Source organism: Vombatus ursinus, unplaced genomic scaffold, assembly GCF_900497805.2.
Source record: "Vombatus ursinus unplaced genomic scaffold, bare-nosed wombat genome assembly UNPS02014258.1, whole genome shotgun sequence".
Taxonomy (NCBI): domain Eukaryota; kingdom Metazoa; phylum Chordata; class Mammalia; order Diprotodontia; family Vombatidae; genus Vombatus; species Vombatus ursinus.
The window spans coordinates 155,387-227,475 of record NW_020954036.1 but is presented as its reverse complement, the minus strand read 5'-3'; the positions used below and the strand labels follow the sequence as shown (position 1 = coordinate 227,475).

Here is a 72,089-nt window from a genome sequence, read left to right as displayed (position 1 = left end):
TTATATTGATTCATCATTTTTCTCTTAGGGAAATTTTAATGATTACCTATTAATTTAAGAGCACAGTAGTTGGGAAAATTGGTCATTTGATCCAATTAACTTAATTCTTTTCAATCACAATCTGGCAAAGTTAAAGTTCAAAATTAAATATTTTTGATGAAGAGCCATTGTTAAGAATTACAAAGGAACAACCATGATTTAAAAAAAAACTAGAACAAAGTCCAAATGAATTTATGGGCATTAAAAAACAGTATTTTGTAGTTGATTTGACAAGAAGTCTCAACAGAACACCTTTTTAAGAATGATAGTAATTCCAGAAACAACCAGTAGAAAAAAAAAATCGAAAATTCTGAAATATAAGAAATAAAAACTTATTTTCAATATCTTGAAGTCAACCAAAGAGGGAAGAGAAATTTTTTTTTGTTTCTTAACAAAGAAAACAACCTTCAGATTTTTCTTTAGACAATAATGCCTTTTTCAGAAGTGTTCTATATGTCCTTAGGTAGGTTTTCTACATTTGTCCTCACTCTTTCAAAACTGATGCATTATATCCTCCTCTATACTTTTTTCCAAAACAAAGTTCTATTTTTTTCATCATCTACCAGGTCACAATACTTGCTTGCCTTTCATTCTTCTATATCTTTTTCCTATAATCATTTACTTTTTTCTGTCAAACACATTTTTATTTTCCCCTTTCTTACTTTCTCCCCCTCCCTGGGAGCAACCTGCCAGAAATCAACCTATGATGCCAGGTATTTCCATCTATACAGTAATTTCTTTTGCATCTTCCTCCTAAATCCCTGTCCAAAAAAGGGCAACAATATCAGTTTCTGATCTTTGTTCTCTTTTGGAACTCACTATATCCATATCATTCCTTTATCTGATATTAAGGAGATTATCACCCCCACCTGCCCACCCAACTTGTTCTCACAGGTTGGTTTCATCAACAGGATGACTAGCCCAGGTTCAAGGCACCCTTTTGGCTGACACTTGTAAATCCATTGTTCATGATTTCTCACTGGCTCAATTTCCTTTAATTATATATGGTTTGTGCCCAAAACATTAGCAAAGATATTACCTGAAATTGTCTAGTTTGAACAAAAACAAAATGCATTCCTTCTATAACCCAGCACATACTCTTGCACAAATCCACAGCCCATCAGCAGGGAGAGTGACAACACATGTAGATACTATGACAGTGGTATTTACTTAGGGAAAATGTAGCCAAGTCAACTTTTGTTTCTGATGCTGCAGGGTCATGATGTCCTTTCTCTTCTTCAATTATCTTCACTGCTTGTTCCTAGACCTTGCATCTCTACTGGACAACACACTCTGCAGGGTCTAATCCTTATTGAACATTATTCCATTCCTAAGTGAGTCATTCTTTACGGTGCCATGACCAATGTATGGTAAGGAGAGAGAAATCCCATTCCTCACTAAAAGGTGAAGAGCACATTCTTCTCAAGAGCACATTGTTCTCAACTCCCAGGGTTCACATTGTTCAGCTTTGTCTCTAGTTTTGATTATCTTCCCAGAGAGTGTCTTACCTTTTAAAGGATGTCATGAGGGGTGTGGCCAATGGCTAGCTGCCCACAAATTCCAACTTAACTAAAGAACTTTATACTTCATAAGTGGGAAAAAAGGAATAGATACTTATTTGTATTTGTTTTAAGACCTTACCCCCCTCTTGCTGCTTTTTAGAGGTAACTAGGAGGAGGAGTTTGTAGAGTACTCGTCTTAAAATCAGGAAGATATGAGTATGAATCTAGGCTTAGACATTTACTAGATATGGGAAACTGGGAAAGTCACTTAATCTCTGTCTGCATGAGTTTCCTCGTCTGTACAATGGGGATAATAACAGCACCAACCTCTAAGATTTGTTTTGAGAACCAAATGAGATAATATTTTAAAGCACTTGTACAGTGCCTAGTGTACAGCAGGAATGCTTGTTTTCTTCCTTATTGTCTTTACTCTCTGTCCATTCTACTCTGTAATTTTAGAAAATAAGGAGAGTGGCAGGGGGTGGGCTTTGAAGGGGAAATTTGTTAAGTAGTGGTCTCCTGATTTATTGCCTTTTTACAATGACAAAAATCCCCATGGAGATTAGATCCTTTCCTGTGTTGCAAATGATTTCTATCATATATTTGTAAATATATATTCATGAACATTTATGTTACAATGTGCCCCATTTAGAAAACCTGAAATTCATTTGATTGTTAACTCTTTAGATACACTTATCTAGCTCAATGCTACACACAAAGTATTCACTGAAAAAAAAGAGGAAATTTGGAAAAGCATTTGAAATACTTTTTCATTTAAAGAGATCAATTAGAGAATTTATTATTCAAGAGTCCTTTGTTTTTGTAAGTGATTCATAATAGATAATAAACATAATTAAACATAAACCTAGGGCTTTACATTTTCCCTCAAAACAATCTATTGAGCTCAGTACTACAAATATTTTATAGATAAAGGAAATAAGACTCAGAGTGGTTAAGTGACTTGCCCTAACTTTCACAGTTAGAAGGTGCCTGAGTAAAGACTCCAATCCACTTTTCCTGAGATCGGTCTAACATTCATTTTACTGTGCACTATTTCCAATTTAAACATTCTTTTTGACTTTTATGGTTCATTTTCTAATTAATCAATGAAAAAATATGAGAGAGCTAGTAGAAATTAAAGTTATTTGTAAGGAGCTGCAGTTATAACCAAACCACTAAGGAATCAAGAAGCACATAGAATTGGTAATTTTGTTTGGAGGGAAATACATTGCCATTCATTAAAATGTAATTTTCCTGTAAATATTCAGAGAGTAATCTATTTTGTAAAATAAGACCAACATGCATTTACCATTAATGTTAGAGTGTTAATTGTCCTTAAAGATTAATTTTTCTGGGGCTTCTGTGAGACATCTTTAGTGCTTACTCATGTTATTCTTGACAAGAGTTTGTTTTAAGGTTTTATATGTCTTTGACATTCTGGGGGAGCCTATTCTCAGTATAATGTTTTATAATGCATAAAATAAAATGAAATTTGTAGAATAACAGAAAAAATCATCTATATTTAAATACATTTATCAAAATATATTTTTAAAAATCAAGTTCATATACTCCAATTTAAGACCATGGGTACAAGCCAGATTAGAGCGACACTGGCATTGTGGTTCTTCACAGGGATGAAGGTTTTTAGAAAACCACTTGGAAGTGAGTTTCACATTCTGTTGCTTATTGGTCTTTATAGCGAAAATCCTATTGCCTCCCTTGACAAAAGTCTTAAGTAGCAGCAGAACAGAATCTATGTAAGTCTATTACCCCTAGAGAAGCAAACCAAAAAAAATAAAAAGTGAATAGGATTTGAGAAGTCCTGAACTCACCTCCTGGAATTCATTTGTTGAAAGAGGAATGATTGAAAGAATATTAAGCTTCACTTACTATTCTATCAGCAGAGAAGAAGGAGTTACAGAGAAGAGGGGATGGTATTTGAGTCAACAATCCAGAAACAGAAAAAAATAGGATATATGACACAAAAAATAAGAAACATGTGAAAGGGAGAAGAGAATATTAGTTACCAAGTGACATTCATTGAATGAAGCAAAAGGTAGAGCCTATCTCTATTTTCATTTTGTTAAATCATTTAAAATTGTATCAAATACATTTGAGGCATGGGAAGCTCTGCTTAGAGGTGAGTATATCATTCTCTTAAAAAATTGTTTTTATTTCCAACATCATGAAAAGCTGATGGTATTTGCGTACTTACTTGAATCCTGTGAAGAGTAGAAAAGACAATGGTTTGCTTTGAGAAGATAAAAACTAAAGAATAGATTTTCTCCATATTTTAGAACTTAAAATATTTGCATCACTTTAGTGAATCATTTTAGCTTATAAACCATTTTCAAATAGTTTGATACTCAGAATGACCTGAGTTAGGCAGGCAGAAATTAACCTCTTATAATGAGAACACTGAGACTAAAGGAAGGTTTTTTTCCCATCAGTTAAATTACTTGTAAATGTTGCTTTCAAGATAAGAGTTCATTTATTCTCTCACCTATTGGAGGGCTCTATCCAGTAAACTGTCCAAATTCACACAGTTATATAAAGGAACTATCTTCTTGCCCTGAGCTGCCCACTTTATGAGAAGAAGCATTTCTATTTGTCATTTGGAGATATTTGTACTCTAAGGAGACAACTGAGGACAGTGGATCCCTTAGGACTACTTCAATCCTTGAAGATAGGTTCTCTAGAGAAGAAGAAATTATATAATCTTGTCTATGTTTAATAATAATGTTCCCAGTAACATCCCTGGTAATTAGAATGAGAGCTAAATACTTTCTAATGCCATAAAAACAGGAAAGGTAGGGGAAATTGCTTCCCCAGTTTTGTGCATTGAGAATGACTGTGAAGGGATAGATTAAGGTCATCAAATTCAGCTTTTCATTCATTCCATGAGTAGATACCTTCTTTGTTTGCTATAGCCTATTCTCCTCTTAATCTTTTCTCAGAAAGTAGAAGACCCTACATACACACTGAAAATAAGCATCATTTCTTTAACTTCATTATTTTCCATTTGTTCTTTTGAAATTTAATTCAATCAAATGGCTCTATCTCATCTGCTATTGAGAGAAAATGTTCCCAACAGCCACTTAAAAGATAGTTACTTTGTATTTTTGAGAACTATCAGACTCTTACTTATCAAAAATGTTATTATCAGGGCCAATTCTCCTTTCGGTATGTCTGTCCCCTTCTCCTATCCTCTTTTTCCAGCCCCCTATCCAGATGGTATCTTATTTCTTATTACAATCCCGTCTATGAATTGAGAGAAATTGATTCTGATTACATTTTATAATTGATTCTCTTCTGTATCACCCACAATGTGTGTTAAAATCACCTAAGCCATGTTTCTTTGTTTCTAAGTTAGGTTCAGAAGTTCAGCTTTCCTCTGAGAGTTCTTTGTAAAACTTTTTGTACATTTTTGTGTTTTTGTGTTTTTGACTATAGGGTGGAATTCCCACCTGCTATTCTAAGCAGGTCAGGTTTGGGTGAAGCAGACAATTTTGAGGGCCCCTTCTCCAGCCCCTTTCTTGACCCAGAGGTGAGCAGTACCCACTTTTAAAAAAGCTGCTCAGACAACCAGGAGGCTGCTGAATTCCACTGTTGCTTCAGTGAGATGACCTTATGGCCAGGGCTGCCAATGTTCAAAATTGTGACTACAGTTCCCAGTGTGTACACACCTGCTGCTTTGTCCCTTGCCTATCACTGCAGGACTTTAAGGTAGATAAAAATTGTAAAATGGTATGGGTGATATCTTTTGATTTGCACATATATCGGATTTAAGTGAGGCAGGTATATAAAATTGTTGGCCTCACTCTCTTTTCCAGAGTTATTGGAATCCAGTGTCAAGAAAAAGTCAAGATGACTAATGATAGCTTGGAGTGCAGTGGATGACCTTAGCATCTTTAATGTCTAACCAAGCTCTAAGCACTCCATAACATCTGCTTCTGGTGCCTTCATGCGTCACTGGAAAAAATTGTTCACATTTGCCTTTTCTGCCAGGGAAGTCTTCACATTTTGGGGGTAAGACCCCCAACCCTCGCCAATGGGTTTGAGTTCCTGAACCTGGTTTAGCACATCTGGTAAAAATGGTTTACTTCAGTTTGGCCACTGCCCATGCTACAGCTTGTTGGAGCCACAGGTGAGAACTGGTAAAGCTGCCCAGAAAAAGGTAGAAGGCAGCCCTGAACAAGGCTCTGCAGCGCTTACACTAGTGGTGCAGTCTTCCCTGAACACCCATAAAACAACCATCTTTCCTGTCATCCAGTACCTTATGTCTCAATCACTATCAAGAAGGAAAAAAAGAAAAGGGGTATATAAAGGAATGGATCACTCCTTTTGCATGAAAAGTTAGTTCTGAGTTAGCAACTCATGATTCTTCTGTCCTTGATTCTTAGACAACCAATAGACTCTTTGTCACCTTGCAGTATTATCCCTTAAGTTGCTTATGACTAGAAGTAGGTCCTCCAAGTCTTCATATGTAGTAGGATTGGAAGTAGGCTAAGTATATTTGCTTATGCTTTAAGGACTGAAAATAGGCTGGGAATATTTGTGCCTGCTTCAAGAACTGACCTACTTGCCTTTGGCCAGTCCTTTGTTACACATATAGAAAATATGTATCTTGTATAAAGAAGTCATCATTTGGTTTTTGATAGGACTATAAAGTGTCTAAAATCCCTTTCAAGCCTGAAACTGGTTCTGTGACTTGATTTCATACTATACTCATGATGCTTTGATGATGAGTCAGGAAGAAATGGTAAAATTCACCACTTTTTAAATAAGAAACATTTGCAAATATCTACCCTTATCAATGAGACTTTTCTCCTATCTGCATAGATTTACACTTCATCTTTTAGAGGATAATGGACACAGGAAATCAGTCCAAAGTGAGAGACTTTACCCTTGTGAAATTAACTGAACAAGGAGAATTTGAGCTTTACTTCTCTCTATTCTTCAAAGAATCTACATAGTCTTGATGGTGGGAAAATTAAGCTTAATTCTGTTAATCAGGTTCTGTTCCCAACTTTCCACTACCATGCACTATTTCTTTAGAAATCAGTAACTTTACAGATTTCTGTTTCCCTGCTGTCATTACCACTGAAATGTTAGTGAAATAGAAATCAGAGAAGAATATCATCTAATCAGAGTATTTGACTCAATTTTTTTTACTCTTTCTATTTGACATGGTATGTGATCATTAATGCTTTCATCTCTAGCCCTTTGTCCTATAATGCCATTATGTCAGAGGATGTCTACTTCTTTTTGGTGGCAGGAGTATATAACATAAGATCACTGGGGTCATTCCTCATATGAGATGCTACATTGTCCTTCTGTGAGAATATTGTTATTATTTCTCTGACATTTTTTTCTTCTAAAGCTCTCCTACTCCAATATTTAAAACAAGATGATGATTTGCTTTTTGTATTCATTTTATTGATGACCACTGTACCCATTCTGATTTCTTATGTTTCAATTCTTTCTAACAGCATCTGCATCCACCATGAAAAGGCAAAGTACAAAGCCTTCAGCACATATAAATACAACTCAATAACTATCTTTTATGGATTCATCATCTTAACTTAATGTATGATAAACCAGCATTGGGCAGCGGTATCACTTGACAAAATTGACTTAGTGGGTTGTACCACAATGATCCTCATACTGAATCCTTTGATGTACAGCTCAAATTTAATTCAAAATTTTATCTTCTCTTTTTATAAAGATAGTTCTTCGTTTACTTAGAATACCAAGATATATAAGAAGATATATGCACATTACTTCTCATTCACTCATTGATACATTCTGTTGTATTTGAAATTAAGGTCAACTGAGGCACAAGTTTCCAAGTACATTCAATTTATTGGTAACCCTAACAATTACCAAGAAAAGAGGTTTCTTGACTCCTCTGTCAGTCAAAATACTATCAAGTAAGTCTTTCTTTCTACCCTTCATATGGTTTTGGTAAGTACAAGAGAACAAAGAACATGAAGCATAAAACAATATGATTGGTTATAAAGTCTGAAGTATCATAGATGATGGAAAATAGTATGAATGTAGGGAAGTTAGGAATACAATTCTAGCAACAACCCCCCTTCCAACTTGTTGTTATTGAAAGCTCATTGGTAGTCTCCACCTGCATGGTTAGAGTCACAGTCATAAGAGTCCAGACTTTCTTGAAGGACAGACAGCATTGGAGAAATTACATATTTCCTGGCACCCACCTACATCTTGCAAAGCTTGCTAGTAAGACAACAAATCTCCCTTAATTATATATGGGCAATGAAATGTAAAGAGACAATATATTTCTTTGAATTAAGGTTATTTATGGCACAACAGAACTCACAAAAGAAGCTAAACTTTTGAACTTAACTCAGAAACAAAGAAACATGGCTTAGGTGATTTTAACATGCATTGTGGGTGATACAGAATAGAATCAATTACAAAATTGAATCAGAATTAATTTTTCTCAATTCATAGATGGGATATATAGTGACAAAGAATATACCATCTGTATAAGAGGCTAGAAAAAGAGAGGAGGAGAAGGGCACATGGAATACTAAAAGGAGATTTATCCATGATAATCACTTTTTTGATTAGTAAGAACCCAATGGTTCTAAAAATATAAAGTAGCTATATTTTAAGTGGCTGTTGGGAGAGTTTTATTTTCACAACAGCAGATGAGAGAGTTAGAGCCATTTGATTGAATTCAACTTCAAAGGAAAAAATATAAATAATAAAGAAATGATGCTTTTTTCTGGTGTGTATATAGGGTCTTTCAGGTTCTGAGAGAAGATTAAGAGGAGAATGGGATATAGCTAACAAAGAAGAAGGTATTTACTCATGGAATGAATGAAAGGCTGAATTCTGTGACCCCTTTCTAACCCTTCATAACATTCTCAATGGTGGGGGAGCAATTTTCACTGACTTAATCATGGATGAAAAATTCAGGTCTCTTTCTAATTACTAGGGATGTTACTGGGAACATTATTATTAAACATAGACAAGATGGCATAATTTCTTCCTTGGAGAGCCTATCTTCAAGGGTTTAAATAGTACTAGGGGACCCATCATATTCAATTGTCTCCTTAGAGTACAAATATCTCCAAATGACAAATAGAAGTGCTTCTTCTCCTAAAGTGGGCAGCTCAGGGTAAGAAGATAGTTCCTTTATCTGTGTGAACTTGCATAGTTTACTGGATAGAGCCCTCCAATAGGCAAGAAAATAAATGAATTCTTCTCTGGAAAGTGATATTTACAAGTAATTTAACTGAGGGGAAAAAACCTTCCTTTAGTCTCAGTGTTCTCATGATAAGAGGTTAATTTCTGCCCTGCCTAACTCAGGTCATTCTGAGTATCAAACTACTTGAGAATGGTTTATAAGCTAAAATGATTTACTAAAGTGATATAAATATTTCAAGTTCTGAAAAACAGAGGAAATTCATTTTTTTGTTGTTGTTGTTTTCATCTTCTCAAAGCAAATCAGTCTTTTCTACCCTTCACAGGACTCAGGTAAATACCCAAATACCACCAGCTTTTCATGATGTTGCAAATAAAAATAATTTTGGTAAGAGAATGATATACTCATCTCTAAACAGAGCTGCCCATGCCTTAAATGTATTTGCTACTATTTTAACTGATTTAACAAAATGAGAATAGAGATAGGCTCTACCTTTTAGCACATTCAATAAAGGTTTGATAACTAATATTCTCTTCTCCCTTTCACATGTTTCTTATTTTTTTGTGTCATATATCTTATTTTTTTGTGTCTTTAGACTGGTAGCTCAAATATCATCCCCTCTTCATAATGTTCCCTGTAGCTCCTTCTTCTGTACTGATAGAAAAGTAAGTGAAACTCAATATCCTTTCAATCATTCCTCATTCTAGAGATTGAGTTCTAGGAGCTATGTTCAGGACCTCTTAAATCCTGTTCATTTTTTTGTTTGTTTGCTTGCTTGCTTCTCAAGGGCTAATAAATTTATACAGATACTTTTCAGCTGCTACTTAGGCATTTTATCAAGGGAGACAGTAGAATTTGTCACTATAAAGGCCATAAAGCAGCAGAATGTGTAACTCAATTGAAAGTGTTTTTTACATCTTCAACCCTGTGAAGAACCACACTGTCAGTGTCCTTCTAACCTGTCTAGCATTTATGTTTTAAATTTTGATACACAAATTGATTTTGAAAAATATATTTTGATGAATGTATTTCAACATAGCTGGTCTCCCTTGTTATTCTACATGTTTTATTTTATGTATTTAAAAGCATTATTCTGAGAATAGGGCTCCACCAAAATGTCAAAGATATGTGTAACATTAAAAAGAACCCTGGTCTAGAGTAACATGAGTTAGCACTAAAGAGATATCACAGAAGCCCCAGAAAAAAAAATGAATCTTAAAAGACAATGAGCATTCTAACATTTGTGGTAATTGCATGTGGGTCTTATTTTGCAAAATAGATGACTCTGAATATTTACAGCAAATTATATTTTGTAAATAACATCATATTTCTCTCCAAACAAAATTACTACTTTTTAATTGTTTTCAATAGTATTTTATTTTTCCCAATCCCATGTCAAGACAATTTTTAGCATTCATTTTTACAAGATTTTGAGTTCCAAACTTTTCTCCCTTCCTCCTTCCTCTTCCCCCTTCTAAAATGGCAGGCAATTTGATATAGGTCATACATATGTTATCATGTAAAATATATTTCCATATTAGTCACAGTTATGAAAGAAGAAAAAGATCAAGAGAAAAAACTACAAAAAAGAATAAATTAAGTGAAAATAACATGTTTCAATCTGCATTTAGAGTCCATTAGTTCTTTATCTAGGTGTAGATAGCATTTTCATTCATGAGTTCTTTGTACTTGTCTGGGATAATTGTGTTCTGAGACAAGCTGAGTCATTCATAGTAGTCATAGCAACAATGTTGCTGACAATATATACATCGTTTTTCTGGTTCTACTCTTTTCACTTTTTATCAGTTCATACAAGACTTTCCAGGTTTTCCTGAAGTCTACCTGCTTATCATTTCTTATGGAACAATAGTATTCCATTAATTCATGTACCACACTTTGTTCAATCTTTCTCAAAATGATGGGCATCCCTTCAGTTTCCAATATTTTGCCACCACAAAAAGGCTGCTCTAAATATTTTTGCACATATAGGTCCTTTCTATTTTTCATGACCTCTTTGGAATACAGATCTAGTAATGGTATTCACTGTAATTCACTTAACTTCTCCTTTAAGAATGCTATACCCTTTGGTGCATGTATGTTTAGTACTGGTATTACTTCATTGACTATAGTGCCTTTTAGTAAAATGTAGTTTCATTGCATCTTTTAATTAGGTTTATTTTTGCTTTTGTTTTGTCTGAGATTGGGATTGCTACTCCTGCTTTTTTTTTTTACTTCAGCTGAAGCATAATAGATTCTGTTCCAGCCCATTACCTTTACTCTGTGTGTGTCTTTCTGCTTCAAGTGTGCTTCTTCTAAACAACATATTATAGGATTCTGGTTTTGATCCACTCTGCTATTCATTTCCATTCATCCTACTTTCCCTCCTGTTTGTTCTCTCTCTTTTCCTCCCTTCCTTCCTCAACAGTGTTTTGCTTCTGTTTACCCCCTCCCCTAGTGTGCCCTCTTTTCTGTCAGTTTCCCCCATCCCTTTACTGAATCTCCTCCCTTCCTATTTTCCTGTTGGTTAAGATAGATTTCTATATTCAACTGATTGAATACATTATTCTCTCTTTGAGCCAATAGTGATGTAAGTTTCAAGTGATGCCTATTACTCATCCTCCCATCTTTCTCTCCACTGTAATAAGCTTTTTGCATCTATTCATGTGAAATAGTTTACCCCATTCTACCTCTCCCTTCTTTCTGCATCTTGTGTATTCCTCTTTCTCATCCCAGTTAATTTTTATATTGTTCCCTCAAATTCACCTTATGCTCATACCTTCTGTCTATGTATATTCCTTCTAGCTGTACAATTAGTAGTACAGTTTTTAAGAATTACAAGTATCATTATCTCATGTAGTACTTAGTGCAGCGTCTGATACATGGCAAGTATTAAGCACTTTAGAAATGCTTGATGATCGATTGTTGACTGTAATAGATGAAGATATTTTATGACTTTTTTTAACAATTGTTATAGATTTTACAAGAAAACTGAACTTGATTTCCCATGCAATAATGCCTTTTTGCCTATTAATGAATGACAAAACCAATTCTACCATCTCTCTTAATTGTCTCTTCAAAGAGAGCCTGTGACCCATTCTTTCATCTAACCTTGCTACCTTTTTATTTTTCCATCAAGTTTTACTTGAAGTAAATGTGGGATATACTATCCCTTTATAGCCCTTTTCATATGGATCAAGTTAGTGATGAAAAGGGTAGGAAAAAATATTTTTTGTACAAAAGGAAAATATTTATATTGTCAAAGGATGTGTGGTTTTGCCACAATTGTATAGAAACATTCTGACACATAAAAGGAGTAGGGAAAGACATTTGTTTTCATTTAAACTATCAATATGCTTATGAAGAAATACAGATTTGAGATCTAATATCAAAAATTTTAGAAAGAAATTAATTTTGATGTAAGTGTTATACATATTTTATGTTATAAAGAAACAGAATTTTTAATTTATTAAAATTTGGTGAATATAAGTATAAAGCAATAGTTACAAGGACACCAAAAGAAATGTTATACTATGTTAAAGCCTTAAAAAGTTGCAGGGCATTATGTTCTTCTCCAGCAAGCAGAGCAATGAGTTACAACTTTGCCGTATGTGCTCTCTAAACCTGAACCCACTTTCTTCTAAACTCTTGAAGTATTTATGGAAGAAGTTACCATTGGTTGGGGGCGGGGGTTGGGGTGGGGAATGACTTATTGTTATTACTGTACCACTTTAGGGGCAGTTTTGTGGTACAATGGATAGAACACTGGGCCTGGAGTCAGAAAGACCTGAATTCAAATTTGATCTTGCACAAGAATGAAATAATTGAACAACAACCCCCACAGACATCACATTAGTAAGTAAAAATTTCTAAAATCTAAATTAGTCTAGCTGTTTATTGTTTTCAATTGATAATTAATGGTGGGAGCATACTGAGGTGCGATAATGAGAAATAGGATTAGGAAAAAAAACTCTTTAGGTTGAGCCTAGAACACTAGGGGAGAATTAGCCAACTGAGGTCTGGGAGGCAACTTCCTCGTAGCTCTAGGAAGTAGGAAGTAGCTGTAGAGCCTGTGCTACAAATGTATTGGATTTGTAAGCTTCAATCCTATCCCTCTTAAATCAACTACCAAGATGATCTAGTGTAGACAATCTAACTAAAATATAATATCTTAAAATTTTAAGCCTTTTTCTTTATGGGTGTCTTTCTATACAGCTTTTTTTCCCCCCAGAATTAATGGCCAAAAAAACTAAAGTCAGTGCATAGGTTTTATATGAGAGAGGAAAATAGTTTCTCAAATGCAATGAGAGATGTTGCTTTAGATCCAGTGCTCTTAACCCATGTTGTATAGACCCCCTGGACATCCATGGAGAGATGTCAGTGAGTCTATGAACTTGGATGGAGAAAAAATTAATCTTTATCTTTCCTAGCCTTTGCAATACTATGAATTTTATTTTATGCATTATTTTGAGAAGGGGTTCATAGGCTTTACCACACCTCTGTAAGTTCAGATATTGATAAAAAAAACCTGCTAGAGATGGTATCCCAATTTTAGAGGTGAAAAAGCTCGAGGTCAAAAAGTTAGGTAAGTCAGCCATGATCAGCCAGTAAATAATACTGGGATGGGATTAAAACTTTGTTCTCCTGAGTAAAAGCCTTAAATCAAATCCTTCTTTCTTCAGGATACCTTTCTTGGTCCCCACCCATCATCTCCAACTGCTCATGGCTTTATTTTTGAGATTAAATTATACGTATTATATTCTTACATTTATCTAGTTATTTATTAATGCTTACTCCATTAGATTGTGAGTTCCTTGTGAGCAGAGACCAATTTTTATTTTCTTTATATCTCTAGCACTAAGTACCTGGCACTTAGTAAATACTTAAGTGGTGATAATAGATTGACTGACTAGGACAACATGTTTTCTCCTTGATTAGGCCTAATGTCAGTCCTAGGTAAAATTTTAATAGACAAAATTTGTCTTTGGCATTCTTCATTAATGACATGCTTATCCTTTATATACTTTAACTTCTTGGTCTCAGTTTCCTCATCTGTAAAATTAGGAATTTGGAATAGAAGGTTTTTTTTTAAGGCAATTGGGATTAAGTGACTTGCCCAGGGTCACACAGCTAGTAAGTGTCAAGTGTTTGATCTGAGGCCGGATTTGAACAGAGGTCCTCCTGACTTCAGGGCTGGTGCTTTATCCACTGCACCACCTACCTGCCCTGGAATAGAAGATTTCTAAAGTGATATCTAGCTTTTACATCTATGATAAAAGCATAGACTATGTCTTACAGTTACAAAGGATTGTAGAAGGCATGAGGGAAAAGTCCTTACTTCATGCTTTAAATATGCTCTAAAAACAACTACCAATCCCAACATAGTCAAACAACATCTACCCAGATACCTTAATCAAGGGGAACTTATTACCTCATTATAAAGTTTATTCTGAGGCTAGGCAGTTCCTAGGTCACACTGACGAAGCCCTGTGCTTTTTGTTATCTGCTTGATTTTATTTGACCATAACTGCTATAACTGCCTTCTTCAGAGGTTTAGACTTTTTGTGGTTTTTCTCTTTTGCCCCATTTAACTTTCAAAATCCCTTGTTGTAAAGGGGATTCCATTGCATGGTCATTGAACTAGATATGCCAGGATAAAGTAATTTTCAATTTTCCAGTTCTATAATTCTATGAATAGGTTCATCAGATGCAATACTTAATCTAAGTTTTGATAAATTGGCATTAGTAATTTGTATGATAAACAAATAAAAACAAAGGGGAGAAGTGTGGGGTATGTGAGATAGACAGACAGACAGAGACAGATGGAGTGAGAAGAAGACAGACTTAAAAAGCAATAGAGACAGAATATAAAAATCATTTTTGTTACTAAGATGTTTCTCTCATATCTCTTCAGATTTCCAACCAAATTATCTGAGGAGAATGGCAGTGGGAAATAACACCATTGTGACAGAATTTATCCTCTTGGGCTTAACAAACCAAACAGAGCTCCAGACACCACTCTTCATTTTGTTTCTAGGAATCTACTTAGTCTCCATGGTGGGGAACCTCATCTTGATTTTATTAATCTGGGTCAGTTCTCAGCTTCATACTCCCATGTACTATTTTCTCAGTAACCTGTCATTCATAGATCTCTGCTACTCCTCTGTCATTACACCCAAAATGTTGGAGAACTTTGTATCAGAGAAGAACATCATCTCCTATCCAGGGTGCATGGCTCAGTTCTTTTTCTTCCTCTTCTTTGTGATTGCTGAAGTTTACATGCTGACAACTATGGCCTACGATCGTTATGTTGCCATCTGTAGACCCCTGCTCTATAATATCACCATGGTTCCATGGTTCTGCTCCCTGCTGGTGGCAGGTGGATACATAATGGGGGGCACTGGGGCCATTGCTCATACAAGCTGCCTAGCCAGACTGTCTTTCTGTGGGGACAATGTTATCCATCATTACTTCTGTGATATTCTTCCCCTTCTGAAGCTCTCCTGCTCCAGCACCTACATCAATAAGCTTTTGGTGATGATTGTTGGTGGATTTAATTTGTTGGCTACAACTCTGCTAATCTGGATCTCTTACACTTTCATTCTTTTGAACATTCTTCATATGCAATCTATTAAGAGCCGTTATAAAGCCTTTAGCACCTGTGGATCCCATCTGGCAGCTGTTTCTGTTTTTTATGGTTCCATCTTGGTCATGTATTATATACCAGCTTCTAATGATGTGACCCAGGAGAAAGCAGCCTCAGTGTTTTATACCACAGTGATCCCCATGCTGAATCCTTTAATCTACAGTTTAAGGAATAAGGATGTGAAGGATGCATTAAGGAAAATCATAAAAAGCAGAATGTTTCAAGGTCCACATAGGAAATAGGTAATCTGAAGATCATTATACTATTGGCTTTTCTTTTAATTCTTCTTAGACAGTAGAGATTCCTCTCCAGAATAGGCCTCATCTTAAACAACATTGTAATGAAGGCAAGTACATGCTTTGATTCTCTGTCACTACTGATGTCTGTTTCTGTCCTTCACTGGCTGCCTTTAGATGCATATGGCCTCCCACTCCATAACTATGCCCTCCTACCCCATTCTTCTCAGTTGCATTTGCGTGTTTTATTTCAAATTATTTCAAAACTCTGCTCTCACAGAAGGATGATGGTAATGTCTTTGCCTGAGTTTCAAATTGAAGGACTGAACAAGATAACCTTTAGGAATCCTTCCAAGTTCTCTGATGATATTGCTATACAAATCCTTAGTACATCTTTCTTTATATCCCTCCTGCCGTAATATATGATAGGTCTTTAATAAATACTTGCTGCATCAACTGGGGAATGTTGAACTAGTTGTGGTATGTGATTATGATGGAATACTATTGTGCTATGAGAAATGATGAGCAGGATGCTCTCAGAGAAACCTGGAAAGACTTGCACGGGCTGATACAAAGTGAAATGTACTGTGCACAAAGTAACAGCAAATATCTTAAGATGATCAGCTGTGAATGATTTAGCTATTCTCAGCAATACAATGAGCCAAGACAACTCTGAAGGACTTACGATGAAAAATTATATTCCCAGAGAAAAAACTGATGGTATCTGAATACAGATCGAAGCACACTTTTTTAACTTCATCTTTCTTGAGTTTTTTTTTGTCTGTTTTCTTTCACAACATGACTATTATGGATGTGTTTTATGTGACTACATGTGTATAACCTATGTTGAATTGCTTGCCTTCTCAATGAGGGAGGATAGGAAGGGAGGAAGGGAGATCATTTGGAACTCAAAATTTTAAAAACAAATGTTAAAAAATTGCTTTTGCATGTAACTGGGGAAAAATAAAATACTAAATAAATAAATATATTTGATGAATTATATTTAATTGAAGAGTAACTTTATTTAAAAAGAAATATTGTATCTATTTGAGGGTTTTTATAGCCATAGTGGGAAAGAGAGAAAAACTCAAACAATTAAACCCAAATGTGAAACAAAGACCAAAGAGGATTTAAAGAATAGGAGATACTATGTTGTATAAGAAGATACTCTCAATTCCTAAGGTGAAAGGATGCTGGAGAGCAGTGAGTTGAGGGGAGCAGGAACACCTCATAGAACTATCTGGGAGGATTGTTTTCAGTGACTGCAGTCCATACCTTCTGCACTCTTTTTCACTCTCATATCCATTATATTGCCAAGGCCTTCAGATTTTACTTCATAACATTTCTCACATATGGCCTCTTCTTTTCTCTGATACTGTCACCACTATGGAACATGCTTTCACAAGCCTATGCCCTTATTATTACAATAAACTGCTAGTTGTTCTTCCTGCCACAAGTTTCTTCCCTCTACTCCATTACTCGATCCTCCTCCCCTTTGTCCAAATGATCTTCCTGAAACACAGGTTTGACCATATCACCTCCTGCTCAATAAACTCCAGTGGTTCCCTATCACCCCAATGTCAAATGTGAGATTCTCTGTTTGGTGTTCAAAGATCTTCATAACCTGTCCATCCTCTGCCTTCTATTTTTCTTATACCTTACATCCTACCACATACTCTTTGATCCAGTGACATTGGCCTCCTTGCTGTATCTCAAACAGGACACTCCATCTCTTGGCTGACTCTATGCATTTTCTCTGGGCATCCACAATGCATGGAATACTGTGCTTTCTCATTTCCACATCTTTGCTACCTTGTGTTCCTTCAAGTCTTAGCTAAAATCCACCTTCTATAGGAAGCTTTTACTTATCTCTCATAATTCTATGGCTTTTTCTCTGATGACTTCGTACCACTTACCACATACATAACTTGATTGTGCACAGTAATTTGTATATTGTCTATTGCCTTCCATTGTAAGCTTCTCAAAAATAGATACTATATTTTAACTTTCTTTGTATCCTTAGTGTTTAACACAATGCCTGGCATGGAGTGGACACTTGATAATTGTTTATTGGCTAACTGACATGTTGAGAGATAATTTTCTTGAAAGTTTTTATGGACTAAGAAATACACACTCTGTGCTCAAATTAGCAATAATAGCAATTATAGCTAGCATTTATATGGCACTTTACAATTTATAAATTTATGTACGATTTATAAAATGCCTTAAAATATCTCATTTGATCCTAATAATAACCCTCAGAGATAAGTACTATTATTATCCCCATCTTTCAGACAAGGAAACTAAGGTTGACACAATTTAATTTATTTATCCAGGATCACGGTGCTAGTAAGTGTCTGACGTCAGATTTGAATTCAAGTCTTTCTAACTCTAGATGTGGTTATCTACAATTTGAACAAGTTAGTGCTCAGGTGCCACAGGCAGTGTGTGACTAGGCTTATGTCAAAGCTTTTCCTTCTTATTAATACCTTTCCGCAATTGAATTCTACTTGCTTATCCATTAAGAAGTCAGAGTAACCTCTACAATGTTATGGTGCATTGGATGCATTAGAAAAAGACTTTAGGTAAGGATCTACCCAGTATCATACTCAAAAGCTATAATAATAAAACCCCAAAGAATAAAAATTTCCAAAAACCTTCAAAAGAGAATTGTTTTAGGAGGGGAAAAACACTCAATGAAATGAGTAAATAAAGAGACATTAAATAAACAGACATTAGACAGAGACATTTGTTTTTATTAAAAAAGTAATTCTAAAAGATGCCTTATTACACCACCTACAAGTTTCACTTTATAAGGTTGCCTATCTTGCCCACCACTGGTTTAAGTTACAAAAGAGCTGTGATCTTAGTCGCTGGAGTGGAATCCAGAGTGATGGAATTACAGCTTTCTGAAGTATTGATGTACATATAAACATGACAAAGGGAAAGCAGAGATTTGAGAAGTTGATTGATCATAGTTATATTTATGGCTATGTTTATATATCATAATCTATTTAAAGAGAATTTGAATTAAATGAGGGCTGGGATATTCATGCTAATGTGTTAGAAGTCTTTTTCTATCAGAAGTTATTAGAATTAAAGAATGGCTTTGCAAATGACAATTTTGTACATTTTTATTTCATTGGAGTTTTATGTCATAGATTTAGATACCAGGTTTTGTCAATAACTTTCACGTCTCCTAGAGTAGAAGTTTATGAGATCAAGGACTAGCTCCTTTCAGGTAGGGAATATTTTATTCTCCATACTTGTATCTCCAACTCCTGTCACCTAGTATGCCTGTCACATAGTGTAGGTACTTAATAAAAACTTGTTGGTTGATTGATTAATTCTATGTGCCTTACATAAATTTTCACAATATCTGCTGTGCTCTATAAATAGCAGATATTGAATAAATGTTTATTGATGATGGAGAGAAATAATGAATGGATTTTAGGGTGCATATCAGAAAATAGTAATTCAGCTTGAAAAGGTAAGTGCCTCCAAATTGTAGATGACCTTGATTGCCAGACAAAGGTATCTGAAATTCACTCATTGTACAATATGGCATCACTAATGACCCTTAAGGAGAATGACAACATGACCAGATCTATGCTTAGAAAGATTATTGTGATTATTATATGAAGGATTCACTGGAGGGGGGAGAGAGTGCAGTAGGGAAGGACAGTAAGAGGTTTTTATAATAGTTCAAAAAAGTGATAATTTGGGCTTGTATTCCTGTGGGAGCAATGGAAATTTGAAAATGAGAGTCACTGTGACAGAAAGAGCCAGCCTCAGACTCAAGAAAACCTTGGTTTAAAACTCTCTGTGATAACTACATTTTTGGTGGCCCCAGGCAACTTTCAAAAGAAGAATTTACATATTAGTTGCTTACTCACTTTGTTGAAAAATGCCCCTGGCAATCTTTCTTAGCAATCACTTCACACTTCTATATATCTCTCAGAGGTAGAGGGGAACTTTAAAAATATTTTATTGCTGCTTCCTCTGGCATTTCACATTTTTTCTGTGATAATATCATAAAATGGATTTGCCTCCTTTTGGGAATGATGCCTTTATTTTTTATGAAAATAATATTGATAACACATATCTAGATTTTAGATTATCTAGAATTCCCAAGAAAACCCTTCTTCCCATGCCATTCAAATAACTATTCTTTATCATACAGAATAAAAGAGAAGAGGGAAGAAGGCAAACAAACAAAAAGAAGAAGATACATAATTCATAAGATCTTAGGTCAGCAGACATTGGCAAATAGTCATCTTTGTTTAGTATTCTTCTTTTCTATGTCCACAGATTCCCACCTTGACTTTCAGGGGGCAATGGATGTAGGGAATCATTCCATAGTGACAGACTTTATCCTTATGGGATTAACCAAACAGTCAAAATTCCAGCTCCCCCTCTTCCTACTCTTCCTACAAACATATGTTAACTAGAACAGAACTAGCCTCTAATCTGTCACCAGAGTCAAACAAAGCAGATCAGAGGTGAGTGTCAGTAATCAAGGAGTGGTTTAATTAACTTCAGATTGAGAAAAAAAAACACTTATAAGCCATGATTGAAAAAAGAGCTTGGACAACATATTTCAAGAAATTATCAAGGAAAATTGCCCTTATATCCTAAAACCAGAGGGCAAAATGAAAATTGAAAGAATTTGCTGATTACTGCTTGAAAGAGTACTGTGGCAGAGAGGACAAACCTCAGATGAGGCTGAATGAAAACTTCCTGGAATATTATGGCCAAATTTCAGAGTTCAGAGGTCAAGGAGAAGCTATTGTAAGCAGTCAGAAAAAAGACAATTCAAGTATCATGGAGCCACAGTCAGGATAATGCAAGATTTAGCAGCTTCTACATTAAAGGATCAGAAGGCTTGGAATATAATGTTGTGGATGGCAAAGGAGCTAGGATTACAACCAAGAATCAACTACCCAGCAAAATTGAGTATAATCCATCAGGAGTAAAAATGGAAATTAGAGGAAAAATAGAGGACTTTCAAGTATTCTTGATGAAAAGACCAGAGTTGAATAGAAAATTTGACTTTCAAATATAAGACTCAAGAGAAACATATAAAGATAAATAGGAAAGAGAAATCATAAAGGACTTAATAAAGTTAAACTATTTACATTCCTTCATGGGGAGATGATACTTGTAATTCATAAGAATTGTCTCATCATTAGGGCAGTTAGAAGGAGTATATATAAACAAAGAGAACAGGTGTGAGTTGAATATGAAGGGATGATATCTTAAAAAATTAAGGAGTGGGAGAGGAATGTACTGGAAGAAAGGGAAAGATAGAGGTAGGATGGGGCAAATTATCTCACACAAAAAGGCAGAAAAAGCCTTTATAATGGAAGGGAAGAGGAGGGAGGTGAAGGGGAATGAGTGAACCTTACTCTCATCAGAACTGCCTCAAAGAGGGAATAATACACACTATATTGGGTATAGAAATCTATCTTACCCTATAGAAAAGTAGGAGGGGAAGGGGAAAGAGAAGGAGGGGGTGAGAGAAAGGAGGGCAGATGGGTGGAGATGGTAGTCAGAAGCAAAACACTTTTGAGGAGGACATGGTGAAAGGAGAGAAAGAATAAAATAAACAGGGGAGGGGTAATAGAATGGAGGGAAATACAGTTAGCAATAGTAACTGTGAAAAAATTTTTGAAGCAAGTTTCTCTGATAAAGGCTTAATTTCCCAAACATATAGAGAATCAAGGTTATTAAAATAAGAGCCCTTCACTAATTGCTAAATGATCAAAAGTTATGAACAGTTTTGAGATGATGTAATCAAAGCTATCTATAGTCATATGGAAAAAAAAAGCTCTCACTATTGATTGAGATATGCAAATTATAACAAATCTGAGGTAGTAACTCATACCTATTAGACTGGCTAATAAGATAGAAAAGGAAAATTACAAATATTGGAGGGTGTGTGGGAAAAATGAGAAATTAATGCACTGTTGGAGTTGTGAACTGATTCAATCATTCTGTAGAGCAATTTAGAACTATGCCCAAAGGGAAAACCATGCACACCTTTTGACCTTGCAATACCATTACTAGGTCTGCATCCCAAAAGGGATAACAAAAACAAAAAGGGAAATGACCTATATGTACAAAAATACTTATAGCAGCTCTTTTCTGGGGGCAAAGAATTAGAAATTGAGGGAATGCCCATCAATTGGGGAATGGCTGAACAAGTTGTGGTATGTGATTATGATGGAAAACTATTGTACTATAAGAAATGATGAGCAGAATGCTCTCAGAAAAACCTAGGAAGACTGACATGGGTTGATGAAAAGTGAAATGCACTGTGTACAAAGTAAAGATAATGTAAGATGGTCAGCTGTGAATGATTTAGCTATTCTTACCAATGCAATGATCCAAGACAACTCTGAAGGATTTATGTGAAAAATGTTACCCATCCCCAGACAAAAGAACTGATGGTGTCTGAATACAGATTGAAGCATACTTTTTTAACCATATTTTTCTTGAGGTCTTTTATCTATGTTTTCTTTTACAACATGATTAAAGTGGAAATGTTTTGCATGACTACACATGTATAACCTAACAAAATAATAATGTGAAGGAAGGTGGTCTAAGAGTACCAGATTTCAAATTATATTATAAAGTGATAATCATCAAAATGATTTAGCATTGCCTCAACTAGAGAGGTAGATTAGTGGAATAGATTAAATACAAAATATACAGTAGAAAATAACCATAGTAACCTAACATTTGATAAACCCAAAGATACAGCTTTGGGGGCAAAAATTCACTACCTAACAAAACTGCTTGGAAAACTCAGAAACAGTTTGAGAGAAAGTAGGCACAGAAAAATATATCACAATGTATACCAAGATGAGCTAAAAATAGTAAAACATTTAGACATAAATGGTGATGTGGTAAACAAATTAGAGCAGCATGGAAAATTCTATCTTTCAGATTTGTAGATAAGAAAAGATTTTATAACCAAAGAAGAAATGGAGAAGATCAGAGCAAGTAAAATGGATAATTTCAATTACCTGAAATTAAAAAAAAAATGTTTTATTCAAACAAAACCAATACAACCAAAGTTAGAAAGAAAGCAGAAACATGGAAGGAGGGGGTAGGGAGAATTACAGCAAGTTTCTCTGATAAAGACCTCATTTCTCAATTATATAGGGACTTCAGTCAGATTTATAAAAATAAGAGCCGTTCCCCAATTGATAAATGGTCAAAGGATATGAACAGGCAGTTTTTCAAAGAAGAAATCAAAGTTATCCATAATCATATGAAAAAAAATGTTCTAAATTACTATTGATTAGAGAAATATAAATTAAAACAACTCTGAGGTATCACCTCACACCTATCAGAGTGACTAAGATAACAGAAAAGAAAAATCACAAATGCTGGAATAGATATAAAAAAATCAGCACACTAATGAACTGTTGGAGTTGTGAACTATTCCTTTCACTCTGAAAGAAAAATTTCATACTTTGCCCAAAAGACTATAAAACTGTGTCTACCCTTTGATTCAGCAATACCGCTACTAGGTGTGTATTCTAAAAATATCAAACATAATGAATAAGACTTATATTTGCTAAAATACACACACACCTATGCTCTTGGTGTTGGCAAAAATCTGAAATTAAGAGGATGCTCATTAAGTAACAAATAACTGAAAAATATGTGCATATGATTATGATGGAATATTATTATGCTATAAGAAATAATGAGAAGGATAACTTCAGAAAAACCTTGGAATACTTAGATGAACTAATGAAAAGTGAAATGAGCAGAACTAAGAGAATATTGTATACAGTATTAGTAGCATTGCAATGATGATAAATTGTGGAAGACTTAGCTACTCTGATCAGTATAACTATCCAAGAAAATTCTGAAGGACTCATGATGAAAACTGCTATCCACCTCTGGAGAGAGAACTGATTAACTCCAAATTAAAGTTTAAGTCTAATTTTTTCACTTTATTTTTCTTGCTTTTTATCCAACATGGCTAGTATTGAAATTTGTCTTCCATGGTTTCACAGGTATGATTGATACAATATTGTTTGCCTTCTCACTGTATGGGGGAAGGGAAGGAGAAATTTTGGAGCTCAAAATTTTTAAAAGAATGTTAACAATAAATAATAAATTTGAAGAAAACATTTAGAAGTTGTTATTAAGATGCAAAGAGCTATATTAATGTAATATGTAAATAGTTTAAATTCTAAGGCAGAGAAAATAATCCATTTTTTTTAGCTTTTATGTTCTTAAAAGAAGACCAGTGTCCTCTGCACTCTTCACAGAACTCAAGTACCAAATTGCATCTGCTTTTTATAATGTTGGAAATAAAAAATAATTTTGGTGAGGCAATGGCATACTTGCCTTTAAGCAGAACTTTTCATGACTCCATATTTAGATATGATTTTAACTGATTTTACAAAATGAGAATAGAGACAGGTTCTCCCTTACCTTTTAATATATTCAGTGAGTATCATTTGATAACAAATATTTTCTTCATTCTTCCACATATTTCTTATTTTTTGTGTCATATATTCCAATCTTCCTTCTTTAGACTGGTGGTTCAGATTATATCCTCTCTTCATAATGTGCCCTGGAGCTGCTATTTCTCCTCTGATAGAAAAAGAAATGAAACTAAATATCCATTCAAACTTTCTTCATTCTAGGCAATGAGTTCTGGGAAGTGATTTCAGGATCTCTTGCCTCTTTCTTTTTTAGTCTGTTCCTGTAAAGCCAATATACAACCCAGAACCTACCCACCTATGCCTGCATTCTCTCTTTTCCCTTCTTGCACTTGCATGTTGTACTTCAAATTATTTCAAGGCTCTGCTCTCAAAGAAGGGTCATGGTAATGACTATTTTGGTTTCAAATTGGAGGGCTGAACAAGATCACCTTTAGGAACCCTTCTAAGTTCTCTGATTATGAAGTAATGATTTTAAGTTATTTATTTGACTTTGTTCTAAAAAACCTAAAGGTCTGTTCACTACTCTTCTACTTTTAACAATCATTATTTGAATAAATCAACTGGAGCAAAAAACATTCCTCACCTTTTAAGCCCTTCAGATACACTTATTGAATTTAGTTGAATGATACATAGTCATGATGTGTGCCATATTTTTTTGTTCTTCTTGTCTTTTGGATTTTTTTATTTACCTGTTACCACATGCTTCTTCCTGAGTAGAAAGTAATGTCCTTGAAGACAGTACCTATTTTGTTTTTGTCAATGCAGCTAGTGGCACAGTAGATAGAGCTTGAAATCAGGAAGACCTAAGTTAAAATTTGGCCTAAGACACTTACCAGCTCTGTGATCTAGGCAAGTCACTTAGCCTCTACTCACCTCAGTTTTTTCAACTTGAAAATGAGAATAGTAATAACTACTTCCCAGATTTGTTGTGAAGATCATGAGATAATATTTGTTAAAATTGCATAACACATTTCCTGGCATATAGTGGTTGATATTCAAATGCTTATTATCCCCTTCTTCATATCCCTAGTTTCTTGTGATATTAGACACTTAATAAATACTTGCTGAACTATATTTACTTGAAGAGCGACTTTATATAAAAGGAAATATTGGATCTATTGAAGGTTTTTATAATCCAAATAATTAGACCCAATTTTGAAGCAAAGAATGAAAAGTATTTAAGGGATATGAGATAGTATTTTCTATAGCAAAGATCCCTCAAATCCTAAGGTGAAGAAATGCAAAAGAGCAGTGAGCTGAGGGGTTGCCTTATAAAACCATTTGGGGAGATCATTTATGCTGACTCCAGTCCACACCATCACTACCACATATAAGCATGACTCCTGCTCCCCCTACCAGCAGAGTAGTTCCATTCTTCTCTAGTCTCCAGAAATGCTCATGGGAATGCCATTATCTAGAGACAAACACACTCCACACAATTTCTTCTTTCACAGGGACACTAACCTCTGGAGTGAAGAAATCCTGATGGAGCATCTACTCTCATTCATTTCCTTAGGGAAATTTTCCTTGAGATAATCATTGGACAAATAAAAATGCTCTCTCACCTAGATGAAGCAGTTTAAAGAAAAGGTTGCTACTCCTAACTTTGCATGGTAGCCTTTGAGGTATTGAGGAGAGACCTTCTTTCTTTCTTATGGCCTTAAAATTATTCACAACTTCTTCAGAAATGTTTAAAATAATCCCACCCTTGAAGCATCATCATCAAAATCCTGTCAGTTGACCATTGCTGTAGCAATAACTATTATGAATTATTCTAACATTTTAAGAGATTGAGGAAAATAGTCATCAGTCCTCTAACTCTTCTAATTCTGACTGGAATAAGGTAAGTAACCAAATTCCATATGCGTGGACTAAAAGGTAGTTGTGAGCTGAGGAGGGCATAAGGATGCCTGAGAAACACACAATATAAGTTTATTGGCTAACTGATATGTTAAGAGATAATTTTCTTGAAATTTTTTTATAAAAATTATGTTACCAAGGGACTGTGATCTTAGTCCATAAGATGGTACCCAGAGTGATAGAATTACAGTTTTCTGAAGCATTGATGTACATATTAACATAAGAAAGCAGAAATGGAATTTTGAGGAGTTGACTGATCTTAGATATGTTTATATCTGTGTTTATATATCATGATCAACTTAAGTGGAGATGAATGAAGGCTAAGATATTCATGTTAATGTGTTAAAAAATCTTTGTCCATCAGAAATTATTAAAATTAAATTATGACTTTGTAAATGGCAATATTAAAAATTTTTTCTTTCATTGGACTTTTGTTTCATAGATTTTGAGCTGGTAAGGAACTTGGAGCTTATTCAGTCCAACTCTGTCTTTAAAGATGAGGAAACTGAACTCTTTAGAGGTTAATTATTGTCTAATGTCACACATGTAGTAAGTAGCATGAGTAGAAATTGAATCCAGATACTCTGCCCATGGTCTTTCTAAGATACCAGGTTTTCTCAATGACTTTCATTTTTACTAGTGTAGAAGTTTATGAGATCAAGGACTGACTTCTTTCAGGTAGGGACTGTTTCATTCTTTGTACTTGTATCTCCAGCTCCTAGCACACATAGTACCTGGAACATAGTGTAGATACTTAATAAAAAATTGTTAGTTGGTTGATTAATTCAGAGTATCTTATCTGAATGCTTACAATATCTGCTGTGTTCTGCAAATAGCAGCTACTAGATAAATGTTTATTGAATGATGGAGTAAAAAATGAATATTTTAAGGTACATTTCAAGGAATATGAAATCATCTTGGAAAGGTTATTCCTTACAAACTGTGGATGACATTGATTGCCAGGCAAAGGTATCTGAAATTTACTCAATGTACAATATGGACTCACTAAGAACTTCTGAGGAGAGTAACAGCATGACCAGATTTATGCTTAGAAAGATTTCTCTGAAAATTATATGAAGGATTAATTGGAGGGGAGGGAGAATATAGTAGGGAAGATCAGTAGGAGGCTTTTTTAATAGTCCAGAAAAGTGATAATTTGGGCTTGTATACATATGGAAGCAATGGGAATTTCAAAATGAGAGGCACTGTGACAGAAAGAGCCAGACTTGGAGTCAAGAAAACCTGGGATCAAACTTATTTCTGATAAATTCTAATTTTGTGTCCCTGGAGAAGTTACTCTATTTCTTAGTGGTCCTAAGCAATTTTGAAAAGAAAAATTTGCAGATAAGTTGCTTATTTGCTTTTTCAAAGGAAATTTCTGTCAATCCTTCACAGCTGTGATTTCACACATCTGTACATCCCTCAGAAGTGAGGTTATGGAAGAAGAACTTTAAAAATATTGAATTACTACTTTTTCTGTCATTGCCATTTTTTTCTGGAAAAACATCACAAAATGGATCTGTCCTCTTTTGGGAAATGATGCCTTTATATTTTGTGAAAATAATGTTATGTTTTAACATTTGTTTTTACATCATCTACAATTCCCAAGAAAAGTCTTCTTCCTACTACTTCCAAAGAATGATTCAGAAGAATAAAAGAGAAGAGAAAGAGAAAAGAGAGGCAAAGAGAAAATTCAGTAGAACAATAACAAAAAAAAAGTCTAACAGTGATACACACCATAGTTCCTATATATTCAAAGACGGTAAGTAGGCATTTTCTCATATTTCTTCTTTGGGGCTGAACATGATCATTAAAGTTTCACATCATTCAATTTCAATTTTTGTATTGTTTTTGCTTTCCAGTAGCATTGTAATCATTGTGTGTGTGTGTGTATTCTTGCTTCACTTTGCATAAAATTATGTCTTCCTATGTTTCTCAGTATTCATCATATTTATGGTACCTTTGATCTTTACTGCTATAATATAATTTCCTTGTTATTATAGTCTTGAAGCTTAATACTTTGTATCTTGAAGAACAGAACTGTGTATTATTCTCCATTGATATCTTCAGGAATATGTTTAAGCTATCACACAGCTTCAATTTTTATGAGAAATGTTATTTTCTGTTTCTTGAAATGCAGAAATTAGATTTTTTTTCTTTCTCACAGTGTTCAGAAAATCCAATAATCATAATTTTTCCTTGCTATTTCCCTTAGATCTGTTACAATTGCCATTACTGTTTCTGAATGTGTCCATTCAAGTAATTTTCAGGTGTTTCTGTTTGTTTATGCTAATATTTCCATCATTCTATTCTCCAGAAAATAAATTTACTTTATATTAGATGAATTATTTAATTTCATCATCATTTCCTTGTTTTTGGACTTCCTAATTAGATGCAGTTCTTCCTTTTTTTTCATCAAGCTGTTGTTTTTATTGCAGATAGAATTTATGGTGTTGGTATGGATTAGCCTATAGAATATTGGAAATCCCTCTCAAATCTCAGACTTGTATACTATGATCTAGTTTGACATTAATAGTTTATGAATGGCTGTGATATTTGGGGATGCTGGGAGTTCAAAAAGAAATCATATCTTTTATAAGATCTTAGGTCAGCAGACATGGGCAAATAATCATCTTTGTCTAAAAGGATTCTTCTCTTCCATCTCTGCAGATTCCCACTTCAACTTTCAGAGGACAATGGATACAGGGAATCATTCCATTGTGATAGACTTTATCCTTATGGGATTAACAGACCAGTCAGAACTCCAGCTCCCCCTCTTCTTGCTCTTCCTACAAATATACATTATCTCCATGATGGGGAATATGGGCTTACTCCTACTCATCAGGATCAGTTCTCAGCTTCACACCCCTATGTACTATTTTCTCAGTAACTTGTCCTTTATTGATCTCTGCTTCTCCTCTGTCATTACCCCTAAAATGTTGGCGAGCTTTGTGTCAGAGAAGAACATCATCTCCTACTCTGGGTGCTTGACTCAGTTCTTTTTCTTCTGTACTTTCTGTATTGCTGACTGCTTCATGCTGACAGCCATGGCCTATGATCGGTATGTTGCCATCTGTAGCCCCCTGACCTATAACAGTGCCATGTCTGAGAATATCTGCTTTCTGATAGTAGTAGGAGTGTACACTATGGGTTTCTTTGGAGCCATTACTCATACATGTGGTCTAGCCAGACTGTCCTTCTGTGGAAACAATGTTATTAGTCATTATTTTTGTGACATTCCTCCCCTTTTGAAGCTCTCCTGCTCTAGCACCTATATCAATGAGCTTTTGGTGATGCTTCTGGTTGTGATCAACTCATTGGTAACCACACTACCTATCTTGATCTCTTATGCTTTCATCCTCTCCAGCATCCTCAGGATCCATTCTGCTAAGGGCAGGTCCAAAGCCTTCAGCACCTGTGGATCCCACCTGGCATCTGTGGCCATCCTGTATGGCTCCATCATTTTTATGTACTGTCAGCCTGCATCAACCAGCAACATCACTGAACAGAAAGTGTCCTCAGTGATCTATACCATAGTCATCCCTATGCTAAACCCCTGGATCTATAGCCTGAGGAACAAGGATGTGAAGGATGCACTGAGGAAAATCAGGAAGGACTGGAGAGTCTTCTGGTTCAAGCAGCACCATTAAAAGTCATTGAGATCTTAAATATATTTTCTACTTCTTCACACTAGTTATTTAATCCCTTTGAGACACAAGTCAGATTTGGACAACATTGTTAAGTTGGGAAAGCCATATTTTTCCTTGTCAGTTTCCCTTGCTGGCTTGCTTGACCTTCATACCCAACTCCCAACAAATTATGTCACGAGGGATTTTCCCTGAATGTCCTAAAGTAGTATACCACATCATGATTCCCCTCCAAACCTTACCTGTGCCATATCTCATTATCTAATATCTCCATCTCAGATTGCTGACCATGTTAGAAAACAAGTTGACCAACTCTTGCTTACTAAAATGAAGTACTGAGGATTTATTGAATCATGAGATTCAATGGTAATTGAGTAGAAAGTATACTTCAACTATAAAGTAAGAATGGCACTGCAAGAAGTATTGTGATCTCAACATTTAGATTAATGAGGATCAGGCAAATATCAAGTTTAATGTCATAGATGCATAAAATTTAGGAAGCTTTACTCAATGCTGAAATACTTCTAGCTTTACCTAAGTTCCTTTGTGTTCCCAAAATTCAGAAACAAATCTCCAAAATGTATTTCTTGGGTTTCTTTTGTTATTATGATTTTTACTAACTTACCAACGTCAAATGGCACAAAGAGGGAAATAACCTTCCATTATAATCTCAGTGTCATTTACTTCAAGAAATCAAAATTTTAAAGGATGTAACTAAGAAACTCCAAGTGGCAGTATATTGTTCAAGTTGGGACAGTAAACTTCATAATAAGATGCAGATTTTATGATGGTTGGCAAAGATGGCATGAGAAGGACCACTACAGTTAAATTCTTCTTCAATATTCCTCTTCAAGCAAAATCTAAAATGAGACATCACATTGAATTCTGGAGTGACATAGCCAAAAACAAGATGAAGGTTAGATATTTTCCAGCTCAAGACAACTTAAGAGTTCGGAAAGAGAGCTGTATGACACTGGAGTGTAGCCTAGGCCAGAGTACAGGTGACAGCAACACCAGCGAGGTCCCTGGAGATAGCTGCAATAGTAGTGGCACAGTTTCAGGTGCTCTCATCTCAGAAAGGGTCAGGGGATTGCACAACTGGATAAAAAGTTCTTACTGAGTATAGGACCAGGCACTGATAGGTAATTGCATGGCTCAAATCCAATTCCAGGCCACAGTTTCAGGGAGGAGAGGAGTGCTTGTAGCTGCAAGGGAGCAGAAAAGAGACCAGAGTGCAGACTAGAAGAGCATTAACCACACCTTTACCCCCACCACACAACCTTGGAAATGCTTTTTAAAAAACCCTAAAAACCCCAAGAAGTGTGTTGGAAAAGCAGCATGAAAAAGCTTTAGCTTGGGACAATGATTGCACCCTCACCATCCAATGGTGAGCAGAGTCCAAACAGATCAAGAAAGAGGCTAGGAAAATGAACAAAATCTTACAAAAGAATCTGAGCATAAACACCTACTATGGTGATAGGAAAATAAAGGCACCAACTCAGGAGATGACATGAAAACAACTAAAAACCTCAAAAAATGTGATTGAACATAAATCCAAAAAGTTTTCCTGAATGAGCTAAAGAAAAAGCAACAAATGATTTTAAAAACCAAATAAGAGTAGTAGGGGAATAATTGAGGAGATAAATGAGATGGGTGCAAGAAAATTAAGAAAAATAATTAACAGGGGAGTTGTGGGAAGGAAATTACAAATACAATAAGGAAGGAAATTACCTAATCTTCTCAAACTTTCCTCCAAATAACTTAAAACAATGTCCAAATTGAATTTTAGAGTGGCAGAAATAAGAAAAAGCCAAGGTAAAGCAGGATAACTGCTTTGGAAGACATTAGAAAAGACCTAACCTATAGGGGTGTGGTCTGACTGGGAGTGAAATGCAAATATCACTCTGCCAATAAGCAGCAGGTCTTGGGGGCAGCTGTGTTCATGGAAGCTATGGATTTGGGAGCTTTTGATGGAAGTGTTAGATGGCTTATCAGGGAATTAGATTGCAAGAGTCTCTGCTGGCACTGGACACAGGGTCCAGGCAAATTGACCAAACCAAGTCCTAGGTTGTGGCTACAGGTGAGGAGAATGAGCACATGTCAGGGAGTTCAGCAGCAGAGATGAGATCATTTCCAGATGGAGATGATTAGTTGTGGTCATTCAAAGGAGAGCAGAGTCCTTGGTTTCAGTTCCAGGGCATAGAGGTTAACTGATTCTTGCATTCTTGGGAGAATTGGGTTGGTGATGAGTTTCTCAGTCTATTGGAAGTGAGAGCGTTTGCAGTGTCAGGAGTTCAGGGGGTCCTGGTATCAACTCAGAGATGGAGAGGAGTGTCTGAAGTCACTCATGGACCAAGGTATAAAGCATAAAGACAGTGATCACACATGGCCTTGGATTATTGAACATTTTGAAGAACCAGAAAGACAAAGACCCACAGTTAGACCTCTGAAAGCAAAAACCAAAAAAAAAACCTGAATCCTGAAATGTTATCCCCCACACCCTGAGAATAGAGCCCAACTATAACATGAAGTTAACCTAGTAGTAATAGGTCATTTAAAAATGAGTAAACAACAGAAAAAGAACCTGACAATAGATAGTTACCATGATGATAGACAAGATCAATTTTCAAACTCAGAAGACAATGAAGTCAAAATAGCTACATATAAAGCTTCAAAAAATTCAAAATGGTCACAAGCCCAAAAAAATTATTGGAAAAGATTAAAAAGGCCTTTAAAAATCAAATAAGAAAGGTAGAGAAAACGGAGAAAGAAATTAGTAATGCAAGAAAATTATGGAAAAAAAGCCAATCAATTAGAAAAGATCAAAAACTTAATGAAGAAAAGAACTTAAAAATTGGAATTGGGCAAGGTGAAGCTAATGACTTCATAAGACATAAATCAAAAAATTAATAAAACAAAATTGAAAGAAGTAAAAAAGAAGAGAAAATGAAATGTTTCATTAGAAAAACAGCTGACCTGGAAAACAGATTGAGAAGAGATAATATAAGAATCATTGGACTACTTGAAAGACACAATCAAAAAAAGAGTCTAGATATTACATTACAAGAAAGTATGAAGGAAAATTGCCCTGAATTTTTAGAACTAGAGGATAAAACAGAAATTGAAAAAAATTCACCAATTACTACCTGAAAGACATACCAAAATAAAAACTCACAGGAACATTATATCTAAGTTTCAAAGCTCCTACATAAAGGAGAAAATATTACAAGCAAACAGAAAGAAAGAATTGAAATATTGCGGCACTATAGTCAAGATAATGCAAGATTTAGCAGCTTTTCCATTAAAGGAACACAAGGTATGGAATATGATATTCCATAGAACAAAGGAACTGGGTTTGCAACCAAAAATAATTTATCCAGAAAAACTGAGTATAATTCTGCAAGAGAAAAAAAATGAAAATTTAAAGAATTAAAAAGACTTTCAGATACCTTGAGGAAAAGACCACAAATGAACAGAAAACTCAACTTTCAAATACAAAAATCTTGAGAAACTTAAGATGGTAAACATGATAGTCTAATAATAAGGGGTTTAATAGGTTAAGCTGTTTACTGTCTTACATGGGAGAATGATATTTGTAACTGTGAAGAGTGTTATCACTATTAGAAAAAGAATCAGATAGAGGGCCTGGACTTGAGGTCATTTTGATGAAATAATTCTAATAAATGGTTAGGTAAGGAGAGGTAAAATGGAGCAATCTGTTTCATATAAAAAAGACATGAATAGAAGACGCTTTGCAGTGGAGGAAAAGATGGGGTAGAAGGTGGGCAGTGCAGCAACATTATTCTCATTGGAACTAGGTTAAAGAGGAAATAACATACACATGTAGTTTGGTTTAAAAGTCTCCTTAATTTACAGAGAAATAGTAGGACATGGGGATAGGATAAGAGAGGGACTCTTTAGAAGGCTGTGTGAATTCAGGAGGCAGTGGTCAGAAGTAAACTAGACATCTGAAGAAGAATAGAGTAAAAAGAGAGATAGAAAAGGATAAACAAGGGAGTAAATAAGATGGAGAGAAATACAAAACTAGTAATTGTAACTTTGAATTTGAATGGGATGCACTCACCCATAAAATGGAAATTAATAGCAGAATAGATCAAAAGCCAGAACCCAAAAATATGTTGTTTACAAGAAACACACTTAAAAATTAGAGACACAAATAGAGTAAAAATAAAGATCTGCAAGATAATTCATTATGTTTTGACTGGTGTAAAAAATGCAGCTAATGTTAAAGCTAAAATAGATTTAATGACAAAATAAGCAAGAAAGCTATATTATATTAAAAGATATCATAGATAATGAAGTAATATCAATACTAAATATAGGCAGCAATTGCTATAGCATATGAATTTATAGAGGAAAAGGTAAATAAATTACAAGTGTAAATATATAACAAAACCAGAATAGTGGGAGACTCCAAAGTTCCTCTCTCAGAACTAAATAAATCTAATAAAAAGTTATTAGGAAGTCAAGGACAAGAATAGAATCTTAGGTAAGTGAGAAATGATAGACATTTAGAGAGAAATAAGTGGGAAAAGAGAGGAATATGCCTTTTTCTCAGTGGTACATTGCACCTTTACAAAAATTGACCATATATTAAGGCATTAAAATCTTATAGTTAAATGCAGAAAAGCAGACATATTAAATACATCCATATCAGATCATAATGCAATAAAATTACATTTAATAAAGTACCATGGAAAAAGTATTAAAATTAATTGGAAACTAAATAACCTAATTTTAAAGAAGGAGTGTGTAAAAGAACAAATCATAGTAACAATAAATAATTATATTAAAGAGAATAATAGTAATGAGACAATATACCAAAACTTATGGGATGCAGCAAAAGCAGAAATCAGAGGAAAATTTATTTCTTTAATGCTTACATCAATAAAGTAGAGAAAGAACAATGAATTGTATGTGCAAATTAAAAAATAGAAAAAAATTAAAAACTCACAACTAAATAATAAATTCAAAATCCTGAAAATTAAGGGTGAGAATGATAAAATTGAATGTAAGAAAATCATTGAATTAATGAATAAAACATGAATCTGGTTTTAACAAAAATAATTAAAAAGATAAATCATTAGTTAATATGATTAAAGACAGAAGAAAACAATATCACTCATATCAAAAGTGGGAAAGGTGAACACACCATTAATGAAGATTAAATTAAAGCAGTTATTGGTTTAACCATTCAATATATAACTATGCCCAAAGGGCTAAAACTATGCATGCCCTTTGACCTAACAATACTTCTACTGGGTCTATATCCCTAAAGAGATAAAAAAACAAAAAGGGAAATGATCTATATGTACAAAAATATTTATAGCAGCTCTTTTCTAGGGGCAAAGAATTAGAAATTATGGGGATGCCAATCAATTGGGGAATAGCTGAACATATTATAGTATGTGATTATGATGGAATACTATTGTATTATATAAGGAATGATGATCAGGATGCTTTCAGGAAAACCTGGAAAGTCTTGCATAGACTGATGCAAAGTAAAATGTACTGTGTACAAAGTAACAGTAACATTGTAAGATGATGAGCTGTGATTGACTTAGCTATGCTCAGCAATACAATGATCCAAGACAATTTTGAATGACTTCTGATGAAAAATGCTATCCATCCTCAGAGAAAGAACTGATGGTGTCTGAATACAGATTGAAGCATACTTTTTAAAACTTTCTTTTTTTTGAGATTTTTTTCGGTCTATGCTTTATTTCACAACATGAATTTATTCACATATTTTGTATGACTAACATGTATAACCTATATCAAATTGCTTGCCTTGTAAGTGGGAGGAGGTGGTTGAGAGAGAGGAAGGGAGAGAATTTGGAGCTCCAAGTTTTAAAAACAAATCTTTTAAACATTGTTTTTACATATAACTGGGGGAAAATACTAAATCAAAATTAAGTAAAAAATAAATTAAGGCAGTTATTAGGACTTATTTTGTCCAATTATATGCCAATAAATTTAACAATATAAGTGGAATAAAAGAATATCTACAAAAATAAAAAATGCCCAGATTAACAAAAGAGGAAATAGAATATCTAAATAAACTTACTTTAGAAAAAGAAATTGAACAAGTCATAAATGAACTTCTTAAGAAAAAACACTAGGACCAATGTATTTATAAGTGAATTTTATGACACATTTAAAGATAAATTAATTTTAATATTAAATACATTATTGGGAATAATAAGCAAGAAAGGAGTTTAACCAAAATCCTTTCATGAAACAAATATGATAATACCTGAAGCAGGAAGAGCAAAAAACAGAGAGAAAATCACAGACCAATTTCCCTAATGAATATCAATTCAAAAATCCTAAGTAAAATACTAGCTAGGAAAGTACAGCAATTCATTAAAAGATTATGTGTTGTGACCAAGTGGGATTCATATCAGGAATACAGGGATGGTTTAACATAAGGAAAACCATTAAAATAATTGATGCCAATTAAAAATCATATGATTGTATCAATAAATGAGGAAAAGCTTTCAACAAAACATAACACTCATTCCTCTTAAAAACATGTAAAATCATAGATACAAATGAGTTTTTCCTTAAAAAGTAAGAATCATCTATTTAAAATCATTAGCAAACATTGTCTGTCATTGGGATAAGTTATAAGCCTGGCCAACAAGATGAGAAGTAAAGCAAGAATACCCTATCATGACTATTATTGAATATGGCACAAGAAATGTGAGCAATAGCTGATGATATAATGATATCTTTGAAAAATCCTAGAGATTCAATTAAAATAGTTGAAACAATGATTTTGGCAAAGTCACAGGATATAAAATAAACCCACATAAAGCATCAGCATTTCTATGTATTACAGACAAAGTCATGCAAGAAGAGATAGCAAGAGATATTTAAACCAAGAATAATCCACCCAACAAAACAGAATATAATTCTCAGAGGGGAGGGGGAATGGACATTTAAGAAAATAGAAGACTTTCAAGCATTCCTGATAAAAAGACCACAGCTGAATATAAAATTTGACTTTCAAACTCAAGACAAGGGTAAAAAAGGAATAATCAGGCACTTAATAAATTTAAACTCTTTACATTACTATGTGGGAAGATGATACATATAACCCCTAAGAACTCTATTGCTATTAGAATAGTTAAAAGACATCTCCATTGACAGAGGGCATGGATGTGAATTGATTAGGTTGGGATGATCTCAAAGAAAATGGAGAGGTGAAAAAGAGTGATATATTGGGAGAAGGGAAAAGGACAAGGAAGAATGGAGGAAATTATCTCACATAAAAGAGGCACAAAGGGAAGACTTTTCACAATGAAGGAAAATATGGGAGGGGTGGCAGGCAATGCTTGAACCTTATTCTTATTGGAATTGACTCAAAGAATGACATTTTCAGTCAGTTGGTATAGAAATCTATCTTACACTATATGGAAGCAGATAGGGAAGGGACTAAGAGAAGAGAATAGGAGCTGATAGAAGAAAGTGCTTATTAAGGGAGGAAGTGGTCAAAAGCAAAACAGACTTTTGAGGAAGAACAGGGTAAAAAGAGAGAAAGAGAGAGAAGGATAAGCAGGGTAAAATAGGATGGAAGAAATATAGTTAATGAGTACAACTGTGAAAGTGAATGCAATGAACTCACCCATAGAAACAGAAGTGGACAGCAGAATGGATTAAAAAACAGAATTCAACTATCTGTTGTCTACAAGAAACACAACTTAAAAAGAGAAAGATATAGAGAAAAATAGAAGGCTGTAGCAGAATTTATTTTGCTTCAGAGGTAAAAAACATAAAAGCAGTGGTGGCCAACATAATCTCAAACAAAGCAAAGGCAAAAATAGACCTAAGTAAAGGAGATAAACTGGGAAATTGCATTTTGACAAAAAAAAAGTAACATAGACGAGGAAGTGAAATCAATACTAACAATTAATGCACCAAATGGCATAGCATTCAAATTCTTAAAGAAAATTTAACTGAGTCAAAGGACCAAATCCAAGGTAAAGTTATACTCGTGGGGAAACTCAACTTTCCCCTCTCAGAACAAGATAAATCTAACCATGAAATAAACAAGAAGGAAATTAAAAAGATGAAAAGAATTTTAGAAAATTAAATATGATAGACCTCTACAGAAAATTAAATAGAAATAGAAAAGAATATACCTTTCTTAAAATGATAAAAGGCACCTTCACAAAAACTGATGATATATTAGAACATAAAAACCTTAATACCAAATGCAGAAGAGCAGACATATTAATGCATCTTCTCCACACCATAATGCAATAACATTATATTCAATAAAAGGCCATGGAAACAGATTAAAATTAATTTGAAATGAAATAATCTAATAATAAAGAATGAGGAGGTCAAAGAACAGAACATTAAATAGTAAATAACTTCATTAAAGAGAATGATAACAAAGAGACAATATACCAAAATTTGAAATGCAGCCAATGCAGTATTTAGAGAAAAGATTATATCTCTAAACACTTACATTAATCAATTAGAGAAAGAACAGATAAATGAATTTAGATCAATTAAGATCAATGAATTAAAAAAAGAACAAGAACAAATTAAAAATTCATAATTAAACAGCAAATTGGAAATCCTGAAAATCAAATGAGAGATTAATAAAATTGAAAGAAGAAAACCATTGAACTAATAAGTAAAATAAGAGGTAGCTTTATTAAAAACAATATAGATGGGGGCAGCTAAATGGCACAGTGGATAGAGCACTGGCCCTGAATTCAGAAGGACCTGAGTTCAAATGTGACCTCAGACACATAACACTTACTAGCTGTGTGACCCTGGGCAAGTCACTTAACCCCATTGCCTAGCCAAAAATAATAATAACAATAATAATAATAATAATAATAATAATAATAATAATAATAATAATAATAATAAAGATAAACCACTGGTTTATTTGAGTTTTAAAAAAGAAATAAGAAAACCAAATCACCAAGATAAAAAAAAATGAAAAGGTGAATTCAGCAGCAATGCAGATGAAATTAAACTAACTATTAGAAGCTAATCCTTCAGGATAAAAAATGGTTATTCAATGAAATAGGGGACTTTCAAGCCTTCCTGTGGAAAAGACCAGAGCCAAATAGAAAATTTGACCTTCAAATACAGGACTCAAGTAAAACATGGAGGAGGTAAACAGGAAAGAGAAATCATAAGAGACTTGTTAAAGTTGAACTAATTACATTACTGCAAGGAAAGATGATATTTACAACTCATGAGTCCTTTGTCAGTATTAGGGTAGTGGGAGGGAAAAAATATATGTGTGTATAGATAGATAGAGGGCATGGGGGAGTTGAAGATAAAGGGGTGATATCTGGAAAATAAAATTAAGGGATGAGAGAGGATTATACTGGGAGAAGGAGAAAGGGAGAAGTAGAATGAGGTAAAATATCTCACAAGAAACAGACAAGAAAAGGCTTTTACAGTGGAGGGGAAATGGGGGAAGGTGAGAGGGAATGAGTGAATCTTATTCTCATGGGACTTGGCTTAAGGAGGGAATAACATACACAATGGGGTATGGAAATCTATCTTACCCTACAGGAAAATAAGGGGGGGAAGGGGACAAGAGAGCAGGGGAGGGTAGATTGGGGGAAGGGATAATCAAAAGCAAACACTTCTGAAGAGGGACAGGGTCAAAAGAGAGAATAGAATAAATGAGGGGTAGGATAGGATGAAGGGAAATATACTTAGGTTTTTACAACAGGACTACTGTGGAAGTGTTTTATATGACTACACATCTATAACCTGTATTGAGATGCTTGCTTTCTCAATGAGGGTGGGTGGGGAGGGAGGAAGGGAGAAAATTTATAACCCAAAGTTTTAAAAACACATGTTAAAAATAAAAAAGAAAAAAAAGAAAAAAAAAACAATATATCAAAGATGTAGCTTTTTCCCATACAAAAAAAATGGAAACCTGGGGATCCATCTTTGTAGCTACCTCACCACCCCAATATGGGGAATTGTCTCATCATTGCCCCAATCTTAATGGAGATTTGGAGGCCTCAAGCAATTCAATCTTATGCCTAGAAAGCTATAAAGAATATTTATTAATAAATCTTCTTTGGACATAAAAAAATAAAAGCCAATTAATCTGACAATATAAGTGAAATGGGTGAATATTTACAAAAATAAAAATTACCCTGATTAACAGAATAGGAAATTGAATACTTAAATAACTCAATCTTAGAAAAATAAATTGGACAAAGAATCAACGAACTCCCTAAGGAAAAATCCCCAGGACTAGATCACTTCATAAGTGAATTTTATCAATATTTAAAGAAAAATTAATTTCAATACTACTATAAACTATTTGGAAAAATAAGCAAAGAAGATGTACTACCCAATTCCATTTACATCACAAATATAACACTGATATCTAAACCAGAAAGGGCAAAAAAGAGAGAAAGAAATCTACATATCAATTTCCCTATAGAATATTAATTCAAGAATTTAAAATAAAGTAATACTAAAGAGATTAAAGCAATATATTACAAAGACCATACATTATGAATAGGTGTGATATATAACAAGAATTCAAAGATTATTCAATATTAGGATTATTAACCATATTCATAGCTTAACCAATAAAAATCACATATTTCAATATATGCATTAAAAGTTTTGGGTAAAATACAACACTCCTTTTTATTAAAAACATAAGAAAGTACAAGAATAAATGGAACTTTCTTTAAAATGATAGGTAATGTCTCTCTAAAACTGCCAGCAAACATTCTCTGTAATGGTGATGAGCTAGAAGCTTTTTCCAAAAAGATTGAAGGTGAAGCAAAGATGTCTGTTTTCACCTCTATTATTCAATATTGTCCTAGAAACTAGCTATAGTTTCTAGTGATAGTATAGTGTAGTATAGCTATGGTATAGCAATAGCTATAGCAATAAGAGAAGAAAAGAAAATGAAAGGAATTAAAATAAGCAATGAGAAAACAAAATTACCACTCTTCTCAAAAGATATTATGGTATAATAAGAGAATTTTAGAGAATCAACTAAAAATCTAGTTGAAATAATTAACTTCAGCAAAGTTGTAAGATATAAAGTAAACCCACATAAATCATCAGCATTTGTATATATTATCAACAAAGTTGAGCAGAAAGACATAGACAAAGAAATTCCATTTAAAATAGCTGCAGGCACAAATAAAATACTTGGGAGTCTACCTGCCAAGATAAATCCAGTAACTATTTGAACGCAATTACAAAACTTTTCACACAAATAAAGTTAAATTTTAACTAGTGGAAAAATATTAGTTGCTCAAGAATAGGTCAAGCTAATATAAGAAAAATGACAGTTCTACCTAAATTAATTTACTTTTTCTGTGTCATACCATTCAAGCTACAAGAAAATTATTTTATTGAGGTAGGGAAAGTCATAACAAAATTCATTTGGAAGAACAGAGTTAAAAATATCAAGAGAATCAATGTTTTTAATTTGAAGGAAGGTGGCTTAGCAGTCATAAACTCAAACTATATTACTAAGTGATAATCATCAAAATAATTTGGTATTGGCTAAGAAATAGAGTAGTGGATCAGTGAAATAGAATAGATACACAATACATAATGGTAAATGACCATACTACTCAAGCATTTGAAAAACCAAATGATCTATGATTTTGGTACAAAAAATCACTATTTGATGACAGTTTCTAGGAAAACTGGAAAGCAGTTTGGTAGGAATTCAGTATAGACCAATATTTAAACATAAGGAGTGATATTATTAACAAACTAGGGTAACATGGAATATTTTACTTGTCATATTTATGAATAAGGGAAAATTTTATGACCAAACAAGAGATAGAGGGCATTACAGGATCTAAAATAGATAACTTTGATTATATCAAATTAAAATGTTTTTTGCACAAACAAAACCAATGCAGTCAAGATTTGAAGGAAAGCAGGAAACTGGAAAACAGTTTTGACAGCAAGTTTCCCTGATAAAAGCCTCATTTATCACATGTATAGAGAACTGTGTCAAATTTATAAGGATACAAGTAATTTTCTAATTGATAAATTGTCAAAGGAAATGAACAAGCAGCTTTAAAAGAAGAAACCAGACCTATCTATAGTTATGTAAACTGTTCTAAATCACTTGATTAGATTAGTTACAATTAAAACAACTCTGAGGTACCACCTCATAACTATCAGATTGGCTTATATGACAGAAAAAGGAAAATGACAAATGATAGAGGGGATGTGAGAAAACTGGGACACTAATATATGGTTGGTGTAGTTGTGAACAGATCCAATCATTCTGGAAAGCAATTTGGAACTATACCCAAAGAGCTTACCTTTTGATCCAGCAAAACCACTAGTAGGTCTATATCCCAAAGAGATTTTTAAAAAGGGGAAAGGATCTATTTGTATGAATATATTTATAGCAGCTCTTTTTATGATGGCAAAGAATTAGAAATTGATGTGATATCCATCAATTGAGGGATGGCTGAACAAGTTGTGGTATACAGTTTTAATGGAATATTATTGTGTTATAAGAAATGATAAGCAGGATGATTTCTGGAAAACCTGGAAAGACTTAAATGAACCACTGCAGAGTAAAGTGAGCGGAACTAGGAGAACATTGTACACAGTAACAGCAATATTGTATGCTGAACAACTGTGAATGATATAACTATTCTCAGCAATACAAAAATTGAAGACAATCCTAAAGGACTCATGATGAAAAATGATACCCACCTCCAGAGAAAGAACTAATGGCCTCTGAATACAGATATAAGCATACTATTTTTCATTGTCTTTCTTTTCTTTCATTTTTTCCTCATTCAAGTTTTCTTCTACAAAATGACTAATAATGGGAATATGTTTTACATGATTTCATATGTATAACTAATTGCTTACTGTGTCAGGGAGGGTATATAGGAGTGTAGGAAGAACAGAATTTGAAACTCAAAACTTAAAAAACATTGAATGTTGAAATTGTTTTTACCATAGTTTGGGGGAGGATAATATATTATTTAAAAAAATAGATCAACTGTGGATGACTCAGCTAGTCTTAGTAATAAAATGTTCCACAGAATTCACAAAAGATTTATGAAGAAAAATGCAACCTACCTCCAGAGAAGTAACTGAGAGGGAGTCTGAATGCAGATTAACACATACTTCTTTAAAACTTTTTATTCTTATTTTTATTTGTTTTGCATTTTCTTTTGCAACATGATTAATGTGAAAATGGTTTGTATTACTGTACATGTGCAATCTATATCAAATTTCTTGCCTTGTTAAGGAGAGGAGGTGGGAGGAAAAAAGTAAGAGAATGATGGACTCAAAATTTTTATAGATTGAATGTTAAAAATTTTTGTTTGTATGTGATTTAGAAGAATAAAACAAAAATTAAATGTTAAAAATATAGGGAATGTTGTGAAGATCTTCTTTTAATAGCTTTTCAAATGAGGTTGATGGAGAACTGGAGTCATTTCAATACATTTAATCACAAGTTGAAAGAATGGAGGGGAAAGAAGTAGAAGACACTATGATCTAAGTGCATGTGATTTTTCTAGTTTCAGGTAAGGGTCAAAAAGACCATGGCAGCTGGCAGATTAAGAAGAAGGTGAGGAGCCCTGGGATAAATGCTATGTTGTCTTTTTGACCACAAAACTACAGCTTACCATTGTACCCAGAACCATTACCTTGAAGAGTTAATGTTTTTCCTGACTCTCTGATTGAGTAATTCATGATACTTACTACAGAGAAACAAGGGATTGGCTCACCTCATAATAATCCAAATTTCCATTGGGAGATGTCATAATGAAGGGTATATAAACATACTGTGCAGTTGACTTTTCTCTAGAGAACCCATACCTACATGGTGAAGAAGTCCTTTGATATCTTCAGTCATCTCCTTAAAGACCAAACATCTTCAAACAACAAATAAAAATTCTTCCCTCCTTTTTAACCTGGTAAGCTCAGAATCAGGAAACATTTCCTTCTCTGGTCTTTATTAGCAGAGTGTATTGCAGAGAGATCTGCACTAGGATCTTCTCCAGATTGTGCCATTTCCAGTAATATGATCATGAAAGAGAAATATCATGTGCCTTAACTTGAATGTTCTCAATGTAAAATGAGAATTAAAATCCCTGCCCTGCAAATTTCAGAGGGGATCAAATGACCTATGTGAAAATATTTTGTATATTTTAAAGTACTACACTAATATAATATAGGAATCTTTAAACATTAAGGGGATAACAAGATCCATTCTTAAGTTTTCATTCTTCTCAAAATCTAATCAGACCAGAGACTTCTTTATTCTTCACAGTATTCAGGTAAGTAAACAGATCCCACCAGCTTTTCATCAAATTGTAAATCAATTATAATTCCCATATGGGAATCACACACACACACACACACACATACACATAGAGTGACAAATAATATGTGTCAATCTGCGTTTAGATTCCATCATTCTTTTTCTGTATATGGATAGCATTTTTTATCACTAGTCATTTGGAATTTTTTTGGATCATTATATTACTGAGAATAGCTGTTATTCACAGTTAATCATCATACAATATTGCTGTCACTGTGTACAATGTTGTTCAGGATTTACTTTCTTCACTTCGCATCATTTCTCATAAGTCTTTCCAGGTTTTTCTGAGAGCATCCTGTTCATCTTTTCTTAAAGCACAATAGTATTCTATCACAATCACATGCTATATGTTGTTCAGTCATTCCCCAGTTGATCGACTTCCCTTCAATTTCTAATTTGTTGCCAGTGCAAAAAGAGTTACTATAAATATTTTTGCACCAGTAGGTCCTTTTTTCTCCTTTTTTAAAAAGCCTCTTTGGCGAAAAGACCTAATATTACTATTCCTGGATCAAACAGTATTTACAATTTTATAGCCCTTGAGCATAGTTCCAAATTGCTCTCCAGAAAGGTTGGATCACCTCACAACTCCACTAACAGTGTATGTGTCCTGATATTCCCCAATCCCTTCCATAATCTATCATGTTTTTCTATCATATTATACTATCTGATAGGTGTGAGGTGATACAACAGACTCATTTTAATTTGTATTTCTCTAATCAGTAGTGATTTGGAGCATTTTTTCATATGATTATAAAGAGCTTTGATTTTTTGAAAACTGACTGTTCTCATCCTTTGGCCAGGATTGTGTTCTTATAATTTTAACTCAGTTCTCTATTTACATGACAAATGAAGCCTTTATCACAGACACTTGCTATGAAACTTTTCCCCAGCTTTCTACCTTCTTAATCTTGGTTGCATTGGTTTTGTTCATGCACAAACCATGTAATTTAATATAATGAAAGCTATCCATTTTATATCTCAAATTCCTCTCTATCTCTTGTGTGGTCATATATTCTTCTCTTGTTCATAGGTGTGACAGTTAAACTATACCATGCTCCCCTAATTTGCTTGTGGTATCACCCTTTATGTCTAAAACACATATTGATATAAAATGTGAGATATTGGTCTATATCTAGTTTCTGCTAAATTATTTTCTAATTTTCTGAGCAATTTTTGTCAAATACTGAGCTAACTCCACCACCTTGGCTCTGCCTCTTCATTAGTAATATGTGGATCTGGAGAGCCTTCTTGTCAAATGAACTACAAAACATTGCTTATTTTATACCCAGAAATTCACTATGTCTTTGTGTATATATATATATATATATATATATATATATAGGTGTGTATATATATATATATATAGGTATATATATATATTTAATTTTTAAAAATCATGATTGAACTAATGCATTGTTGGTGGAGTTGTGAAATGATACAACCATTTTGGAGAGCAATTTGGAACTATGCCCAAAGGGCTATAAAAATGTGCATATCCTTTGACCCAGCAATAGCACTTCTAGGATTGCATCTCAAAGAGATCATACAAATGGGAAAAGGACCTACATGTACAAAAATATTTATAGCAGCTCTTTTTGTGGTGGCAAAGAATTGGAAATTGAACAGAAGCCCATCAATTGGGGAATGGCTGAATAAGTTGTGGTATATGAATGTAATGGAATACTATTGTGCTATAAGAAATGATGAGTAGGCAGACTTCAGAAAAACCTAGAAAAACTTACATGGTCTGATGCAAAGTAAAGTGAGCAGAACCAGGAGAATGTTGTACACAGTAACAGCCACATTGTGTGATGACTAATATTGATAGACTTAACTCTTCTCAGCAATGCAAGGATCTAAGATATCTCCAAAGGTCTCATGATGGAAAATGTTATCTACTTGCAAAGAAAGAACTATGGAGTTTGAATGCAGATCGAAGCATACTATTTGCTATTTTTTTTCTTCTGTCCTTGTGTTTTTGTTTCCTCTTTCTGGTAAGTCCTCCTATTGGCTCTAATTCTTACTTACAACATCACTAATGTAAAAAATATGTTTAATAGGAATGTATATGTATGGTCTACATCAGATTGTGCACCATCTTGGGGAGGGAGGTTGGGAGGGAGAGGGAGAAAAATTTAAAATTCAAAAGCTTATCGGAGTGATTGTTGATAAAGCAAAATAAATTTAAAAAATAAAATCCCATCTTATTCAGAAAAAAAGAGAAAAAAGGTAATGGATGCAGAATGCAAAATGAAACATATTGTTAGACATGGGCAACATGGGAATTTATTTTTTTTTATTAAAAATGAAAAAAATCAAGGTTATATCTTTGTAATTCTTAGCATTGGCCCTTCATCAATTTCAACCTTAACATTAAAAAGATTCTGATTGAAAAGATTTCCAACAAATAATTTTCTCTACTGTTGTGTTCTTAAATTTATAGGCATTCCTGTCAAAATTCCTGTAACAGAAAATGAGGAAGACAGAAAGATGGAGAGAGACACAAAGAGACAGGAAGAGACAGACAAACTGATCAAGATAGAGTATATAGAAATCATTTTTGCTGTTTAAGATTTTTCCTTAACATACCTGAAAATTTCCAGCCTAATTATTGGAGGAGAAAGACAAGGGGAAATAATACCATTATGACCAAATTTATCTTCTTGGGCTTAACAAACCAAACAGAGCTCCAGATATCACTTCTTTTTGTTCCTGGAAATCTACTTAGTCTCCATGGTGAGGAACTGAGGCTTCATTTTATTAATCTGAGTCAATTCTCAGTTTCATACTCCCATGTACTATTTCCTCAGTAATGTGTCATTCCTAAATCTATGCTAGTCTTTTGTCATTATACTCAGAACTTTATAAAATTATTTATCAGAGAATAGTATTATCTCCTATCCAGGGGGCATTGCTCAGTTCTTTTTATTCCTCTTATTTGTGACTGCAGAATTCTACATGCTGACAACTATGGCCTATGATCATTATGTTGCCATCTGCAGACCCTTTCTCTATAATGTCATCATGGTCATGGTTCTGCTTCTTGTTGGTGACAGGTATGTACACAATAGAGGGGCATTGTGGCCATTACTCATACAACTTGTCTAGCCAGACTGTCTCTCTGTTTGGAGAATATAATCCATCATTACTTCTGTGATGTTATCCACTTTCTGAAACTCTCCTGCTCCAGCACCTACATCAATGAAGTTTTGGTGATGATTGCTGGTGGATTTAATTTGTTGGCTGCAACTCTGACCATATTGTATTTTAGCATTTCATTCCTCTGATCATCTTTCACATACACCCTACAAAGGACTGTTATAAAACCTTCAGCACCTGTGGCTCTCATCTGATAGCTGTTTCTTTTTTTATGGTTCCATCAATATTGTGCACTATATATCAGATTTTAATAGTGTGACCAAGGAGAAAATAGGCTCAGTGTTTTATACCACAGTGATCCCAATGCTGAATCCCTTGATGTACAGCTTGCGTTATAAGGATATGAAAGATGCACTATGGAAAGTCATGAAGAGCAGAATGCTTTCAAGGTCCACATAGCAAGGAGCAAATCTAAATATCATTAGAATACTGGATCTTCTTTCTATTCCATCCCAAATATTAAGATTCCCCTCTGGACTAGGTCTTACCTTGAACAACATTTTAATGAAGGGAAACACATGCCTTCATCTTTGGTCACTGCTGATATCAGTGTCTGTCATCCACAGGCTGCCTCCAGGAGCATAGAATCTGCCAGTGCATGCATACATCATCATCCTTCCTTATGCACAGTTGAACTTGCATATAATACTTGAAATTACTTCAAGGCTCTGCTCTCACATAAGGATTATGGTGACTCTAGTTATGACTTTGAAGAGTTGAACAAGATCACTTTTATGAACCTTTCTTGTTCTCTGATTTTAATGCAATAATTCTAAGTTATTTGAATTTGTTTAAAAAACCCTAAAAACTTCTTCATTCTTCTTCTCTTATAACAAGAATCATTAGAATAAATCAATTGGAACCAAAGATGAATTTGATTAGTTCTCCTAGTACATAATACTGAACACCACACATATTAAGCCCTTAAGAAATGCTTGTTGAATTAAGCTCAATTGAATGACAGAGAAAAATCCAGATCACTGAATTCTTCCCCTCCTTGGATTATTTTGTATTTACCTATGGCCATATACTTTTTCATTAGCAGAAAGTAAACCACTTGAAGACAAAATTTATTTTGTTTTTGTCTTTATGTAGCTGGTGAGGTAATGGATAGAGGGCTGGGTCTGAAATCAGGAGAACCTGACATCAAATTTAGACTCAGACATTAGCTGTGTGACCTGTGTCCTCAACCTCTTAACTTCTGCCCACTTCAGTTTCTTCAACAGTAAAATAGGAATAATGATAACACTTAACTCACAGGATTATTGTGAAGATTAAATAAGATAATATTTGAAAATTGCATAGCACATTGCCTGGGACATAGTGAGTACTAGAAAATATTTATTACCTCCTTTTTATGTCTATTGTCTTCATACATGATTGATGCTTAATAAATACTTGCTGAATCATATTTAATTGAACAAGTTTATCTAAAAAGAAATATTAGGCTTATTTTATGATAATAGTAGAAAAGACGAAAACCCAAACAGTTGAACTTAATTATGAAGCAAAGAATAAGGGAGTGTTTAAGGAATAGGTAATACTATGCTCTGTAGGAAAACACTCTCAGTTCCTAAGGTGAAGGAAATCAGGAGAATAATGAACTGAGGGAACACCCCACAGAAATGTCTAGGGAGATTCCCTGTTTTTTTCCTGACCCCGGTACCTTCACCTCCACACTTAACCATGACTCTTGCTCACTCTACCAACAAAGGAGTTCAGTTCTTCTCTAGATACCATAAATGCTCATGGGAATGTCATTAATTAGAGACAAACCTACTCCATGCAATTGCCTCTTTCCCAGGGAGATCAAGCTCTGGAGTGAAGAAAAACTGAAGCATGAGCTGTTTTCATACATTTTCTTGGAGAAATTTTCATTGAGATATTCATTGGACAAATAAAAATCCTTCTTCACCTAGAACTAAGCAGCTCAGAGAAAAGGTGGTGGTTTCTCCTGCTTCTACTTGGTAGTTTGTTGAAAAAGATTATTTTTATTTTGTTTTATTTATTTTATTCTCTACTTTTTCAGAAATTTCCCACCTTTGAAGCATTATCATCAAAATCCTGGCAATTGACAATCGCTGTGTCAATAAGCTTTATGAATTATTCTCATATTATAAGAGATTGAGGAAAAGCATCATCAGTGCCCTGACTCTTCTAATCCTGACAAGAATAAGGCAAGTAACCAAATTTCATATACTTGAACTAAAAAGTAGTTTTAAACTAGAGAGTGTGTAGGGATTCCTGAGACACACACTGATGATATGTTTGAACTTAGTGAGATGAGACTAGAAGTAGACCCCTTTCTCTATCCTTCCTGGTATATGCTTAGATGATGGAGAGAGTTGTCCCACTTGCTTATTTCATCCACCCTCTTTTTTCATCAATGTGAACCTAGTGAAAAATAAGCAATTACTATAATAAAGGGTACTTTATAATATTAGTTTTTATAAATGCCCAATTTTTAATGTCAAAATTCCAGCTCTCCATGGCAAGGTGGTATTTGTTTTGTAGATGTCAAGGCACACAAGTTACTGTGAAGGCTTAAAACCACTACAAGGGAGGAACAGTGGATACAATATTCACACCTTGCTGAGAACTTGCATGCTTGCTTGTCCTTGATCACAGACAAACATACTTCTCTGTGTCCATCACTGCCTTGCTGCAGGTAAAAGATGAAAGAGGAAACAAACACGCAAGTTTCCAAGTATATTGATTTATTCAGCAATACATGCCAATTGATCAACAAACAGGGATAAGGCCTCATCAGCTTTGACACTAGACCCAGAATACAGGGTGAGACCAATTTTTTATGCATTAAAAAAATGAATCAAATAGCACCAATTAATGAAAAGAAAACAATTAACCAGTATACAGAATTTGGTAATCTGATTTCTAATCAGCGACAAGATTAGGCGATTAGGGATTTTCTAAGTTGGGAAGGGGGAGAGTGAATGGGCAAAATTCACTGAAATCACAAAAAGAGATGTCTCTCTTTCTCCAGGCATCTGTAAATAATCAAAGGAACATAGAAACTAACTGATTGATAAGTATGGACCCAGTTTTCAGATAAAACATATGAATTGTTTGAGATGCATTACTGTGGGAAAACTCCTTGCATCAATCTTTGGATCTGACCCAGTTTCTTTTTAGCATAACCTAGGTCCTTAGTTAAGAGTCTCTAAGCAATAATGGTCCAGCTTCCCAGCCATGCAAGACTAGGTTTAGACAATGCAACAAAGTCCTCTCACAATTCCCTCAATTCAATAAAGTTTTCTTACAAGACAGAAATTGGACTAGACCCATCATGAATAGAAAGAGAACTGAGCTAGCTCCAGAATCGAGTCACAAGACAGGGTCAGTGTGGTTCACTCCATTCCCACTACCACTTGCAGTTCTAATTCCCTCAATTCTCTCAGCCTACCCTCTGTTCTTGCCACTTATTTGACTCAGGAAAAATCTCTTATCTTTTTCTTGGCAGAAGTGACATTCTATGTCTTTTATTATTTCAATTCATGACAGTCAGTGAGCCCTAGGAGTTCAAAAGAATGAATTAAGATAGTGAGTTAAACACTTCAATGAGCCAAGTACTGGGCTTGAGGGATACAAAGTACTGGTGATGCAAATACAGAACTACAACAGTACTTTGCCTTCAAGGAGCTTACATTCTATCAATGGAAGACAGGACATATATAGGAGCCAGAGTTGTAATGCAACAAGACAATGTGTGCATGAGATAACCACAAGCAGGGAATTCTCCTTTGGACAGCTATTTTTGGATTGATAATCTTCCCTCCAGACCAGGTCCTCCCAAAGTCTTCCTCTGCTGCTGTTTCTAAATGTGATTAAGGATAAGATTTGCCAACCCAGAAAGCCAGGATCTACATATCATTAACTGTTTTGCTTTTCTGTGGCATTGTCATGTCAGAGCTCCTACACTCAGTCTATTGTCTGCATTGCAGCTCTCTCAGGAAATCCTTAGACTTATCAGGCCTGATGGTTCTCAAAAGATGAAAGTCATCATAGTGGTAGACATGACTGGAGATTTTCCTCAAATCATACACTAAACTTTTGCCTAAAATGTTGCCCATAAATCCTGTTTTTTTATATTTGTAATTTTCTATCTTTGCACTCCTCTCTGCTATTTCATTTGATAATCTCATCAATTCCCATTAATTCAATAATCATGCCTTTGCTGATCACTCTCAGATTTATTTATCTAGCCGTAATTTTTCTACTGACCTTCAGTCTTTCCTTTTCAACTGCTATTCGACACTTTCTATTGAATATCCAATAGACATCTTTAACTCAACATGTCCAAAATTTAACTCATTACTTTTTCTTCAAACTATTTATTTTTTGGGAAAAAAAAAACCTTCTCTTTTAAAGGCACCACTACCTTTCTAGGCATCCATGCTCACAACATAGGTTTCATCCTTATCCTTCTATTCTTTCTTATCCCTATTTCCAATATTTTGCCAATGCCTGTAAATTTTACTTTTGTAATATCTAACGCATGTCCCCTCTTCTCTCCCTCTCACTACCCTGGTGTAGGTCTTCATCATCTCACGCCCAAACTATTGCAATAGTCCATTAGTTGGTCTTCCTGTTGCAAGTATCTCCACTCCATTTCATCCACCACCCCAAAGTCAAAGTAATCTTCCTAAAACTGAATATCTCCCCTGACTCAACGAACTCTTGTTGTTCCCTATCACTTCCAGAATAATATATAAAATTCTCTCTTTGGTATTCAAGGCTCAGATTCTTAAAATCTAGTCACTCCTTAGATTTTTATAATCTAGCCACTCCTCAGATTCTTATAATCTAGCCAATAAATCAGTAACGCTCAGATTCCTTAAGAGTCTGGCCACTATGGTAGATGTTCTCATAAATCTTGTCTTTGGCTGAAAGAAAACTTGGGAATTCAAAGTATTTCATAACCTGCCCCAACTGAAGTATTCATATAGTTATACCCTAGCACATGCTCTTTGATCCAGTGACAATGGCCTCCCTGATATTCTTTGAATCAGACATTTCATTTTCTCAATATACTCAAAAGAATAGAGATCTCCAAAAACTATCAAAAGAAAATTACTCTGAGGAGGGGAGAAATATTCAATGAAATTAGGAAATAAAGAAATATTAAAATATTTTTTTTATAAAATGCAACATTAAAAGATATTTGCTACCTGTGTGCTTCTCTTTATGAGGTTGAACATCATGCACACCACTAGTCTAAATTAAAAAGAGTCTGTGTGACAATTAAGAAATTCAGAGAGATATAGTTTCTGGGTATTTTAATAATTTCATTAATAAGACTTGCATGCTTATTGATAAAAGGATGGTCATTTGGACCTCTCTCTTAGATCAAACACCCCTTATGGTGGTGCACTTATGTATGCCCTTCAATGAGTATATGTTCCTGAGGGGTATAAATCAACTCTGATTGGTTAACACAATGGGAGGTGGACTATATTAAAATGAGGGTGTTGAGATATGTGATTGGATCACTCAAATCATGATCAAAGAGACTTATCCATTTCCATATCACCTGCTTGACAAAAGAGGAAATCAGCATTTCCCTAGACCTTCATGAGCAAATCCAATGAGCAAGAATACAACCTTTAATCCAAACTTGGAACTTCTTTTACTGTCTGACCAGATCTTGGCCTGGGTAAATCTTTAAGAGAGATTTCCCATGCTACTTGGTTTGTGAATGAGTAGAAAAGGGAAAAAAAAAACCCTGGTACTAATTCAATAATTAGTTATTAAATATAAGAGAGAAATGTTAATTTCTCCCAGTTGTAATCTTAGTCACTGAAGGGGGTACCCAAAGTGATGGAATTACATTTTTCTGAAGTATTGATGTACATGTTAACATGACAAAGGGGAGGGGTGTTTTGAGAAGTTCATTGATCTTACATATGTTTATGGCTGTATTTATACATCATGATCAACTTAAGAGGAGATAACTGAGAGCTGAGATATTCATGCTAATGTGTTAAATGTCTATCAGAAGTTAGCAGAGTTAAAAATGGTCTTAGAAACATCAATTTTATATATTTTGATTTCATTAGGTTGTTGCATGATAAATTTAGAACTGGAAAGAAATTTGGAGTTCATCTTGTCCAGCTCTGTCTTTTACAAATGAGGAAATTCGAAGCTCTAAGAATGTAATTAATCTTCCAATGTCACACAGGTATTAAGTAGTGGTACTATGATTTGAATCCAGGTCCTTCACCCAAGGTCTTTCTAAGAAACTGGGTTTATTCAATCACTTTCACCCCTACTAGACTGGAAACTTATAAGGTACAAGATTCTTTGTCATTTAGATCTCCAACTCCTATCACACACAGTACCTGGCACACAGTAAGTGCTTAATAAAAACTTGTTGGTTGATTAAGACACTATGTCTTATACAAACTTCAATAATATCTCCTGTGCATTATTTTGCTACTGAATAATTTTTGTCAAATGAAGAAGCAAAAGAATGAATGAATTTTAGAATGCATAGCAGGGAACTTGGATAGGTAAGTGCCTCAAATTGTGAATGACCTTGATTGACTGTGGTATCTGAAATTTGCTTAATGTACACTCTGAAGTCACTAATGATGTTTGAAAATAGTAGCAACCTGAGCAGGGCTATACTTAGGAAGTTTATTCTGGATGTGACATGAAGGATTCATTAGAGGGGAGACAGAGAGAGATCAGGAGGAGAGACCAGTAATAGACTTTTGTAATAGTCAAGAAAAGAGACCATTTTAGCTTCTATTCTTTTTTTTGAAGATTTATTTTTTTGAGCTGAAATCTTTTATTTTTTTACTTTGCAACATTCACTTTTATGAGATTTTGAATTCCAAACTTTTTTCTCTCTCCTTCACCTCCCTCTCCCCAGATGGCATGCAATATGATACAGTCTGTACATGTACAAACATATTAAACATATTTCCACATTAGTCATGTTGTGAAAGAAGAATCAGAGCAAAAAAGAAAAAAAAGAGAAAATAGTAATCAGCTTCTATTCTTATGGGAGCAATGAGAATTTCAAATGAGAGGCACAATGTCATAGAGGAGAAGCTTTGGAGTCATGAACACCTAGGTTCAAACCTGTTTGTGATACACATTAAACCTGTGACTGAGAAGTTACCCAATTCCATAGTGCCCCAGGAAATATTGTAAAGGAATTTATGGATTAGTTACTTATTTGCTTTGTCCTTGGCAATCCTTCACATCAATGACTTCACACCTCCGTACAATTCTCAGAAGTGGTGGAATGGAGGGGAACTCTAAAATATTTAATTTCCACTTTTTCTGTGATTTCACAATTTTCTGGAAAATATTATAAAATGGAACTGATTTTTTTGAAATATAATACCTTTATTTTTATAACAAATTTTCTTGATAATATTTGTTTTTATATGACCTACAGTTTGCAAGATTGCTGTCCCTACTACCCCTTTCAAAGAGCCATCATTCATCATAAAAATGAGAGAGAGAAACAGAGGGACAGTTCAATTAAACAACTAAAAACTTAAAAAAAAAAACAGCCTGATTCCATACCTATAGCCCTACATATTCAAAGAAGATGAGTAAACACTTTCTCTGATTTCTTCTTTGGGGCAAACTTGGTCTTTATAATTTTGTGTCAATTAATTTCAATTATTTTATGTTTGTTCTTTCAAACATTGTTGTGATAATTGTGTATATTGTTTTCCTGATTCTTCTTACTGAATTCACTTTACATACATTTATTTTTTCCTATGGGTCTCTGCATTCATCATATTCATGGTACCTTTGGTCTGAACTACTATATTAGCATTTCCAGGCTATTATGTTCTTGAAGCTTGCTATTCTTATATCTTGAAAAGTTGAATTTTAGATTATTCTACAATGAATATGATCAAACTACCATTTAGTTTATGTTTTCTGAAATATAGAAATCAGATTATTTTCTTTCTCACAATTTTTAGGAATTTCAATGATCATTAAATTTTCTCTCTTTGATTTCCTCTCTAGATCTGTCACAATTGTTATTGTTGCTTCTAAATCTCTCCATTTGAGGAATTTTCAGGTTTTCTTTTTTGTTTATGGTAATGTGTTATTATTCTGTCCTCCAGAAAAATAAATTTATTTTATATTATATCCATTGTTTTGTTCTATCTTCATCTCCTTGTGAGATTTCTTAACTTGATGGAGCTCTTAATTTCATAAAACTTGTTTTTATTGTAGACAGAATTTCTTGTTTTGCTATTGATTCAATTATAGGATATTTAAAATGTTTTTGAATCTTAGATTTAGATGCTATGATCTAGGTTTATAATAATAGTTTATGAGTACATGTGGGTATTTGTGTTTGCTGCTGCTGTTGAGCTCAAGAAGAATCATATCATTCATGAGATCTTAGGTCAGCAGACATTGGGAAATAGTCATCTCTGTCTAATAACATTTTTTTCCCATCTCCACAGATTCTCACCTCAAATTTCAAAGGACAATGGATATAGGGAATCATTCCATGGTGACAAACTTTATCCTCATGGGATTAACAGACCAGTCAGAACTCCAGCTCCCCCTCTTCTTACTCTTCCTACAAATATACATTATCACCATGATGGGGAACATGGGCTTACTCCTTCTTATAAGGATCAGTTCTCAGCTTCATACCCCTATGTACTATTTTCTTAGTAATTTGTCCTTCATTGATCTTTGCTACTCCTCTGTCATTATCCCCAAAATGTTGGTGAGCTTTGTGTCAGAGAAGAACATCATCTCTTACTCAGGGTGCTTGACTCAGTTCTTTTTCTTCTGTACTTTTGGTATTGCTGACTGCTACATGCTGACAGCCATGGCCTATGATCGTTATGTCGCCATCTGTAGCCCCTTGATCTATAACAGTGCCATGTCCCAGAATATCTGCTTCCTGCTAGTGATAGGAGTGTATACTATGGGGGTCTTTGGAGCCATTACACATACAAGTGGTCTAGCCAGACTGTCCTTCTGTGGAAACAATGTTATTAGTCATTATTTTTGTGACATTTCTCCCCTTTTGAAGCTCTCCTGCTCTAGCACCTATATCAATGAGCTTTTGGTGACCCTTCTGGTTGTGATCAACTCATTGATAACAACTCTACCCATCTTGATCTCTTATGTTTTCATCCTCTCCAGCATCCTCAGTATCCATTGTGCTAAGGGCAGGTCTAAAGCCTTCAGCACCTGTGGATCCCACCTAGCATCCGTCGCCGTCCTGTATGGCTCCATCATTTTTATGTACTGTCAGCCTGCGTCAACCAGCAACATCACTGAACAGAAAGTCTCCTCAGTGACCTATACCACAGTCATCCCTATGCTAAACCCCTGGATCTATAGCCTGAGGAATAAGGATGTGAAGGATGCACTGAAGAAAATCAGGAAGGACTGGTTAGTTTCCCGGTGCAAGTAGCATATTTAAAAGTCACTGAGATCTCAAATAAATTTTCTGCTTCTTCACATCAATAATTTATTCCCTTTGAGACACAAGTCAGATTTGGGCAACATTGTTAATTTGGGAAAGCCATATTTTTTCTTGTCAGTTTCCCTTGCTGACTTGCCTGCCCCTCTTACCCAAATCTCAACAATTTATGTCATCAACATTCTTCCCCATTAGAACATCCTAATGTAATATACCACTCATGTCAGCCTTCCATTAACCGTGTTTTCCCTCCAAAATTTACTCGTGCCATATCACATTGTCTAAGATCTCTATCTCAGATTGTTGACAGTATTAGAAAACATGTTAACTAATTGCTTCTTCTTAAAATGAAGTACTGAGCATTGATTGAACCCTGAAGTTCAATGCTAGAAATGTAGAGACTATTACCTCAGCTATAAAGTAGAAATAGCACCACAATGATATGTCTTGTTCCCATGTTTAGATTAATGGGAATCAGTTACATATCAAGGCTAATGTTTTATTTGAATAAAATTTAGGAAGCTTCCCTGACTTGTAAGTCTCATAATATTCAATTATGTGTTCATATATAGAAAGTACACTCCTTCAGGGCAGAAACTTTTATGTGTTTGTCTTTATGTCTCCAATGTCTAATATAATGCTTTACACATTGTACATGCTTAATAAGTGATTATTTAATTGAATTAATGTATAAAAGGAAAACAATAGTCTAGAGTGTGGCTGATGTGGTGAGGGAAGTGATATGAGATCGGATTGGAAGTATAAGGAGGTGACCAGTTGTGATAGGCTTTGAATGTCAGGCTAAGGAATATGTACTTTATTGAGGATGTAGCAGGATTTAAGGTGACAATAGTGGATTTTGAATGGAGAAGGGATGATAAGTTTAGATATGTATATAAAAATATTGTTCAAGTAGTTCTATGAAGGAATTAAAGGCAGAGGAGAGATTTGATGAGGGAAAGTCAATTAGGAGGTTATTATAAAATTCCTTCTCTCTCTCTTTCTCTCTCTCTCTCTCTCTCCATCTCTCTCTGTCTCTATCCCTCTCTCTGTCTGTATCTTTGTCTCTCTGTCTCTCTCCTCCCTTCTCTTTTTCTCTGTCTCTCTCTTTGTCTCTCTGTCTCTTTCCCTCTCTCTTAATTAGGCATACATTTGTACTGATACTGATTTACATAACAATGGACAAGTACTATAGTAGTAAAATTTCTTGTTCGATAACCCAAACTTTTTGGTAACATTGCTGAGGTGGAGACCCTTTGTGTCTTTAAAGACCAAGTGAACTAATAAAAATTGAGAAAACCACATGTAGAATAATGGGATCTGGCTCCCTTCCTATTTGGGTTTGTTTCTTTACAACTGGTAACTAGAGTAGGGGCCAGAGTAGTTTGACTGAATCACTGAGTGAGAAGCTTACCAAGGGAACTGGTATAGAATATTTTTTTGCAGATCATGAGGATGTAAATGCCAAGACACATGAATAGCCAGTGTAGTTATTCACTGAGCCCACAAATACCATAGGAATAATTAAGTCCCAAGTAGTCCTTGTGTTCTGGGAAAGAGGTAGGGACACCACAAAGAGTGCAAACAGCTTAGCAACTAGAGGTGCTGAGTCCAGAGGGTCTGGGAGCAGCAAAGCTAGGAAGGCCACCACAGTAACATGCTAAGGGACACAGCTATTTTAGGGAGGAAGAATACACTCATGGAATGGTCTGAGTCCCCTTTCTATTTGGAATGTCATTCATGATATACTTTTATGAAAAATATGTGAATCTATTGAAGCATTTAAGTTGTGAAGAAAGACTAAAAGAGATAAATAAAACTACCAGCATTATTTCCATTGAGCAAATTCTAATTTTATGTTTGAGGCAACTAAAGTACTGTTTATTGAGTTTTCTTTGACTCTTTTGGTTGATGTGAATCAAAGTCAACACTGGGAGAGAAAGGTGAAAATAAAGAAGAGAAAAAAGTAATGATGCCCATTATCATCACTATTATTCAATATTGTACAAGAAATGTTAACAATAGCAGATGACAAGATGGAATTCTTGAAAAATCCTAGAGATTCATCTCAAAATAATTGAAATAATTAATAATTTTGGCAAAGTAGCAGGATATAAAATAAACTCACATAAATCATCAGCTTTTCTACATATTACCAAGAAACCTCTGCAAGAAGAGATAGCAAGAGATGTTTCATTTGAAATAACCAGAGATGACATGTTGCACTTTGGACTATACTTACCAAGAAAAACCCAGGAACTATATTAATATAATTATAAAGCATGCTATATCAATAATGCCAGATTTAAATAATTGGAGAAACATTGTTTATGGTTGGGCAGAGACACTATACTCAAAATGCAATTCTACATAAATCAATCTACTTATTCAATGCCATCTCGATAAAACTACCAAAAATTTTATTGAGCTGTAAAAAATAACAATTCATTTCAAAGAATAAAAATTAAATAATATCAAATAAATTAATAAAAAATGTAAAAGAAAGAAGTGTAGTAGTACCAGATCTTAAACCATAAAACAAAGCAGTAATATTCAATATCATCTAATACTGGCTCAAAATGAAATGGTGGATCAGTGGAATAGTGCATGTATGTAATATACAGTAAAAAAAAAAGAGAATATATTAACTTCCTGTTTGATAAATGCAAAATTCTAAACTTTAAGAATAAGAATGCACTATTTGATAAAAGTTTCTGGGTAAAGCAGAACACAATCTGGAAGAAACTAGGTATAGATCAGTATTACAAATTGTTTACCAAGATAAGGTCAAAATAGACACATAACCTAGACACAAATGGAAAAAATCATAAGAAAATTAGAGGAGTATGGAACATATTACCAATCAAAATTATGAATAACAGAAGAATTTATGAATAGAAAAATGATAGAGAGCATTGTGGGGTGTAAAATGAATAATTTTTGTCACAACAAGTTAAAAAGATTTTGTAAAAATAAACCCAATGTAGACCAGATTTCAAGGAAAAGCAGAGAAATGGAGAGAATTTATAGCCAGTTTTTTGGATAAATCTTTCATAATTCAAATATATAGAAAAATGTGTCAAATTTATAAGAATATGAGTCATTCTGTGATTCATAAATGGTTAACAGATATGGGCAGACAGTTTTCATTAGAAAATCAGATCGTCTAAAATAAAAGAAGGAAATGGTGAAAAATGTTGGTGGGGCTGTCACAAAATTGGGACACTAATATACTGTTGATAAAACTGTGAACTGATCCCATTATTTTTGAGAGAAATTTGGAATTATGGCCAAAGAATTGTAAAATTGTGCATATTCTTTGACTTTGCAGTAACACCACTAGGTATGTTTCCCAAGGTTATCAGGTAAGAGGGAAAAGCATCTCTATGTTTCACAATATTTATAGCAGCTTTCTTAGTGGTGGCAAAGAATTGGAAATTGAGGGGATGCACAATAATTGTGGAGTGGCTGAAAAAGTTGTGGTATATGATTGTGATGGAATACTACTGTGCTATAAGAAATGATGAGTAGGAGAATTTTAGGAAAACATGGAAAGACTTGCATGAAATAATGAAGAGTGAAATGTATAAAACCAAGAGAATGTTATATATAGTAACAAGAGCCTTGTTTGAGGAGTAAAGGCGAATGACTAAGCTATTCTGAGTGATATGATCATTTATATTAACTGTGAAGGATTTATGAAGGAAAATGCTATCTGCCTCCAGAGAAAGAACTAATGAATGGAAATATGTATTCTGTAATTCCATATATATACATATGTATACACATATATATGCATATGTATATGTGTGTATATATGCATACACACACACACACACACATATATATATACATATATATATATATATCACATGTTGGTTTTCCATTAAATGGGGTTGGGAGGAACAGAGACAACTTGGAACTCAAAATGTAAAAATTAAGTAATTAATTAATGGATCAATCAATAAATTAACAGCTTTGTCAAAGAAGTGCAAAAATAATGAAAAAAATAATACCTTAAAAACCAATTTTGCGAAATAGTAAAAGAGTTACAAAGCCTCACTGAAGAAAAGAATGCCTTGAAAAGCAGAAGTGATAAAAGAATAAAAAGAGGATCAAATTTCACTGATGAAAATAATTTCTTAAAAAGTAGAATGGTCCAAATGTAAAAAGAGAAAACCACTGAAGAAAATGAATTCTTAAGAAGCCAATGCAACCATGAAACACTGAGAAACACTAAAGCAAAATCAAAAGAATGAAAAAATACAAGAAAATTTGAAATATCTAATCATAAAGACAACTGACTTGGAAAACAGATGGAGGAGGGAGCATTTAAAATTATTGAACTCCCTGAAAGCCATAATTTTAAAAAGGGCATATATATCAAATTTAAAGAAATCATTAGGGAAAGCTTCTCTGATAGCATACAACCAGAAGGCAAAGCAAAAAGTGAAAGAATGCACTGATCACCTCCTGAAAGAAATTCCAGAATTAAAACAGTCTGAATATTAAAGCCAAATTCCATAGCTTCCAGATCAAATAGAAAATACTGCAAATAGCCAGAAAGAAATATTCAAAAACCATGCAGTTATAGACAGGATTTACACAAGATCTAGCAACTACCTCACTAGGGGAGTTCATGGCATGAAATATGACATTCCAGAGGGTAAAAAAGCTAGGATTCCAACCAAGGATAATCCACCCAGCAAAACTGAAAACAATTTGGGGGGGGGTGGGCATTTTAGGAAATAGAAGTCTTTCAAACATTCCTGATAAAAAGACCACAGCTAAACATAAAATTTGACATACAAAGTCAAGACAAGGGTAAAAGAGAACTAATAAGGCACTTAATATATTTCAACTGTTTATGTTACTATATGGGAAGATGATACATATAACCCCTAAGAACTCCATTACTATTAGGATAATTTAAAAAAATCTCCATTGACAGAGGGCCTGGATGTGAACTGATTAGGTTGGAATGATCTTGAAGAAAATGGAGAGGTGAAAAAAAGGATGCATTGGGAGAAGGGAAAAGGATAAGGAAGAATAAGGGAAATTATCTCACATTAAAGAGGTACAAAGGGAAGACTTTTTACAATGGAGAAGAAGATGAGAGGGTGGCAGGCAATGCTTGAACTTTATTCTCATTGGAATTGACTCAAAGAAAGAATGACATGTTCAGTCAGTTGCTATAGAAATCTATCTTACACTACATGGAAGTAGATGGGGAAAGGACTAAGAGAAAGGAATAGGACCAGATAGGAGAAAGTGCCAACTAAGACAGAAAGTGGTCAAAATCAAACTAGACTTTTGAGGAAGAACAGGGTAAAAAAAGAGAGAGAGAGAAAGAAAAATAAGACGGAAGAAATACAGAATAACTACAACTGTGAATGTGAATGGAATGAATTCACCCATAAAAACAGAAGTGGATAGCAGAATGGAATAAAAAACAGAATCCAACAGTATGTTGTTTACAAGAAACACATATAGAGAAAAAATAAAGGTCTGTAGTAGAATTTATTTTGCATCAGAGGCAAAAACAAAAAAAAAAAGTAGGGGAGGCCAACATTATCTCAGACAAAGCAAAGGCAAAACTAGACGTGATAAAAAGGAGATAAGCTGTGAAACTACGTTGTGCCAAAAAGTAGCATAAACAAGAAAGTGATAACAATACTAAAAATTAGTGCATCAAATGGAATAGCATTCAAATGCTTAAAGAAAAGCTAACTGAGTTAAAGCAGCAAATAACACAGTAAAATTATATTAGCGAGGGAGCTCAACTTTTCCCTCACAGAACTAGATATATCTAACCATAAAATAAATAAAAAAGAAATTAAAAAGATGGTAAGAATTTTAGAAAATTTAGATATGATAAACCACTAGGGAAAATTAAGTGGAAATAGAAAAGAATATACCTCTTTTACATGAAAGAAGACACCTTCACAAAAATTGACATTGTATTAGGCCATAAAAACCTTAACACCAAGTGCAGAAGAGCAGAAGTATAAATGCAGACTTTTCAGACCATAATGCAATAAAAAGTATATTCAATAAATAGCCATGGAAACAGATTGAAATTAATTTGAAATGAAATAATCTAATTCTAAAGAATCAAGGCCTCCAAGAAGAAAGCATTATGTAATAAATAAATTCATTAAAGAGAATGATAACAATGAGACAACATACATAAATTTGGGATGCAGTTAAAGCAGTATTTAGGGGAAAATTTATATCTCTAACCACATCAATCAATTAGAGAAAGAACAGATCAATGGATTTGGCATACAACTAAAAAAACCAGAAGAACAAATTAAAAACTCCAATTAAATAACAAATTAAAAATCCTGAAATTCAAAGGAGAGATTAACATAATTGAAACAGGAAACTCATTGAACTAATATATAAAAATAAGAAATGGCTTTATTTTAAAAAAAATTAAAAAGATAAACCACTGGTTTATTTAAATTTTAAAAAAAGAGTAAGAAAACCAAATTACTGGGATCAAAATGAAAAGGGTGAATACACAAGCAATGTAGATGAAGTTAAAGCAGTTGTTAGGATCTATTTTGCCCAATTAAAAGCCAATGAATTTGACAATCTAAGTGAAATGGGTGAATATTTACAAAAATAAAAAATTGCCCTCATTAACACAGAAGGAAATTGAATATGCAAATAACTTAATCTTAGAAAAATAAATTGGACAAAGAATGAGTGCTCTAAGAAAAAATTCCCAGGACAGATTGATTAATCAGTGAATTCTATCAAATTTAAAGAACAATTAATCTGATACTACTATAACTATTTGGGAAAAAAACCAAACAAAGCAGTCTTACCAAATTCCATTTATATCACAAATATGGCACTAATACCTAAACCAGGAAGAGCAAAAACAGAAAGAGGAATCCCTATGGAATATTGATGAAAGAATTTTAAATAAAATACTAGCAAGGTGATTACAGCAATATATCACAAAGATCATATATTATGACCAGATGGGAAATGTAACAGGAATTCAGAGCTGATAAAACATTAGGGAGACTATCAGCATTATTGACCATGTCAATAGCATAGACAATAAAAATCATATGTATTTCAACACATGCATTAGTTGCTTTTGCTAAAACACAACACTCATTTCTGTTAAAAACCTAAGAAAATATAAGAATAAATGGAACTTTCCTCAAAATGATAAGTAATCTTTCTCTAAAACTGTCATCACGTATTATCTTATAATAGGCATGAGCTAGAAGTTTTTCCAATAAGATCAAGGGTGAAGCAAAGATGTTCATTTTTACCCATATTAATCAGTATTGTTCTAGTTATAGCAATAAGATAAGAAAAGGAAATTAAAAGAATTAGAATAGGCAACAAGAAAACAAAACTGTCACTCTTTTCAGATGATATGATGGTATACTTAGAGAATCCTACAGGATCAACTGAAAATCTAGTTGAAATAATTAAAAACTTCAGCAAAGTTATAGGATATAAAATAAACCCACATAAATAATCAGCATTTGTATATATTAACAGTGAAGTCTAGAGGAAGACATAGAAAGAGAAATTACATTTAAAATAACTGCAAACAAATAAAATACTCAGAAGTCTGCCTGCCAAGACAAACCCAGGAACTGTTTGAACACAATTAAAAAACTGTTGGCACAAAAAAAAGTTAAATTTTAACTAGTGGAGAAATATTAATGGCTCAAGAACAGGTTGAGCCAATATAAGAAAAATGACAATTCTATCTAAATTAATTTACTTCTGTTCATACCATTAAAACTACCAGAAAATTATTTTATGGAGGTGTGAAAAATCATAAGATTCATTGGGAAGACCAAAGTCAAGAATATCAAAAGCATCAATATTTTAAAATGTGAAAGAAGGTGGCTTGGCAATACTACAATTCAAACTATATTTCCAAGTAGTAATCATTGAAATAATCTGGTATTGGCTGAGAAATACAGTAGTGGATCCATGAAATAGAATAGAAACACAGTGCGCAGTAGTAAATGACCATACTACTCTAGCATTTGACAAAACCAAAGATCCAAAGATTTGATTAAAAAAATCACTATTTGGCAAAAATTTATGAAGTATAGATCTGTATCTCACACCATATACCAATATGAGGTTGAAATGGGTACATGATTTGGAACATAAAAGTGGATATCATAAACAAACTAGGGGAACATGAAACATTTTATTTGTCAGATAAGGGAAATTTTTATGACCAAACAAGAGATAGAGGGCATTTTAGGATCTAAAATTTTGATTACATCAAATTAATTTTGATTACAGCAAATTAAATGAAATCTCCAAGGTAATGGTTCTGGGTACGATGGTAAGCAGTATTTTAGGGGTCAAAAAGACAACATAGCATTTATCCCATTGATCCTCACCTTCTTCTTAATCACATTCCCTTTATTTTTTACATTTAATTTTTATTTTATTTTTCTAACTTGCATATAAATAAAAACTTTTAACATTCTTAAAATCTAATCAGACCAGAGACTTCTCTACTCTTCACAGTATTCAAGTAAGAAAAGAGATCCAACCAGCATTTCATATGTTAATGACAAATGCAAAAAAAAAAGTGAAAAATAGTATGTTTTGATCTACATTCAGGCTCCATCAATTCTTTCTCTGGGAGTGGAGAGCATTTTTTGTTATAAGTCATTTGGAACTGTCTTGGATGATTGTATTACTGAGAATAGCTATGTTGTTCACAGTTGATCATTGTACAATATTGCTGTTACTGTGTACAATGTTGCCCTGGTTTTGTTCATCTCACCTTGTATTAGTTCCTGTATGGCTTTCTACATTTTTCTGAGAGCATCCTGTGAGTCATTTATTATAGTATAATAGTATTCCATCACAATCCTATACCACACCTTGTTTAGCCATTCCACAACTGATGGACTTCTCCTCAATTTCTACTTCTTAGCCACCAAAAAAGATTTGCTAAAATATTTTTCTACAAATAGGTCCTTTTTTCCTTTTAAAAAAAATCTCTTTGGGACACAAATGTAGTAATACTACTGGATAAAGGGTATTCACAGTTTTATAGCCCTTTAGCATGTTCCAAATTGCTCTCCAGAATAATTGGTTCAGCTCAAAGCTCCACCAACAATGTATACATCCTGATTTTCCCAAATCACTTCTAATATCTATTAGCCAATCTGATAGGTGTGAGGTGATACTTCAGGGTCATTTTGATTTGCATTTCTCTAATCAATAGTGATTTGGAGTATTTTTTCATATGACTATAGGTAGCTTTGATTTTTCAATAGCAGTTTGTTCTCATCCTTTGACTATTTATGAATTAGGGAATGACTTTTTTTTATAAATTTGACTCAGTTATCTATATATTTAAGAAGTGAGGCCTTTATCAGAGACTTTTTCTCTAAAAAGTTTTTCTCAGCTTTCAGCTTTTTTCTAATCTTGGTTGCATGGATTTTGTTTGTGCAAAAACTTTTTAGCAATATAATTAAAGTCATCCACTTTATAACTTTTTATTTCTTGTTTGATCACAAATTTTTCTCATACATAGATGTCACAGTAGACTATATCATGCTTTTCTAATTTGCTTGTGGTGTCACCCTTTATGTCTAAATCATGTATCTATTTTGATTTTCCATTGGTGTATGATTTGAGATTTTGGATGTGGAAAGCATTTTTCAGTATATATCGGGTTTCTGCCAAAATATTTTCTAATTTTCTGAGCAGTTTTGGTCAAATACTGATTTTATTCCACCACCTTGGCTATGCTCCCTACTATCTTTTGTAATATGATGATCTGGTGAGCCTTCTTGTCAATTGAACTACAAAATATTTCTCCTTTTTATACCCAGAAATTCACTTTGACTCTATTCTAGATTGTTGTTGCTGTTTTACCTTTTAAGAATCATAATTTTTTTTTATTATTAGTTGCATTGGCCCTTAATCAAAACTTTTTCAGTTTGATCCTTATCTTTAAAAAGATTCTGATTGAAAAGATGTCAAATGACCAATTTTCTGTACTGATGTGTTCTTAAATTAATAAGCTTTCCTGTAAAAATGCCCATAACAGAAAATGAGGAAAACAGAGACAGAGACAGACACAGACAGACAGAGACAGAAAGACAAAGTGATAGAGATATAGAATGCAGAAATCATTTATGTTTATTAAGACTTTCTCTAGCATATCTGAATATTTCCAACCTAATTATTAGAGGAGAAAGGCAATGGGAAATAACATCAGTGTGATAGTATTTATCTTCTTGGACTTAACTAACCAAAAAGAGCTCCAGATATCACTCTTCTTTTTGTTCCTAGAATCTACTTAGTCTCCATGGTAAGGAATGTAGGCTTCATTTTATTACTCTTAGTCAGCTCTCAGTTTTATACTCCCATGTACTATTTCCTCAGTAGTGTGTCATTCCTACATCTTGCTATTCTTCTGTGATTACACCCAAAACTTTGGAGAACTTTGTTCCATAGAATAATATTATCTCCTATCCGATTCTTTTTCTTTCTCTTCTTGAGATTACTGAATTTTACTTGCACACAATTATGGCCTATGATCACCATGTTGCAATCTGTAGAGTCCTGCTTTATAATGTCACCATGATGCCATGGGTCTGCTCCCTACTAGAAGCAAGTGCGTGCACAACATGGGGAAACTACATTATGGCCATTGCTCATACAACTTACCTAGCAAAAATGTCCTTTTGTGCACAGAACATTATCCATTACTACTTCTGTAATTTCTCCTCCTTCTGAGGCTCTCCTGCTCCAGAAACTAAATCAATGAGCAGATTGAGTGAGGAGGAGCCAAACATTCAAGTGTAAGGCCTGGGTGAGCAGGTAAAGAAGCTTGGTTAAGTGTGTCCTTTGCTTCAGCAGGAGAGCTCAATTTTTCTTAAGTTAGGAAATAGGCAAACACCATGAACAAAAAGCAGAAACAGACATTCACCATAGATTCTTATTATGGGGAAAGGGCAGATCAAAGCAAAAATTCAGAAGAGGACAACATTGTCAATATATTCACATCTGAAACCTCAAAGGGGAATATGAACTAGTCTCAAGCCCAAAAAGCTTTCTTGGAAGAGTTCAACAAGAATTTTAAAAGTCAAATAAGAGAGATAGAAGAAAAATTGGGAAAAAAATAGGAGGTATACAAAGTGGTGTCAATAGCTTGGAAAAAGGACAAAAATTAATTGTAGAAAACAAGTTTTTAAAAAGTAGAATTGGCCAAATGGAAAAGGAGGCACAAAAACTCAATAAAGACAACTCCTTAAAAAGTAAAATGGGTCAAATAGGAGGTACAAAATCTAATAGAAGTAAACAACTTATTAAAATTAGAATGAGGCAAGTGGAAGCTAATGACTCTATGAGAGATCAAAAATCAGTCAAACAGAAACAGAAGAATGAAAAAATAGAAGAAAACACAAAATACCTCATTGGTAAAACAACTGACCTGGAAAATAGATCCAGGAGAGACAATTTAAAAAATATTGCTCTACCTGAGAACCATGATGGAAAAAAAAGAGCCTTGACAACATCCTTCAGGAAATCATCAAAGAAAACTACCCTGAAGTCCTAGAACTAGAGGGTAAATTAGTCATCAAAAAAATCTCCTGATTACTTTCTGAAAGAGATCCTAAATTGAAAATGCCAAGGAATATTGTAGCCAAATTCCAAAAATTACCAGATCAAAGAGAAAATACAAGCAGCCAGAAAAAAACAATTTAAATACCATGGAACCACAGTCAGGATTATGCAGGACCTTGCAGCTTCTACATGAAAATATTGGAGGGGTTGGAATGTGATATTCTGTAAGGTAAAAGAGCTTGATTATAACCAATGATCAACTACCCAGGGAAACAGTGCATAATATTTCAGGAGAGGAGATTGATATTCAATGAAATAAGGGACTTTCAATACTTCCTGATGAAAAAGGTAAGCAGGAAAGAAAAAAAAAACACAATAACATGTTATTAATAAGGGCAAACTGCTTACATCCCCACAAGGGAAGATGACACTTGTAACTCTTGATAACTGTAATGTTATTATGACATTTAAAAGGGGTATTCTCAGACAGAGGGCATAGGTATAAGTTGACTTGGATGTGATGGTAAAATATCTAATTAAGTGGTGAAAAGCAATTGTACTAGGAGAAAAGGAAAGGAGAAGACAGACAATGGTAAATTACATCACATGAAAAAGCAGTAGAGGGAAAAAAGGAAAGGAGATGAGTATTATTTGAACTTTCCTTTCATCAGATTTGGTTCAAAGAAGGAATAACATAATCAGTTTGGTATAGAAATCTAACTTACCCTATAGGAAGTAGGAGGGGAAATGGAACAGAAAAGGGAGGGGGCTAATAGAAGGGAAGTCAGACTGAGGATGTTGGTGGCCAAAAGCAACTCTACTGAGGAGGAAAAGGGAGAAAGGAGCAAGAAAAGCACAAATGGGGTAGGGGAATAGGATGGAGAGGAAGACACAGATATTAATCATAACAGTGAATGTGAATGGGATGAACTCCTCCATAAAAAGGAAACAGATAATAGCATGGATTAAGAACCATAACCCCACAATATGTTGTTTACAAGAAATACATTTGAAGGAGAAGGACACATACGGTGTATGTAAAAGGCTGGAGCCAAATATATTATGCTTCAGTTGAAGTAAAAAAAAAACAAGCAGGGGTAGCAATCCTGATTTCAGACAAAACAAAAGCAAAAATAGGTCTAATTAAAAGAGATAAGGAAAGAAACTACACCCTGTAAAAGATACCATGGACAATGAAGTAATATCCCTACTACACATATATTCACCAAGTGGTAATGCATCTAAATTCTTAAAGGAGAAGTTAAGGGAGATACAGGAAGAAATAGACAGCAAAACTATACTAGTGGGGGACCTCAACTTTTCCTTCTCTGAACTACATAAATCTAACCACAAAATAAACAAGAAACAAGTTAAGGAGATGAATAGAATTTTAGAAAAGTTGAATATGGTGGACTTCTGGAGAAAACTGAATGGGGACAGAATGGAACATGTCTCCTTCTTGGCAATACATGGCACCTATGAAAAAACTGACCATGCACTAGGGCATAAAACCTCACAATCCAATGCAGAAAGACAAAAATATTAAATGCATCCTTTTCAGATCATGATGCAATAAAAGTTACATGTAATAAAGGGCAATATAAATGGAGATTAAAAATTAATTGGAAACTAAATAATCTAATCCTAAAAGATGAGTGGATCAAACAACACATCATAGAAACAAGAAATAACTTCATCCAAGAGCATGTCAATAATGGGACAAAATACCAAAACTTATGGGATCCAGCAAAAGCATTTCTTAGGGGAAGTTTTATATCTCTAAATGCTTACATGAATAAAATAGCAAAAGCAGAGATCAATGAATTGGGTATGCAGCTGAAAAAGCTAGAAAAAGAAAAAATTGAAAATCCCCAATTAAATATCAAATTAAAAATTCTGAAAATCAAAGGAAAGATTAATAAAATTGAAATTAAGAAAATTATTGAACTAATGAATAAAACTCAAAATCTATTGGTAATGACTTTGAAAACCAAAAATCAATTAAATAATTATTTATTTTTAAAAGTCCAAAAGAAAAAAGAAAGTAAATTTCTTGAAAACAAACTGTATTTTGTTTTTGTCTTTATGCAACTGGTGGGGCAGTGGATAGAAGGTTGGGTCTGAATCAGGAAGATCTCACTTCAAATTTGGACTCAGACACTAGGTGCGTGACCTGGGTCCTTAACCTCTCAACTTATGTCCACTTCAGCTTCTTCAACTGTAAAATAGGAATAATGACAATATCTAACTCACAGCGTTATTGTGAGGATTAAATAAGATAATATTTGTAAAAGCACATAGCACATTGCCTGGGACGTAGTGAGTGCTAGAAAATGCTTATTACTTCCTTCTTTATATCTATATTTTCTTCATGTATGATTGATGGTTAATAAATACTTCCTGAATTATATTGAACTGAGCAAGTTTATCTAAAAAGAAATACTGGGCTTATTTGAAGATTTTTAATGATAAAAGTAGAAAAGATAGGAAAACCCAAACAGGTGAACTTAATTATGAAGCAAAGAGTAGGAGAGTGTTTAAAGAATAGGAAATATTATGCTCTGTAGGAAAACACTCTCAGTTCCAAAGGCAAAAGATATCAGGAGAACAGTGAGCTGAGGGAACACCCCACAGAAATGTCTAGGGAGATTCCCTGGTTTTTTCCTTAATCCAGTACCTTCACCTCCACACTTAACCATGATTCCTGCTCATACTACCATCAAAAGGGTTCAGTTCTTCTCTAGGCACAAGAAATGCTAATGGGAATGTCATTAATTAATGACAAACCAACTCCATGCAATTGCCTCTTTCCCAGGGAGACCAAGCTCTGGAGTGAAGAAAGACTGAAGGACGAGCTATTCTAATTCATTTTCTTGCAGAAATTTTCATTGAGATATTCATTGGACAAATAAAAACCCTTTTTCACCTAGAACTAAGCAGCTCAGAGAAAAGGTGGTTGTTTCTCATGCTTCTACCTGGTAGTTTATTGAAAAAGTTTTTTTTTATTTTGTTTTATTTATTTTATCCACTACTTTTTCAGAAATTTTCAACACTCCTACCCTTGAAACATCATCATCAAAATCCTGTCAGTTGACAATTGCTGTGTCAATAACCTTTATGAATTGTTCTCACATTATAAGAGATTGAGGAAAAATCATCATCAGTCCACTCCTAATCTTGACAGGAATAAGGCAAGTAGCCAAACTTCATATGCTTGAACTAAAAAGTAGTTGTGAACTGAAGAGTGCATAAGGATGCCTGAGACATACACTGATGATTTGTTTTAACTTAATGAGATGAGACTACAAGCAAACCTCTTTCTCTACCCTTCCCTGTACATACTTAGTTGATGGAGAGAAAGAGTGGCTCCACTTGCTTATTTCATCCACTCTCCTTTTTTATCTATGTCTGGAACCTAGTGAGAAATAAGCAGTTAGCATAATGAGCGGCACTTTATATTGTTAGTTTTTGATTTTTAATGACAAAATTCCATCTCTCCATGGCAAGTTGGTGTTTATTTTGTAGATATTAAAGCACACCAGTTATGGTGAAGTCTTAAACCACTATACGGCAGAAACAAAAGTGGACAGAATATTAACCCCTTGTAGAGAACTTGCATGCTTGCTTGTCCTTTCCCTGGGACTAAGTGAGCCCTGGATGGCAGGATCACAGAGACATAGTTCTCTATGTCCATCACTGTCTTGCTGCAGGTAAAAGATGAAATGAAAGAGGAAGAAAAACACACAAGTTTATAAGTATATAGATTTATTCAGCAATATTTGTCAATTGCTCAATAAACTGGGTTAAGGCCTCTTAACCTTTGGCACTGGGACCCAGAATACAGGGTGAGACCCATTTTTATGCATTAAAAATGAATCAAATAGTACTAATTAGTGGAAAGAGAATAATTAACCAGTATACACAATTTGATAATCTGATCTCCA

At 34.0% G+C, this 72,089-nt stretch overlaps 3 protein-coding genes and 1 pseudogene across 3 annotated transcripts; all 4 read left to right on the top strand.

Moving 5' to 3' along the window:
- Positions 1 to 14,658: 14,658 nt before the first annotated feature.
- Positions 14,659 to 15,609, top strand: LOC114042107 (olfactory receptor 8D1-like). The gene has a single exon (XM_027860791.1). It carries the CDS (start codon positions 14,662 to 14,664, stop codon positions 15,607 to 15,609), a length of 948 nt encoding a protein of 315 aa, XP_027716592.1. The 5' UTR covers positions 14,659 to 14,661.
- A 3,459-nt stretch (positions 15,610 to 19,068) lies between these two features.
- On the top strand, positions 19,069 to 29,587 carry LOC114042106 (olfactory receptor 8D1-like). Its single transcript, XM_027860790.1, has 2 exons — positions 19,069 to 19,126; positions 28,605 to 29,587. Exon 2 carries the CDS (start codon positions 28,634 to 28,636, stop codon positions 29,585 to 29,587), a length of 954 nt encoding a protein of 317 aa, XP_027716591.1. The 5' UTR covers positions 19,069 to 19,126; positions 28,605 to 28,633.
- Positions 29,588 to 46,739: 17,152 nt separating this feature from the next.
- Positions 46,740 to 47,504, top strand: LOC114042105 (annotated as a pseudogene).
- Positions 47,505 to 55,557: 8,053 nt separating this feature from the next.
- LOC114042104 (olfactory receptor 8D1-like) lies at positions 55,558 to 56,541 on the top strand. Its single transcript, XM_027860788.1, has one exon. The coding sequence runs from the start codon at positions 55,597 to 55,599 to the stop codon at positions 56,539 to 56,541; it is 945 nt and encodes a 314-aa protein (XP_027716589.1). The 5' UTR covers positions 55,558 to 55,596.
- The last annotated feature ends 15,548 nt before the right edge of the window (positions 56,542 to 72,089 follow it).

Bases quoted from the DNA above. Each gene is read 5' to 3' on its own strand.
- LOC114042107 (XM_027860791.1), top strand. From the start codon at position 14,662: ATGGCAGTGGGAAATAACACCATTGTGACAGAATTTATCCTCTTGGGC.
- LOC114042106 (XM_027860790.1), top strand. From the start codon at position 28,634: ATGGATACAGGGAATCATTCCATTGTGATAGACTTTATCCTTATGGGA.
- LOC114042104 (XM_027860788.1), top strand. From the start codon at position 55,597: ATGGATATAGGGAATCATTCCATGGTGACAAACTTTATCCTCATGGGA.